The sequence below is a fragment of the Leiobunum rupestre genome, chromosome 4, assembly GCF_980474605.1.
Source record: "Leiobunum rupestre chromosome 4, qqLeiRupe1.1.hap1, whole genome shotgun sequence".
NCBI classification, from domain to species: Eukaryota; Metazoa; Arthropoda; class Arachnida; order Opiliones; family Sclerosomatidae; genus Leiobunum; species Leiobunum rupestre.
Window position 1 is genome coordinate 69164293 of NC_143387.1, and position 65071 is coordinate 69229363.

General features: G+C 36.6%; 3 protein-coding genes across 4 annotated transcripts; 1 reads left to right on the forward strand and 2 right to left on the reverse strand.

The window, feature by feature from the left end:
- Positions 1-20924: 20924 nt before the first annotated feature.
- On the reverse strand, positions 20925-22226 carry LOC149948862 (uncharacterized). Its single transcript, XM_090171169.1, has one exon. It carries the CDS (start codon positions 22224-22226, stop codon positions 20925-20927), a length of 1302 nt encoding a protein of 433 aa, XP_090027295.1.
- Positions 22227-29694: 7468 nt separating this feature from the next.
- On the reverse strand, positions 29695-31096 carry LOC149948863 (uncharacterized). The gene is made up of 2 exons (XM_090171170.1): positions 30508-31096; positions 29695-30401 (listed from the first exon to the last, which is right to left on the reverse strand). The coding sequence occupies exons 1-2, from the start codon at positions 31094-31096 to the stop codon at positions 29695-29697; spliced, it is 1296 nt and encodes a 431-aa protein (XP_090027296.1).
- Positions 31097-39257: 8161 nt separating this feature from the next.
- dsd (attractin-like protein dsd) lies at positions 39258-47345 on the forward strand. Of its 2 annotated transcripts, XM_090174031.1 has the most exons (19): positions 39258-39730; positions 40331-40531; positions 40605-40733; positions 40802-40986; positions 41092-41254; positions 41324-41411; positions 41775-42036; positions 42104-42284; positions 42355-42606; positions 42673-42881; positions 42947-43065; positions 43125-43473; positions 43535-43735; positions 43811-44048; positions 44149-44207; positions 45961-46125; positions 46198-46481; positions 46546-46668; positions 47105-47345. In XM_090174031.1, exons 1-19 carry the CDS (start codon positions 39468-39470, stop codon positions 47342-47344), a joined length of 3711 nt encoding a protein of 1236 aa, XP_090030157.1. In that variant the 5' UTR covers positions 39258-39467; the 3' UTR covers position 47345. The 2 variants fall into 2 exon arrangements, with proteins under 2 accessions (XP_090030157.1, XP_090030158.1); XM_090174032.1 differs by lacking the exons at positions 45961-46125; positions 46198-46481; positions 46546-46668; positions 47105-47345 and adding an exon at positions 44295-44808.
- The last annotated feature ends 17726 nt before the right edge of the window (positions 47346-65071 follow it).

Consider the following 65071-nt stretch of genomic DNA (forward strand, 5'->3'; position numbering starts at 1 on the left):
TGATTCCACCACAAAATTTGTCTAGTATTACAAAATATCTGCATATATTTGCTAGATAATTGAAGAATTTCGTAGCTAAACAAATAGTTTGTTTTAAAAAGATTATACATTTTTACTACTCGAAGAGAGAAAAATTTTAACGATCGCTGCAAAGAAAATACAGGCTTTAGATAGAAACCATCAGTCATCTTGATTCTAGATTTCTCTTGGTAAAAATCCTTTACATTGATATTTTATAATTTAAGCCTGACCTATATTTTAAAATTTAAAAATATTGCCTTTGGGAATAATTATTAATTTTATAATACAACTAAGGTTAACTAATTATCCCTATCCTTCTCAAACAAGATTTTTTAAACAAATTAATAAAAAACAATTATATTTACTTTTAAACGACATAGTACAAAATGTACTTATAAAATTTCAGTTAATACACTCAACAATTACTAAAATAAACATATATAAGAAAATCAAACACTATAGTTTAAACACGATATTAGTATAGAAAAAAGTATATAGAAGATATGAAAAAAATAAAAAAAATAAGAATAATAAATGACCAATGGGTCGTTTGAAATGAGCAATAGATTATATCCCAGAGAAACTTCGTTTATATCAGTTTTAAACAACAAGTTTTCAAGAAGTTTTTTAAATAATAATAATAATAATAATAATAATAATAATAATAAAAGAAAATATAAAAAATTCTAATACTAATAAAAACAAAAAGATCTTTATATCAACCAATTAATTTAACCAAAAAATTAGATACCTGTCAAAAAGATAAGAATAATACAATTTCTTGAAAATGTATTGTATAAAAAAGATGAAAACAAAGGATGTTTAATATAGAAAAAAAGGCCTTTGCACCAATCAAAATATTAAATTAATAAAGCTAGTTAAAAAAGAAAAAGTAGATTATGAAGTACTAAAAAGATCATCCACCGGCTGAATTACATTAATAAAGCTAGTTATTTTTGAAAACATGTTTAAAAAGCACTTAAACTCTTTAAAAAGAAAACATTTTAAATAAAAAATATAAAACATTTTAAAATTATTATCTTTCACCAAATAAACAATTAAAAAATAAAAAAACACAAATAAAGTTTTTTAAATAAAAAATTTCTAATTCACAAAATTAAAATTTTGTGAGATTTGAGTCCTATTTTAAAAAAATAAATTTAATTTTTTAAAATAAATAAATAAATATTGTAAATGCCTTGAGTCGTAGTTGTAAAATTCGCCGACGATCATTTAAATTCAAATTTGGAGGAGATAATTTGCAACTAAATGAAAATATTTATCTTAATTATTGTAATTATTTTTTAAAATTAGTATTCCTTACTCTAAAGATGTAACTATTTTAACTTCTTGTCGATCCAAATCATTAATAAAAAATAGAACTATCATTCCTAATTCTAAACGGATGGTATATCTTGTTAGGCGAAAGTCATTAGTTAAAGTTAATTTTTTTTTCGAAAGTTGTTGTAATTGATAGAGAATTAAAAGGTCGTGTTGAAGGTTCCTACGATTTCTATGCTGACGAAGCCATGGGATCTTATTTAAATTTTGATATAATCGCATATGTTTTCAATTAAACGTAAAATTTCGTAAGAAAACCAGCCCTCAAGAGTGGCTTGAGTGTGGAAAAGCAAACCGTCAAACTCAAAACCATCGTGGGGACAGAAAAAATTATTAGAATGAACGTCAAATAGACAAGAATTGTTATTAATTCTTCTAGAAAAAAACTGAAGCAAACACAGATGGTGATAATTTAAAAGATTTTTTATAAAGGGGCACGCAAAAACGATTTTTTTAAACGCTTGACACTCAAGAAAGACTGTTTTCATACAGTAATTTTCAAGTCTAATTGAAACATCGTTAATTTTAAAAAGATTATAATTCCTAACTTTGCGTAAAGCTAGATATTTAAGTGAAAAAGGGTTAATAGCGAGAGGATGAGAAATCTTACCAGAAAAAGTCAAAACTTCGCGAGATCCCATGGTTTATAAAACGAATACGGTAAAGACACTCTTTTATAAGAAAAATTTTAGAAATATTTAATTTTTTACATCCTGTTTTAACCTGTTTAAAATCAAGTCAAAAGACAATTTTTTTTATCAAATACACCCTGCAGAAATATAATTTTTATGTTTAAATTTTATACCTCGCAGAAATATATTTCTTCCCATAGAATTTTAAAACATCTAACCCTGTAATTAACAAAATTCTTACATCTATAATAGATTTTAAAGCAAAAATATTAATAATCTTAGGGCGTTTTCTTTTTTATCATGGAAAATATTTGATTCAATGATAAAAAAACTGATTAAATATAAAGTCCTTCAAAAAAATAATTAATAATTTTATATTTTTATACATGTCTATATTTAAATTGGCATTCACAAACAATTTTAAATACCATTTACATACCGATAAATTATAAATAGGTTCTATCCTTGTAGTATTAAACATTTTAATATTCAAGGTTTTATATTTTGAAAAAAATTAATGAAAAAATAAATTACTTTTGGCATAAAAGGGCAAAATTAAAAACATAACAGCCTAAAATGGCTTCCACAAGCGATAGTCAAATCTCCGCGAGTCAAGCAGTTTCAGTTTTTGATAGGCCTGAAGAGGAGATGCTATTAGATTCGGACGAATCGGATGTAGATTTTATTCAAGAGGTACGTCGCATGTCAAATATCGAAGAAGTCGGTATCGAACAATCAGTGAAAGTAAAAAAAAGTTCAGTTTCTTACGAAACTAAAACTCCGAGGAAAAAGGCGAGCGACAAGGGCATATATCTAGATATTCAGATATATTCGTATAAAAACATTAAGCATCTTCCTCAAGATGAGATCTGGAAAGGAGATAACAAAAGAGTACAATTCTTAGCCAACACCCTATCCCTGGACGTTGTTCGAATCATAAACTCAACAAACAGGCTGAAAAAAATAATTGACCAGACGGAAGGAAAAATTGTTTGCCCACCCTCGAAGGCAAGTTAAACTCGTTGCTTAATTATTCGTAACAGTAATTAGAATAACATTTTAGACCTGGAAAAGAAATTAGAATATGGAAGGCTCCAGTGATTACGGTTCGGACTCTGAATTAGACTTTTCATCTTTAAACAGTTTTAATTATAAAAAGTTTTATAAAATTAAAAAATTAAGTCCTAGAAATTAAAAAAGTGGAAATGTAAACAACTTGATATTGAATTAGAACTAATAGATTTAAACGAAATCCCCACACATTTATTTTTTACAGTATTTGAAAAGATTCTGTCCAAAATTATCAAATACGTAAAACAAGAGGCACCAGGTTTCGATTTCCTCAGATTTGCAATTCAATCGGAAAATTTAGATCATCCAATTAACATTAAATTTATTAAAATTGATCAGTTAACTGTTTCTCGAATATTTAGCCATATAGCTCGCATTGCTCAATCGAAAAAAGATTTCTTACTAGATGGAGAAATTAAATTCAGTATAATTCTTTTAAAAGCCCCACAAAAAATGGGTAGAAATGTTTTAGCCTAAAAAAAACAGAGATATTATCGATCTTGATGCTTTTTTAAAAACTAAAACCAATTTTTACTATATAAACAACATAGATAATTTATGCGTAGCGAGAGCCCTCATAGTCGGACAAAAACTCGGTCAAATTGTCGAATACAAAAAGAAAAAACTTCCATTAACAAGTGTTCTTAAAGAATATAGAGCCTTAACATTCTTTCGTAGTAAATTACAAACTATAGCCGCTAAACAATGGCATGAGGATGTAGGAATTGCACAAGGATCTGTAGAAATTGTTGATATAGCTAAATTTCAAACATTTTTAGGCCCAAAATATCAGATAATAATATTTAACGCAACGGAAAATTTTCAAATTTATTTCAAAGGTTTTCCGCCTTCCGAAAACAAAATTCTACTTGTAAAAATTGGCACGCACGTTCATTTAGCTAAAAATCTACATTATATTTGGGGTGGCGTAGCTTCGTGCTTAGACTGTGAAATTTTTTTTATTCCACCGAACGTAGGAACAAGCACCACTGCTTTACCGCTCCAAATATTAAATGTAAAAGGTGTTTAAGTCAAAATTTTCACGAAATTTTAGAAATTCCTTTAATTCGTTGTAAACTTTGTAATAGGTATTTAAAACAAGGGTAATGTTACAATTTTCATTTTAAAAATGAAACTTGCAAGCTTTTCCACAGATGCGAAAAATGTTGTGTTCAATTTGAAACTTTAAAAGTTCACAAATGTGAAACAGTTTGCAACTCTTGTAAAATTGAACATCCTCCTAATCAACATTATGTTAAACAGTCAACCTTTAAAAAGAAACCACGATCCTATGTATATTTCGATATTGAGACTGTAATCGAGCATGATATTCATAAACCTATTTTGTTAGTGGCACAAAGTGAAATCTTAAATCAACCTGTTGAAACCACGGTTTTTGAAGGACAATATTGTGTAAATAACTTTCTCAATTTTTTGTTTCAACATGAAAGTGTTTTACTTACGGATGGGAAACGGAAAAGAAAAACAATTAGACCGAAATTTACCACTCTCATCGTAATGGCCCATAATTTGAGATCTTTCGATGGAATGTTTATTATTTCTAAATTAATTAAACATGTCATTCCCGAGGTTATTTACGATGGAGCCAAAATTCTTACTATTTATATTAAAGGGGTAGACATTCGTTTTGTAGATTCTTTAAATTATATTAGTGCACTACTAAGTCAGTTTCCTAAAATGTTTTCTTTACCTAAATCTAAAGGATATTTTCCCTATATTTTTTGGACAAAAGATACTTTAAACTATTTAGGTAAAATTCCGGAAGAAACATTTTTTTAACCCAATAAAATGAAAGAGTTGGAATACCGAGAATTTAAAAATTGGTATTCACACAAACAGCTCGAACCGGTATATTGTATTAAATCAGAATCTAGAGCGTATTGTCTTTTAGATTGTAATTTATTACGCTTATATATGCAGAAATTTCGCATCTTATATAAAGACTTAATTGAAATTGATATTAGTAATTATGGGGGTATTTCTCTTTCTGGGGTACTTAACAATGTTTTTATCGACAAGTTTTTAGAACTATATACGCTATGTACTATTCCGGCTATCGGTTTGGCAAGTAGACAGAACCAAAGTGAGATTGCATTAAAATATTTATCTTGGTGCGAGAAGGAAAATAATTTAATTTTGCAAACGGTCAGATCCCCGGACGGGGAACAGGCCGTAGGTCCGTATTTCGTAGATTGTTACTGTGAAAATCCACCCATAGTAATTGATGTAATGGGTGATTTCTGGCACGGTTGTCCAAAACATTTTTCTGGCTCGAGCTTTGATCCAATTATCAGAAAAACATTTAAAGAAATTAGAGAAAGAGAATTAGACCGAAAAGAATTTATTGAAGAAAATTTGCCAAACCACACATATATTCAAATTTTTGAATGTGAGATATTAGACTTGTTGAGAAAAAATGCTGAAGCGAAAGCTTTTTTGAATACAATTAAAATTATTCCTAAAATTAACCCTAGAGATTCTTTAGTTGGAGGACGTTTAGAAACAACTAAGCTGTACCATGAAATAGACACATCAATTGGAGAACAAATCCGATATTTTGACTTTTGTAGTCTGTATGCGTATTGCTTACAAAAAAAGAATATGGTTGTAAAAATGTTAAAGTTATCACACACAGCTTTGATTATGCACCTGACGCCTATTTTGGAATAATTAGTTGTCGAATCCTCCCCCCCCAGAGACCTCTACTTACCCGTTCTTCCCTACCGTTTTAATAAGAAACTTTATTATCCTTTATGTGGTAGTTGTGTGATAAATAATGATGAAAAATGTACCCATAGTATTGACGAACGAGCTATAACGGTGGTTTTACCTTCGGTGGAAATCTACTACTCAATAAAAGAATGTAAATACCAGCTGTTAGAAATTTTCGAGGTGTACCACTATAGTATTACAACCAATTTTTTCAAACCATATATTGACATTTTTTTTAGAGCAAAAGTTGAAAATTCAGGATTTCCACCTTATATTAAAACATATCAAGAGCAAAAAGAGTATTTAGGTATGATATACGAAGCAGATGGAGTAAGATTAGAACCTGAAGAAATTGTTGATAACCCATCCTTAAGAACTTTCGCGAAATTGGCGCAAAATTCATTATATGGAAGAATGGCCTTAAGAATGGATAAATCAACAACTAAAATTATCCATCGCTACTCCCAATTAACCGAGATTATAGCAGACACAACGAATAAATTAACAGACTTTCATCTAATCAACAACGACGTTGCCATGGTAGGTTATAAAAAAAAGTGAGCTGGCACCCACATTTACAAAAGGTAATGTAATAATTGCTGCCTTTGTCACTAGTTATGGGCGTATTCATCTGCATAAATTAATTAATAAGTTGGGAAAGCGTGTAATTTATTTTGACACAAACGGAGTTAAATTTACACATTTACCAAACGAATGGCTACCCCCCCCCCTCGGTGGTAATTTAGGTGAACTTACGTGCGAGACCCCAAATACATATATAACAAAATTCGTGTCCACCGGGCCAAAAAGTTACAGCTTTCAACTTGAAAATAATCAGACAATTATAAAACTAAAAGGGATAACTCTTACCAGGGAGAATTCCGAAATTATTCATTTCGACGCTTTTAAACAGATGATTTTTGTACCAAATACCGAGTTTAAGGTGAAAATTCCTTTTAACGTAATAAAAGATAAGTACAAAATGCTTTTACGTGTTGGAAACTTAAATAAAACTTTCAAAAAAACATTTTGTAAACGTGTGCTAAAGGAGAATATCTCTAGTGTGCCCTACGGTTATTTAGAATATGAAGATGGCAAATTGTAAAATAAAATTGGCATCTTTTAATTATAAGTCTAAAAAACATGTAACAAAAAATCCCGCAAAACAGGTTTCATTCAACCACATAGTTATTGTAAATGAAATCTCTTCCGAAAATCGAGTAAATACTTTATTTTTAAACAACCTAAGATTTAAACTTTTAACTTCTAAAATTGAATTTTTACTAAAAAACGGGAATTGATGTATAATTTTTTGGTGAAGGATTTATTATGATTTATTTTTTATTCAAAAATGATATTTTTGTATGTTATTCTGAAAGTTTATATAATTGGTGAAGGAATGGTTTTTGATAAGAGACATATTATACTTTAATAAAATAATTTTTTAAATTTAAAATGTGTTTGTTGATTTTTACATATATTCTATAAAACAGTCAATTTACTAACAAACCACGTAGTATGTTGTCTTTGTTTAAACAGTAATGGCTTATATAAAACTTCTTTCACCGTTTCGAATGATGGTGTCAGGGCCTACTATGTCAGGCAAATCATCTTGGACGAACTCACTAATTAGATGGAGGAATGAATTAATCGATAAACCTCCTATTAAAATTATTTATTGTTATTCGGTTTGGCAATCAGGTTACCAGGTTTTATGTCAACTTTTAACCGATATAGAGTTTATTCAAGGACTACCTCCGATGGACAGCGAGTTTTGGGAATCAATTAGAAATTCCTTACTTATTATCGATGATTTAGCAGATGAACTTTACAAAAATGACCAAATTGCTAAATTGGTTACCGTCGACAGTCATCATTATGAAATTTCAGTCATATTAATCTCACAAACCTTATTTCCTCGAGGCAAACAATCTCGTTTAATCTCTCTTAATATGTCATATCTAAATCTGTTTAAATCTACTCGAGATTTAAGTCAAATTCAATATTTAGCCAATCAAATATCTCCCAATAATACAAAATTAATTAAAATGGCCTACGATATGGCTACTAGCGAACCTTACAATTCCCTATTTATAGACACATCTGTCACCACTCCAGATAACTTACGATTAAGATCGTACACATTTAATCAAAACGGACCACAAATGGTAGTTTTTTCCAATAATAAATAATTTACTATATTATTATCAACTTCATTAAAGACAATGGCTCCAAAAAAGACAGTACGTAAAAAAACGAGTCCTATTGCCAATCCCTCTGACAGGTTTAAAACACACTATCCATATTTAAATATATTGTATAAATCTAAAGGAGGGATACGTAAAAATTTATTAGCTAACAGTTCTCCAACACAATTAAAAGCCTTACAGACCGTTTGCAAAAACTTGAAAGGGGGTGGAATTGTTTTATCTAAAGCAAAAAAAAACAATTATCTAAATATAAAAAAACAATACGGTTTTTGGCCAGTCCGAAAATTTCACAAAAAAGTAAGCGTGCTTTAATAATTCAGAAAGGCACTGGCTTCTTCATACCGACCCTCCTAGGATCTATCGTTCCCTTAATTGCCAATTTATTCAATAAAAGATAAAATGAAAAAAATGATTTTAGTTCCCGCATCGAGTGTCGGACAAATATCTCAAGAAAATAAACAGTTTGTTTCTCCCCAGGAAACATATTATAACTTATTAGATAATGAGATGCAAAATATATTATCTTCTAATTTAAACAGTCGCTCCAAATTACGCGAATTTCTAAAAATACTGATCGAGGCCAGGGAAATGAGGAATGCGATACCAATACCCGTTCGCCTCGCAAATTTATTCACCCTTCAAGACGCCCGAGGGGGTTAACGCTGGGGAAGCCGCAGAGCTGCGTCTAAATACTATGACACGCAAAATGAAAGACTATCTCAGCGAGAGAGAAAACGAACAGACTAGGGGAGAGGCCCAATTCCCGAGTCTCTTAATGAATGTAGATTCTTGGAAAAGGAAATCATCTACGCCGATTGTTAAGCAACAAAAAACAACTATTGATGATAAAATGCAAAAACGATTAAATCAAGAAAATGAAATATTTGAAGAATACCGATATTGGAAGTTAATTAAGCAAGGAAGGTGATTGGGATCGAGAGCTAGATTCTGAGGAGGGTGCTGTTGGTGGCGTTCTAATATCACCGCAAAAATGCAAAAACGATTAAATCAAGAAAATGAAATATTTGAAGAATACCGATATTGGAAGTTAATTAAGCAAGGAAGGTGATTGGGATCGAGAGCTAGATTCTGAGGAGGGTGCTGTTGGTGGCGTTCTAATATCACCGCAAAAAAAATTAAAATTACCATCTCCTAAAAAGTCTCCCAGGCCAAAACGACAAACCAGACCTCCTCCGCGCTGGCAAGAATAATAAAAATGTGTAACAATAATTATGTGTGAAATAAATAAACATTTTTTTATTTTAAACAAATCGTTTTATTTCGCTTCCACTCTTTCATCAAATGAATACATATATTCAACAACGCTAAACTATCATTTCTTTTTAAATTGAAATTATACAATTCATTAATTATTTTACTGTAAGAAATCCCCATACATCTCGAGGTTAGAAAATAAATTACATGAGGTCCACAGTTTTGGCTTTTATTTGATTGAAATATATGAGTGTTGTATCGAATACGCTTGTCATATCGCTCTAGCAAAAATCCATAGTCGTGATGTGATCTTCCTAGAGAACCAAAAAAGTCCAGAGTGTCGCCCGATTTGTAAACAGCCGTCCAATGAGACCCTGGAAGAGTGTCAGGATCGGTGTTGATTACGAAACAATATGATTTTTTTTTAATTGGAGGTTTGGGTAATCTGTTAGCTGGAAATACTCCGTTAAATTTATCTCTCGATCGTGGATCACACTTAAGTATAGATTGGATTTGATTAGTGTTCATCTTTCACGTCACCGTCAAAATGCATAATTTCTCATATTGATCTTTTGTTAAGTTGATTCCCCTAATAGATGGCTTCAAACTTCCGTCTTCTTTCTTAAAATGTCGCACGTCGAAAGTCTCGTTACATTTTACGAGGTACGTGTCTCTTCCTAGGTCGTATGCTTTGTCACAAACTCCAATGTCTAGGGTATATTCGGGACTTCGTTTTTTTTAATTTCATCGCGGATGACACTATTGTAGCGCTAACACCAAATATTACGATCGCATGACCCAGGAAAATGTGTACTTAACCCATGGTTAACAAAATGTTGAATAAAGATTGTAGCGCTCTACACTTGAATTTTAACCATTTCTTGAGCGTAAAGCGCCCCTTTAATTATATTGCCTGTCAAATCTTTCACAATATACATACAAGGCTCACTCGTAATCACTCTATGAATTTCAAATATTTCGGCTGTAAACGTTCCCCGGTATGCTTTATCAAATGTTGATTTTGCAACGGCTAACCGAACTTTATCCCCAATTTTTAAAGTTGGCTTCCCAATCATGCTAAGATTGCCATAATTTTTTTTCCAAATTGCCGATTCGTTGTCTTTATTGAAATCTTTAGGCGCGATTCCCGTTGTTGAATGTTTTCGAGCGTTATAAGCTTTCGCAATTAATGGTAGTTTATTATAAATCGCCGGTCTTGGTAATTATTTAAAAATTTTAGATTTTACCGTACGAACAAGTCTCTCAATCATAGAGGCTTTTTTCTCGGAATACGTGAGATAATGATGGATGTTATATCGTTTTAAATTCAGAACCTGCATTGGTACATAAATTAAGGGGTACTCGTTTTTTAAAAATATCTTTGAACGCCCTAATAATCTCGCTCGAGGTTTTATTTTTATTGGATGAAAAAAAATGAAGTTACTTAAAATATCCTGAACTAAGAGCGTAAAACGATAATTATTATTAAAAGCTTGTAAAAGAGGGAGGTCTAATAAATCTGCCATAAATGTCTCGTCAATAGTTGTTACATATAATTTGTTACGTTTAAAATTTAACCGCCTAGCTCTATGTTGAGTGTAAGTCGGTTGTTTGTGGAGAAAATGTTTAATTTCTTTTTCCGAAATTTTGGGAAAAGTTTTTCTTAAAGTAAAACTGTTAGAATAGCTGTATGGGTTTTCAACATCGTAATAAACTTTACTTAATTGTTTGTCGGTTTTTGACACCACCATTTTTAAATGTATGTGTAGCAGCATCAAAAGCTAACGCTGGGTCGCAAAACCCGTCTTCGTAATAGCCTTCCGCGGATTTGTAAGATTGTTTGGCGCCTTTATCAAAATTTAAAACTGTTGCAAAATATGCTAAAAACGGATAGCAGTTGTTGCTAGATTGTACTAAAGTCTCATTCATAAATACATCTATTTGACTAAAAATAGAATGCAATGGAAGGTTACATAGGAAGACTTTTTTTCGGCTGCAGGTATATCTATTAAAATTCCGTTTTGTTCTTTTTTAACACGAATTCGAATTTTAAGCATTAAGTTCGACATGTCAATATAATAATCTCCCCCGGGGATAGAAAAATCAATCTGTGTTGCATTCGACAAGGGAGCTATAGGGAAATAATCTACAAATTTATTCCCCTCAATATTTCCATTAACCAGGGGTTCGTTAAAAAGCTCCAACTCCGAACACACAGATTCAAATTGAGGCATAATGCTTTAGTCTAGAAAATCGGATTTAGTTCTGGGTCGTTTTTTTGTTTTATTGCGTAATTTTGATTTGCGCTTGTGTCCTCTCCGAACTCCAGAACCTTTCTGTGTATTTAATATGGTATAACCGAGACTATTTAAAAGATTTGTTCCGGCAATTTTACTATTTTTTTTTAACGACTCCTTAAAATTTTGACACGCAACAACATCGTCCATTATTCTTGTTCCCATAACCAACCCTTGGATACCGAGTGATTTAGCTGCGGGTCGAAAAAGAGGCGTTACGAATCTTGCTAAACTTTTAAAAATTGACCCAAATCCATGACCAGTTTGATATTGGCTTAATCGAAATACGTTATAGCCGCGGCCTGTTTGTAGGTAATGGGTATAATATCTTTCTATGATGAGCTTGTTTTAAGTGTACTTTAGACTAAGAATCCAGTCTTTTGAATATTAATTTACCAATAGTCTTTCCTGTCTTATATGGCAGGAGTTCACCGTAATCCGACCTTAAAGAAATTTCTATAGTTTGTATTTGATCATAGAGTACTGGAAAATAATCTAAGAAATGAAATCTTTCAACTTGTGCTCGATTTTTATTTTCGTTTAATTTGATAATTCTCAGCAGGGGTGTGTTGGTGTGACCTGTAATTACAGGTTGTATAATATTTGTATAAACATAAATTCCAGATATTCCGTGGTTGAGATCTGCGGGGTACATACTGATTTCGTAATTGGGAAAATCAATATCACGTTTTTGTCGTCGACTATTCTCAACTCTGTTTAAATCGTTTCGAAAAATTATAAAATTAACCGTATTATCTAATTCTAATCTAATTTGAAGCGGGTCTAATGCTTTGCTTTTATAAACTGAGGAGATATAATCTATTTTGTACTCAATTTGCAAGAGGTCTGCTAGAGGACCGAATATTTTAATTTCCAACCCACTCATTAACTCAATTTGAAAATAATATTTTCCATTTTCTTTGAAAATAAAAAATCCAGCTTTAAGCGAGACATGCGAATCAAAATATCTTTGAAGTTCATTTAAAAATTTAAAATGAAGGGATAACGGTTTAAAATTCCCGCTTGAATCCTTATCAGCCTCGTAATAATTACGTTCAAACGTATAACTATCATTTTCCCAATTAGGCGGTTCAATTGGAATATTTTTATTATATCTAAAATCTATAACCGAATCCTCATCTGACATAAATTTTTCCTCATACAGTTTTAAAGGATTTTGACTACTAATAACACCATCTTGAAATTCTGGCGCGTTTATATTAAAAATATTTGCTAAGGTCCCGGTGAAGGCCGCCTGTAGGTCTCGAGGGAATGAAATTCTTAAGTAATGACCTCGATTTATTTCTTCGATTACGTAATTAATTTCGAACCGGTTTAAAGGAGGGAAGTTTGTCGCTTGTTGAATTTCGTTTTTTAATTGCCTATGTAAAGATAATGGAATAATATTTCCAAAATCATCTCTCTGACCTTCAAATAAAAAAGGTTGGATAATTGATACAGAGTAGAAGGCCCAATCTTCCTGCTCAAATTGCGGTATTTTTGTAGTTTCAATACGTATGTCGATAAAATTGTTGCGTTAACTAAAAGTAAAATTATTTAAATTATTTAACGGGCCAAATTTTTGAATACCCGTAAAATAAATGTCTGGTGGAATTTTAAAAAAATATGCTAATGGATTTTGAAATTTAATTTCCATACCTACCGGTATTTCTAAATTAAAATATAAATTATCTTCATCATCGGACGATATCGCGGTTTTTAATCCATCAAACTGTCTCGGTTTACAGCGTTCTAATAAATCGCGTATAATTAAGTGTAATGTGAACGGTTGAATCTCATTATTATATTGTCTTTCTCCCTCATATCTGCCCGCCTCAAACACAATCTCGTAATTAATCCATTGTATTGGTTTAATAACAGGTTGAGACGGTAGATTAATTGTTATTGGAAGAGAACTTGGCGAATTATTTTCTTCGGAAGGATTTAAAACTTCTGGTTGGTTGACGTCTCCATTAATATTTGGAATTAAAGGGTCTGTTGGTAGAGCGTTGTTTAGATTTTCTTCTGGTTTCAGATTTGGCTTTTCTTCAAAATTTAGTTTTGGTTCAAGTTTTGGTTTTGTTTCTTGTTTTACTCCTAGATTTAGTTTTGATTTCTTGTTAATTTTCTGTTTTTTCCTCCTGGGTTGTGATTGGATTTCTTCCACGGGAATTTGTCGTGGTAAATATTTTTGTTGATATTTATTCACAATTAACGCTTTTTTTATTCGTACTAGGATAAAATTTGTTGCTTAAGTTAAAGAAATAGTTTTGGCGTGATTTGGGAGTGGATAATTAGAAAGATAATCACTGTCGACAAAATAATTTTCTCGAAATTCCAAAACAGAAGCTAGGGGCGATGCTTGAGGTATTCTTACTTGCACATCTTTTTGTAACTGTATTTTTAATTTTGAACTATCTTCGTTTTCATCTACTTTTACCGTATTTATTTGGATTTTTCCTTTAAGTGTTTGATTGGCCTCAATAGTTTTAGCAAACTCGTTAAGTTGAAGAGATGTTGGAATAGTATTCTTATTTCGATCTAGATCACCCTCGTAACGTTTGGGTGAAATTTCAATTTTAATATAATCCCATTGATTTTCTTCGGGTGAAATAGCATCTGACACGTGCCCTACTTCGAAATGCGAATACTCCTTTGTTATATTTGAATAAGTTTCAGGAAGAATTATCTCTGCTAATGCACAAGCCCATTTTTCATTGTTAAAATTTAAAGGTTTTGATAACTGTACTTTAAAGGCAGAAGGTGTATTTTCTGGATATTTATCAGGTGATGCGTTCGAAGGTAGAAATACTACGAAACTTGACATCTTTATAATGACAGTTTAGTTGGGCGACATTTCGTTTTATATTAATAAAAGATTTAGCGTGATAGATCGAAAGGATTGGGAGTTGAACTTGAAACTATTTGATTAACATCCTGCAACGCTACCGATCTACCACGCTAAACCTTAACACGAAAGAGTTAAAATATCTATTTACGTAGGAAAAATAAGAACAATATGTTTATTAGAAAAACAGCTTTATTCACATATTTTCAATCATTTGACAAGTTTTTTCAAGATTTTCCAAAACCTCAATGGGCGTTTCAACTTTATTAAGACTTAAAATTTGATTATTTTTACAATATTCTTGAAAAAAGATAATAGCTTCCATCTGCTCATCAGACGGCATGACAAAATCCGGTGGAAATACAACATTTGGTTTCATTGTTGAATTTAAAGTTTCTTCGGACTTAATACCAGTTGTCTTTTTTACGATGAATTTTCTTTTTAGTTTTATTATCGTTAACAAACCCGTCGAACCATTCTTGATTTTTTACGTTAAACTCATTCAAATAATCAATAATTTGGTCGTCTAATATTTCTTCTTCGCTTGTGTATTTCGGTTGATTTGAATGAAGACAATCGCAAACATCAATATTAAGAAGTGTTTTATTAGAATAACTAGATGTCAAATGGTTCATCAGATGCATCTTAAAAACTCTTCGTTCCAGAAATAAAGCTTGACAAAACCAGCATTTAACACTAAATTTAAAACTATCTATAAAATCAAACGCGTGTTTGCGACATGGCTCCTCATAATAACAAGGGTTCTCGGTAGGAGATTTGCATTTAACTTCTGGTTTTCCCATAAATAACTTCATTTTTTTAACCTTTAAAGAGCTCGAGTTTTGAGACGTCTTACGCTTACACATATCCTTTGGTTTTTAAATGTGAAAAGAATTATTATTTATAGAAATAGTTTTTATCGACATTTTAGATTCGTTTATTAGTTGTTTGAAGTATTTTGGGTGGGGCCAAAAGTTACCAAGGTTATAAAACGAAGGTCGCGAATTCGTATCCCCATCTCGCAATTAACTAATTAGCATTTTAAATGGCGAAAAAACGAAAACAAAATTTATAACCAAAAGTAAATTAACATAAGGATTTGGTGGGGTCAAATATTACCGCCGATATCTCGGTCCGAGCTTGTCCGATCGTGTCCAAACTTGTTGGGGTGATAGACCAAGGCTTAGGGGTTGTGGACAGTGCTCGAGCATCGAGGTCAAAGATCATCTTCAAGGTGAAATTTAGGGTAAAATTAAAATTTGTTTTTTTACTTTTTCCAAGGTCAAAAATTGGTTTTTGGAAAAAAATTTGGGGTTGTTTTGGCGGCCATCTTGGCGGCCATCTTGGATTTACATGTTCAAATATGATCCATCTCTACTGCAAGGGGAAAACCACTCACCGTAACGTAGCTTGTACAAAAGCAAATGTCGACGCAGTACAACAAGAAATAGACAATGACGATGATTTTATAATCGACGATGTGGAAACGTACAAAGAGAACAAAGACTAGATAATTATGATCTAAATAAAGTATCAATACATTGCAAGCTAGACACGGGTGCCCAAGCAAACCTTCTTCACCAAGACCAGAAAAACGAAGTAAGACATTAAACGAAAATATCCAGCGTGAGCATTATCAACTCCCTACGAAAGAAGAACTTGTGGGTGCAAAATACTTCTCAAAACTTGACGCAGCGTCTGGTTTCTATTAGATTCCGTTGGTACTTTCTACGCACCTTTTGGGAGATACTGTTTCGAGAGACTACCATTTGGTACCACCTCGGCACCGGAAATCTTCTTCAAGCACTTCAGCCATATATTCGACTCCGTATTAAATACAAGTCCATTGCACGATGATGTCCCGGTATGGGGGAAGTCTTTGGAAGAACATGATTGAAACCTCAGACAGGCTCTTTCGAGACTGAACGATGCAAAAGCGACGCTCAATTCCAAGAAGTGCAAGTTCAGAGCGACTGGAGTGACGTACATGGGATAAATAATATCCAGGAAGGGAGTGACACCTAGTCTGAAGAAAATAGAAGCTCTGTTGAAAATGCCCACACCGATTTCGAAAACGTAAGTTCAACAAGCACTTTTAGTCGTACACAGTTAGAAAAAAGGGTTTCGATGGGTTTTATTAGGGTTTGCTTTGGGTTTAAAAAAGTTTTAGGAAAAATTTATAAACCCTTAAGGTTTGTTTTGGCAACTTGCATGGTTTGAAAAGGGTTGAAATGTTTAAAGGAAACCCCTATAGGTCAATGGAAAACCCTTAGGATTCCAATTTAAGAACCTATAGATAAAAAAATAATAATTTATCACTTTTTAAAACCCTTTTCAAACCCTGCACGTTTTAAACTATCTCACGCCATCTACGCCAAAATTTGATATCAAGCCGTATAATAATTTCATAAAACGTAAAGGAAGACGGACTTTCCCCAAAATGGTTTCTCTAAACATCGTTGCGAGCGTACATCTTTCGCTGGTTCTGTGGTAAAACGCCCGCCTGTCGTGCTAGAGGGCTTGGGTTTGAAACCCGGCCGATGCAATCGCCAAAATTTGTTATCAAGCCGTAAATTAAATTAATTAATTTTAATGTAATCTATAAATACAGAAATCGTACTGAATAAGTTATTCACGTAAATTTATTTTAAAAGAATTGACGATAGTAAGTTCATAAAAACCTAAAGGAAGACGGACTTTCCCCAAAATGGTTTCTTTAAATATCGTTGCAATCATACATCTTTCGGTGGTTCTGTGGTAAAACGCCCGCCTATCGTGTTAGAGGGCTTTGGTTCGAAACCTCGCCGATGTAATGGGAATTTGATGATTAATCCGAGAACATTTGATGGATTCCTGTCATCTGGGGCTATATGACATATGGGAGAGGTAAAAAATTGACCAGTTGGTGAATGATGAATTCCGGATCTTAATAGAGCCATCTTAAGGCCCAGGGCCTCGAATCCGAAAGGCGAATCGCAAATCATTTTCTAAATCAGAAATTTTCAGTTTTCCCCATTGTATATTTGGAATTTATTTCGCTTACCCAAATTTATTTATTTTTACTATATCTTACATATTTATGAAATGGCGATATATACATGTACAGCAGGCAGCCCAGCGTTCCTATAATTCCTATAAAATCCTATATTTTCAAAACTATCCTATATTATCATGTAATTTCTTGAACTATTCTATAAAATACTATAAGTTCCAGATAGTACAAGTTTTCACAAATGCTTATTAATGTAGAAGGATAGTTCCTTAATCCTAAGTGAGGAGTTTGGCATAAAATTCTCGTTTTAGTCGCGTATAAAACATATACATACTAAAGAACAGGCGCGTAGGAACGTTTCGGATTAAGGGGGGTGCATCGCGGATGCTGAATTTGGCGCCCCCCTCATTGACAAGTTTTTTGGCGCCCCTACCAATACAATTTGGCGCCCTTTTCAAACCAATTTGGTGCCCTTTTCCAATTTCACTACGCCACTGGTAATAGACCCAAGATTCTACGGGCGGCTAATACAGAAGCTACGCCAAGCAGAAAATCATTTTCTTCCTGGGGTACTACGTTAAAGTGACGCCTGTCGGGGTTTTCCCCCGAGATCTTCGGTTTCCCCTTCACGTAAAAACTTGTCGAGGTTAACGGTATTAGTAGGTGTAGGGAGCTGTCGGTGAGCTACGGTAGGCTGTTCTTATACTAAATTAGTTCTTGATAATATCTATATTTGAGAAAACAATAGTCCTGTATTATCCTATAAAACCAAGTTTCGTGTTCCGTATACTCTTATAAATTGGAGAAAAAAATCCTAATTTTCCTACAAGGATTTTAACTTTTTGGCTGGGCTCCCTGATGTACAGGGTGGAAACCAACACTCATTTTAATTAAAAATCTCAAAACAGATCTAAAATGGCCGTGCAACCGTAAAAGGTTTTTCCCCGCGAAACTGAAAACTGAAGCCCGCTAAAATACTAAATGCGAAACCGGGACATAAAAAAACGTGTTTTGATAGTTGTTTCTTTTTTAATCAGCTTACTGGTTGTACATATGAGCCGTACATTTTTTGAGCGTTGAGATAGGTCGATACCAAAGTATGGTATTAGAATTTTAGAAGTCTGCGAGCTTTTGAAGATAACGTCGGCTATAGATGAGTTGAAGGGGCTACGGCGAGGGGCTTGTCAGTGGCGTATTCACTACCACTCGGTCCCGTAGGCTTAGCTTTATTTAGGGCCCCGCGACCTTGGGAAACTTTAAAGGGCCCTTCTAGATGAATTGATCCGGGCTCATTTATTCTCCGGGCCTACTCAGTCTATTGGATAATCCTCCACTGGACCTTGACAAAAAGGGTCTAGCGACGCCACTTGTTTTTGGTCCCAGGATATGGATAATGGGGTTAAGGGGACATGCATCAGATTTATAGCCCGGTTTACATGTACCAGTAAGATTGAAACCACACCACCGGAGGTCCGTCATCATTATGCCCTACGCCAGCGTCCGCAAGCCCGGACAGGTGACAAAACCAGCATGGGTAGCAGAGCCCTACTACTGACGGTCGCACCCTCGACGCAAGCCACTCAACCCAGCAGAAGGTGCAGCAATGGGTCGACCAGCCCCCACTTCGCACACAGCAGTGGGAATAAGAGCGGATGCTCTGGTAACGCCAGCCGACACCCCACCTAGAAAGGTAGGGAGCCAAGCCCTTTGGAAAGAGCGCCTAAAGGGGAACGGTGGGCACACAGCAGCCCGCATAACCCGGCACAGCTGGCACCGGATATCCCGGTGGAACTCCAAAAGGCTGGGAGATGGGTCCGCCGTGCCCTCATACGGAGGCCCGCAGCCCCACAGCAGGCAACCCAATCCGCCGAGATGACCAGTTTGCCCGGCCCCTCTCCGTTAGCCTGGGCCGAAGCCCAGTTACCAGCCCACACCGGACCGAAGTCGGAGGTTGGAGATAGGACCATTTGGACGGAGCTAACCTCTCCCAGTGCGCCACCGCCCGTGATGGGTTACAAGAGCCGGACCCCGACTCCCCGGTAAAGCCACCAGTTATTGCACACTCCGACCCCTTGTGGGCCGGGGTTAAGGGGAGTAAACTCAACATGGGCGGTCCCACAACATTCCCCAGAAAAGAGTGTATTGCGGACGCAAGATCATGGGCGCGTAGCTAGGCTCGGCCACGCCACCTAGATTCGTTTTGTTTGCGAAGTCGAAGAAAAATTTAGAATAGTTTTATACGTTGCATAGGAAGAATACTTATGCTTTGCCCTGTTTAATAAAAATCACATTCATCTGTAGTCTGCTAAAATGTTAATTTTATTTTCACATTTGGTTACTCGGAATTCGGATGTCTAAGAGCATCTGCGTTAATGAATTTCAAAATTAATTGAAACTTTTTGAGCAGTTTTCCATGTTTTAATCGTAACAATTTCTTTTAATTCAAAATTATTGTAATTGACCGCATAATTTACTGATTTCCTAAATTCAGGTAATTTAAGAACTAGCCCAGACAGACGGACACACATAAAGTTCCTTCGAAGAGGACAAAAACAAATAGAGGCAGTATCACCATCCCGTATATTCCTTAAACTTCAACATTATGAGTGGGAAAAAATTATAACTTTTTATTTACAGTGAAATATTTTAATTTATTACATCTCCCAAAATTTACAATAAAAGTACCACGTAATTCTTTTGATCAAAGACATATTCGTCGTACAACTCATAGTATTTATCTGTGCCTGCTCTCAGTAAAACCCAATTTACTCGCTCTTCGGGTTTTAATTCGTAAGTGTGCAACCTTTTGTTAAAGGACAACACATTTCTTACCGAACCCCCCAAAAATACGTCCCCATTCATAGGAATAATATACCGAATTTTAAAAATTGCGTTACACCGATATTATCGTAGTCAGAAACTAAGTAGCATCCATACTTGTACGTCACATTCTCAAAAACCACGCGGTTAACAAGGCATATTCTATCAGGAAAACCGTTTAATAGCGTTTGGAAGCTTAGTGGCAGGTCTATCTTTTCAATTAGTCGACTGGAAGATGTATCCTGTATTCCTTGAAAATTTTCTTCAATTGTATTATAGCATTGATAGAATTGATGACGTTCGCTTAGAGTTTTTGTAATATTAATAAAATTACGTGACGCGAGAGATATTGTTTTAAAATAATTACGCTTACTTTCAAATCTCATACACGAGACATGACTCAGAGGACCATACAAAAATACACTTCTCGCGTAGTGAACTAAATAATGAAATTTCGGCGTTAACTTTTTAGCCCCAAATACATTTCTACAATTAATCAAAAATGCTTCAATTTTAGAAACAAGTTGGGGAAAAACTGTTTTCGGAAGAGCGGGAGCGTATATATAATCACATATTTCTCGCAACTGTAGGTAAATGTTCCACGTTTCGTTGTCGTTGTGGGAGACGCAATCGTAAAATATTAAGGGTAGAAGTCTAAAAAGACAATATATTTCACTGGCCGATCCTTTAAAGTTACTATCTCCTACAGCGGCTTGTCGGGTCTGCGGTTGCGGCTTGTTTATCTCAGTTTTTTCCAAAATTAAAGTTTTGTATTTTTTCATTGAAAATTTCAAGCGTAATTTTCTTCGAAGAAACCCAGTTTTTTACAACTTCTTTAATTACTGAAGGAATGACCCCTTCTTTTAAATCGTGCATAGGGTCTGGGGGTAATTGTTTGGTTAAATCGTAACCATGAATTTTCATTAACGGGCTTTCATTTCTAACTCCGTAAGCTGAGCAATCTTTTTCATCTAAATCTATGTTTTTCAAGTGATATTTATGTCTGGGCAAAGTACGTAGAACAACGTATTTTTCATTAGTTTTGACTGGGATTTCTGAGTAGTCGATCATACAAAATCGGCATACGCGACCTCTGCTAAAGCTCGCGTTAAAGCCAGCTAATTTATGTAAACCGAGATTATCCCCCGAGAAAATAGAAGCGAAACCTTTTACTTTCATATTTAGGCAATCTAAAAATACTCCGTCATTTTGCATTAAATTTAAATCGAAAATTAAAGGTTCCAAGACTTCCTGTAATCCGTATTTATCAATGTCTACAGATTTTGCTAAAAACACAAGATGGATATCACTGTATTTTGATTTGTGTTTCGCTTTTCGGTTTAGAATTGAGAAATAACAGCCCAAAATTTTATTCTGTCCCCTTTTTGATCCCAACGGATTACAAAGTTCGAACTCGTCCAAGAAAATCTGAAGTTGTAACGTCCACGGAGATAATCCTTCTTGACTATTTAGAATCATCTTAGATGTTTCGGAATGTAAAAAATGAGATACGATGTTTGAATTTGAATTGAAAGCTTCATGTTTTAGGTGCTCATCTGAAACCGAGTAAAGTTTTTGCAAAACATTTGGAACAGGTACGTAATGAAAATGTGACTTTATGTCATGATACAAGGTTTCGGTGAAAGTAAACTGCACTGGTTCTACCATACTTAGCTTTTTTTTGCACAACATTTTAACTTTGTAATTTGAGCTTACACTTTCGAATGCATCCTGAATTTCATACACCACACCCGCTAGATCCGTAAATTCTAGCTCAATATCTTTGTTTCTAAATACGGTCTTCACTTTTTCGAAAAGTACGTTTAAAATTTGAAGCGAGAAATTCAAGAGATCGTTACACAAATTCTCGATAACGCTTACTGGAAGACGGTGCTTTTCGCGGTATTTTAATAGTATCTTCAATATAAAATTTTGAATATCAATAGAGTTTATTGGAATTTCGGTCATACAGTCAAGGTTATCTGGGTCTTCGATTATATCTTCCGGTGGTACAGGTTCATTGTTTAATTCACCTTCAACTTCCATGTGATCAAGTATAGGGTTTGTCACCAGCGGCCTCTCTTCCTCCAGAAACTCATTTTTAGTTCCACATCTATATATATATATAGAGTGGGACTATTGTTTTCGTTAGAATGTTGTGAAGTGTCGGCGTCGTCGTCGTCGTCGTCGTCGTCTTCGTCGTCCACATTTGCAACATCTTCCATATCTTTTGAACGGGGTGACATAACCCCGCCGTTTTTTCTAAGAATGCTTAATATGGTTTCCACTATCTGCACAACCAAGTTTCACGGGTTAAATTTAGTTAGCGGCGCTTTGCCAGCCCCTTCTATCCGACCCCCCTTAGGCACATTTAAAAAAAATACGCAGTCTTATTTTAAAAATACGCAGTCTTATAATTTTGGATACGATTGACTTTTAAATTCCGTTTAAGTTTTAATCTATATAACCGCTATACCTCTACAATGTGCGCACGTTTCAGCTCTGTCGTGGAAACAGAGGGCGCAAAAGCCCCCCTTTTCCGATTGTGGCCGTTGATTTACGCACGCTGATTATTACCCAACTGAGTGACTTAAAAATTTAATTTCTTTTTTAAATTACGTATTTACTTTAGCTCTAATGGTTTGCCAGGTTTCGGTGCCCTAGAAAAATTAGGGGCCCATGGGCGCCGCATAAACCACATTACCGCTGACGTTCGTTTTTGCCGCGTAACTTACTTATCGAATCCGTGTATGGCCAGAAGATATAAATAAGTGTGACACTTAGAGTGCGTGATTTACGTATCGAAGCCGCGTATGCCCAGAAGTAACAAATAAGTGTGACACTTACTTATCGAAGCCGCATATGGCCAGAAGTAACAAATAAGTGTGACACTTACTTATCGAAGCCGCGTATGGCCAGAAGTAACAAATAAGTGGGACACTCTATTCGGGTGCGATTTGAGATATAACTTTGAAACTGAATGTAGTTATTAGGATGGTCATTGCGGATATTTTACCAGACTTAATTTTAATTTAACCAAGGCTTAGCTTGTTTTGGCCCAATTTTAACGCTATAGCGTTATTAATAGATTAGTTCCTAGTGGATTTGAGATACTGAACCCAAACTTAGAATACAGCTTACGTCTGACGCTATGCTTAACCCTTATGCCAAGGCTTAGAGAAAAATTTATAATCTTCGTTGGATTTGAAGTATGGGGCTTAAACTTTGCATATAGGTAAAGGTGGTTACGTTTGGCACTATGCTTAACCAATACACGCGCCAAGGCTTATAGATCCTACACGAATTTTCTTCGTAGTTTGGACTGGATTTGAGATACGGGGCTCAAACTTTTAATACAGTTAAGAGGCTGAAGTTTGACCCTATGTTTAACTCTTTTAACCCACGCCAAGGGTTAGTGACCGTATGCGAATTTTCTTCGTAGTTCCTATTGGATTTGAGATACGGAGCTCAAACTTACAATACAGATAAAGAAGCTTACGTCTAACGTTATGCTTAAGCCTTTTAACACGCGCCAAGGCTTAGAGAATAATTAATTAATTCATCCATGTGGAACTAATATTACGGCCTTGGCCGACTTGTTATGTTTCCATTTGACGTGTTTTCTGTATGTTTCCACTTTTTTAAATGACCGCCCGCAGCCTTCTAACCCGCAAATGACATTAAAGTTGGAATCAACTTCGTGCTTTTTCATATGAGTTAAAAGACGCGAAAATGTTTTTGTATACGAAAGGCACTTAACACACCGGTATAGTTTGGTTCCAGGAAGTTCCATTTTCCGCAAATTCAACGTCGTTATGTTTGAAAAACCAATCAGAATTATTGAAGTATTTAAATTCAAAATACCGACTTTAGTTGGAAAACGTGCGCAAGTTTTATGAACGCAATATTACAACTATGTAACGGATAGATGTTCTATTTCCTTGTTTAGAAGCGGATAGAGCGGGCTTTCCGTTTTTTTAAGGTGGTGGCTGCCGGGAAGGCATTTATTTAATAAACAGTTTCAGTAAACCTATTTCTAGGCGTGTACGCTAACGTCTACCAATCTCCATAACGTTGCAGCATAAGTTTATAATATTGTACATAAGTATGACACTTATTCTTAACATGCAAAACGTTTACTGAGAGCTTGGGCGCCGTTTCGCGTCCGCCTGCTCTCTTGTCTGGGATGGCCTTTAACGGCGCCTCGCTAAGGGGCGATTTTCTTACCGTGATGACATCACTCTGTGAATAACTCTCAGTAAAATATTTCCCAAAGAGACATACTTATGTAAAGTATTATAAACTTATGGTTGCAGACGTTCGCGTAAACCCCTAGAAAAGGGTTTGCTGAAACTGTTAATTTTTCGCTCTTATCATGTCTAATTACAAAAACATTTTTCAATCGCGGATCCTATAATTCTGGTACCAAAATAATGTAATATTTCTACCAGTTTCAAATCACCTAAAAAACCTTAAAGAAAAGTATGACCTTGTAAAAAATGTACTGCTAGCAGAGAGTATAAAAACTACGTAACCTAGAGATATAATGATGACGAAAGTTAACCGGGGGGAAGGCACTCAGTGAATTTTTCCTTCAAATTTCGGTACTGCAGCGCCACTACGGCAGTTTCAAAACGTTTTTCTCCTGTACTATTATTAATCATATTAAAAAATGCGTAGTGGCGCTGCGGTACCGAAATTGGAAGAACAAAATAATTCACTGAGGGCTTTCCCGGTTGCTGCCATTTCGTTTACCACTTTCGGCCGTCATTATACTCTTTGCTGCGACGGGGCTACCGACGCGAGCAGTATGCGCCGTAAAAACTTAATTAGGCTAGCTTTACGAAAAGTGAATATCACATATTCACTTTTCGTAAAGCTATTTAAGCTTCAGCGGAGTCTCGATCGAGAAACGGTTTGAAATAATTTTTAGATTGCCTCAAGAAGTCGTCTGCTGCTGACGTCACTCAGTTGAGATCCCATTGATTTTCAAATGGATGTCATCTCAGTGACGTCACGATTTTCGTTAGCAACAAAATAGCCAAACACTGCCCTTAGCAACCACAGCATTTTGAGGCAACCTTTTATAGCCTAACATTTATTAACCTTGGTCAAAGTCAAACTGTACAAGGTCATCCTTTTTTGAAGGTTTTTTGGGGAATTGTAAATGGTAGAAATATTGCATTATTTGTTTTTACTAGAATTATAGCGGCCGCGAAAGGCCCGCGATATAAATTTTATTTTGTAATTAGACATGAAAAGAGCGAAAAATAAATAACTTCCCGGCAGTTACCATCTTAAAAAACGCAAAGCCCGCTCTATACGAAAAATTACTATCATAACGAACGTCATGCGCGAAAACTATGCGCAAGTTCGCGAAATTTTCGGACCTATCTGCAGCGTTTTGGGAGTATGTAGTGTTTCGCCTATTAACATTTCCCTTCCCTCTCTCCTTCTTTCAAGGTATCGAGAAGAAAAAAAAGCTATGTTTTTAGAACTCGCGATGGACCGAACCATAGAAATCTCATAGGTAACTAGAATGCTGCCGCCTACGGCCGAGCTTGACGCCAGTTCGCCTTGAACCTTCAGCCAATGAGAGGCCGTAGAGTGGTTCCGCCAAGGAGGATAATAATCCTCCTTGCATCCGCTACTATAGCGGGAGATAGGTGACGTCATTCTCTCTGGTGACATTAAATTCTTGGCAGAACCACTCTTTGAGCTCTGATTGGCTGAGATCTGGCTATCGTCTGCCACGGCGTTTGGCCCATTTGCCAGTTACTCGGCAGCATTCTAGTTACCTATGAGATTTCTATGGTTAAGATAGCGTGTTCTTGACGAGGCTCCGTGAGTCGGTTCTTGATCACTTTCCCTTCGTGTAATTCCAAATTTTCCCACCTGGTGTATATGATTTATTCATTTTATATTTCATGTATTCACAAATTAATTAATATTTAATGTATTTACAAGTTAATTATTATTTAATATATGTAATTTGGGTAAATCAGGAGTTACTAGTTAAAAAGCTGAGGAAGGATAGTAACACTGAAGAAGAAAGAGCTGAAACCAAATCCAATTCTTTAGAAAATAATTCCTGCATTACTGATCAAAATAAAACATGTCAAGAAGGAACTATAGTTATTTCTGATAAAAATACCGAATCTGGCTCTTTGTAAGTTGTAATGAACACCTATTCATTATTTATCTAGTTCATAGAGTAATGACACTCAGGTTTTCGGCTTTAAATATCAATTTAAAAATAAAATAGACTTATCAAAATTGTAACCCTTCAGGTTCATTTTCCCCCGTATACTTATTTTTTTTATTTTTTCTGTGTGTTATTTACTTTTGTTATTACATTTTCCCCCGCACTCTGACTACCGATTCTCAAAACCCCCCGAGTCAGACCAATCTGGTCTTGAACATATTGTTTAGTATTAATTTAATCAATTTTAATGAATATTCTTGACCCCTCGTAACGTACCATATACCAAACGTCGTATAATTTTAAGATCTAATACATAAAAATAACCCCCGCGAGTTATAAAGAATTAAAATTAACTTAAACTTAAGAACTTAAATAATTTATGACTGGTACATAGGAATCCCGTATAATTTACATAGCTCATAAGATCTGGTCTAACCTACCCTCAAATATAAATATTAAGTTAATCATTATATACATTAAAGTTTTGAGTCATGGTTAGATTATATGATTAAAATTGAGATTATATTTAGAGACACGATACTACATATGACTTAGAACTGATGTTGTTGGAATGTAGCCTGACGAGGAACCACGGTTCGAAAGCTCGCGAAATGTCATGTTTTTGAACTACGGTTTTAATTAAACAATCATTTTATCTAAGTCATGTAGTATCGTGTCTCTAAATATAATCTCAATTTTAATCATTAAGTTAATCAATTAACCCATTCTCTCAATATAAATTATAAACTAAATTCCTGCCTTCAGCAAGGCTAAAATTAATCCCTCGCTAATTAAAGTGTTTTCTCTCGGTCACAAGACCATGGTGCAATACATTCCGCAAACTTTCCCAGCCCAGGTTTTCCCAGAAAACTTTCCAAACCAAAACTATTAAGGTCCCCTCAACTCACAGCGTTCCCATGGAATAATTGTCATGTTAGCGGGCCTTTAGCCCACTATTAGGTAACCCGAATCCAACAAAAAGCGCACATTTTCCAAGGCCAGGTCATAGGTCGAAAGTGTGCCTGGACATTTTCGCTTGACAACAAAATAAATATAACCTCATGATTCCTGGCAGCCCCCCCCCCCCCCACAAACTCTGAGACCCCCACAATCACGCGGAACCAACCCCATGGAACCTTTCGTAAGTTGGACAACGTCATACATCCCATGACAGGACACGAGTCCTAGATGCACCAATGACCCAAATAATATAGGAGGTCACCAATTACTTTTTATTTCCGATCCGCCCCACAAATCCCCGGAACAAAACCAGGAGACAGAGCCCCAAAAAGGGAGAAGATTGGATTCTCAACAAGACGGAAGAAGTTGATTTCCGTCCGCTAAATTCATGCGCGGTTTTACCCATCAGACCCCACAATACCCCAACAGCCACCATTGATGGAACTGAATCTCCGAATAGTCAACCAGAGCCGTTTCATGAGTCCCCTCGAACGAATTAATTCGCCAATGATCACCGATCTTCCGATGATTCCGAGAGTCAGCATCCGACGATATGAGATCCGATCCCTCGCCTAACCAGAAGTTCTAGATCGAAACCCGAAGTACCTACGCCGAAGAAATCCCCAATAGAGCCCCTTCAAGAAAACGCGTGTGCGTGTGTCTTGCGTAATCCGGAAGTCATAACCCAGAAGTTTAGCCCTGGAATCCCGTAAACGAAGAGCAGCCACGAAGAAAATCTAGTGATAAATACCAAATTTCATTCCCTCCCCCCCCCGTAGAATGCCCAGGGTCAAGTCTGAAATAACTGTTTAAACGTAGAGAGAAAATTTCTAAGAAAGGTGCAGCCCCTCGTTATTGTCCGAGAAAAGGTTAAAATAGACCCCTCTCGAGTTCGAGAGCTCATATCCGTTCGTATCTTTATACTGCAAGGAGCCATTTTTGTCAATCGTGTTTTCCAATCGCCTTAGTATTTTTATCAAGTTTTTGGAGTTTTTTTTTAGAATCAATTGTAGTCAGCCATACCAGTAGTATTTTTTTATTTTAATTGTAGTGACCAGAGTTTAAGTGTGTTGTTTATTTGTTCCCCTCGCTGATTAAGTCAGAATGGCAAAAAGAATAGAGGTTGGAAACGATCCTATTGAGAATCGTAAGAAAGACTTTTAATTAACCAATTAGTCAGTGTTTTAATTTTTTGTCTCTAATGTGCATAAAAGTAAAAATAATAACTAGTAATAGTGATGGCCTAACCATCCTACTAATCAAAAGAACCATAATATCTGTTTTCCCCCCAAATTTTATTATTGTGTATAGTGTTTTTATTATTAAGTGTTAAATAAAGATTTTGTGATTGACTTGAGACAAAGGGTTTCCATTCTGAATTCGAATCTTGCCCCATTTTTCTATTTTTTCTTTCCCCCGTATGTAACCCCCTCTCTCAGATTTAATTCACTCTACGATAAGGCCACGATTCGCATTTTGTCGCCATCTTCCCCCGCCTTGGTGAATTAATATCTTTGAGTAAGGGCTAGGAATATTTCCGTCCATAAATTGTAGGACGGATTCCTTAAAAAGGTTATAAAATCTACAGATGACCAATACTCTATTCGTATATGTTTAGAAAAATTATTCAACCAATTCTGATAAATATAAAGCTTTATCTGAAGAGAAAAGAGAGTTTACAGATAAAGAAATACTCACTATTTTGTCAAATGATTTGATACACAAATACTCCTTGTAAGTAAATATTTGAAATTTAGGTGATTGGGCTCACTGACAAGGGCTTTTTAAAGGCTTTTAAAACATCTAAATTTAATTAATAACAGCTTGTTAAAAGCATTATGATAAAATATATGTTCTAGTAAATACAATTGACATTCTTATATATATTTTTATTAAATTTAGGTATCCAGCTTCCTGGGTTGTGGACAGGGGTCGAGCGTCGAGGCCAAAGAGCATCTTCAAGGTCAAATTTAGGGTTAAAATCAAAATATGTTTTGACTTTTTTTCCAAGGTCAAAACTGGTTTTGGAAAAATTTTGGGGGTTGTTTTGGCGGCCATCTTACATGTTTAAATTTAGTCCTTCTCTGCTTATATATCTCCTCGTCCAATTTTCCATTTAAGAAAGCGGTCTTGATATCAAAATGGTGCACTTTCAATTTCTTGCGACTCGCTAACGTAAGTAAAGTTCTAAATGTCGCCTGCTTTCCCCTGTAGCACAATGCCTCCGAAAACGAGTCGGTTAGGGGTCGAACAGTCGTTTTGGAGTCGCAGTCGGCATTTCGACTCTTCCCACATGAGCGAAAACTTCGTCATAGTCGGTGCCATATTTTTGCGAAAACCCTTGCGCCACTAGTCGGGCCTTGTACTTAATGAAAACACTTCTTCTAAGTTACAAGGATCTTCCAGATTATTGCCTTCGTATTCCACGTTCATGACTTGGATTAAACGTTCCGGTGGTACTCCTTTATTCGCACGGTTTGAAATGCGACGTTTCTTCACGTGGGTTTCATTATTTTCGTCAGCGTCACTGTCTTGATTGGTATCAGAACTTATTTCTAGTTTATCATCGATACTACCTCCAAACTGTAAATAGGATCCCTCCACGTTTGTAGATTCTTCGAACGATTGAAGTGAACAAGTTTGTTCCAAAAACCTGACGTCTCTACTTATAGTTACAAGACTCATCGACGGGTCAAAAAGTCTATAGGCTTTTGAACCTTCTTCGTATCCAAAAAGAATTAACTTCTTGGCCTTGGTATCGAGCTTGCGACGTTTCTCGTCTGGAATGTGAACGAAACAAGTGCATCCGAATTGACGAATGTGACGTAGATCAGGTGCTGTCCTATACCAATATTCGTATGGCGTCTTCTCGAGAGATCTACTTGGAAGTCTATTTTGCAGATAACAGGCCGTTCTGACTGCTTCGCCCCAAAACCGATTGTGTAATTTAGCGTCTATTAGCATACTTCGTGCCATCTCGGTCAAGGTTCGGTTTTTCCTTTCCGCAACCCCATTTTGTTGAGGGGTATACGGTGCTGTCAGTTCCCATTCGATACCTTCATTGCGTAGAAAATCTTTAACTTCTTGATTTACATATTCGCCCCCTCGATCCGAGCGAAACTTCTTCGGCTTCTGATTGTATTTGGTCTCGCAAAGACGTACAAAATTTCTCGCTACTTAGTTGAAACACCGTATATCCTTTTAAAATTCCCTCCGTTGGATTTGAATCTTGAACCAATTCCAAGGTCAAGTCTTTCTCTGGTCTTGTTTCCAAAGCCATTACCAGTGTCTCGTAACTCTCGGGAAGACTGCACAGCAGTAGGGCTACAACCAAGTTTTCTTGTAAATCTTCACCTAAGCCCCGCAGGCGGTCAACAATGTCCAACATCCCGTCTAGGTGTTCTTCCATGTTACCGGACTCGTCGAGTTGACTACGACACAGCCGCTTCAATAAAAAGACCTTACTGCAAAGCGTGCTCTTCTCGTGATAATTCTTTAACGCCGTCCAAACACCTTTCGCCGTATCTTGCGCGCGAATATGAATCAGCTGATTATCTTCTACCAGAAGGCCAATTGTCACTCTTGCCTTTTGATCTTTCTTTGTCCACTCGACTGTTACAGGCGACGGTGTGGCTTTGGATATTACTGACCATGTGTCCTCCCTTATGAGAAGCATCTGCATTCGAAATTTCCATACTTGGTAATTCGATCTGTTTAACTTTTTAAACTTCACAGTAGTTCCGTCTGCCATGTCGTCCCGCCAACAGTTGACAAATGAACACGTCGTACTATTTAATACTTCTAAAATATAGGCGCACTAGACCCATAACCTATTGATTAATTTAGAAGTACAAAAGAAAATAAATGTAGACTATTTATTTAGTTAGATAAAAATAACGAGCCTGTTGCTACGCCGTTTATTTGAAGTAAACTGCAAACTATGTACATTCAAATCTATTAAAGAAAACATATTTTTTATATTCAGATAAGCCCTATTAGTCAATGTATTTTTTAGTAGTGAACTTTGCTAATTCCAACAAGAGACGTTGACATTTTGAACACTCCGTTTATAGGAAACACGGAGAAATAGGTTAAGGGGGCATTTCAAAAACTTCAGGTACAAAATTAAAACTGATCCAACTGTGATAGGAAAAAAGCATAAATTTATAAAAGCTTCGAGGAAAACTTCAACCACATCTGAGAATGAAACACTATCTACTGTGATGCGCTTCGAAATTCCCGTAGGTTGCATATCTTATATATTATTATGGATATAACTGAGATATAAAATTAAGAAAAAATGTAATAACAATAATTATAACAAAAGGTTTTTAGACTTGTATTACTTTAATCTTTTTGCAATATCTTGAGTATCCAAGGCTTTTTCTTGGTACCTATCGGACAATTTATCTTATAGATGGTAGTGTGAGTAGCATAATACCTCTTAAGTATGACACTGAACCATTTAGGCTAATTAGTCTGTGGTAGAGCTATTAGAGCTATTGCATTATTGGAAATTACGGAACATGAAGTTTAATAATTCGTTGTCAGAAATATTTTTCAATGTTTTATCTTTCTACAAATTATCTTTGAAACTACCAAGAAACGGAAAAGTTGATAAACAAAATATTTGCTTTTATTTATTTATTTATTATTTTATTAGGAAAGCGAAGACTTTGAGGATGAAATCTCAATAGAGCATCACAAGGTACAAATGAAAGAAGAGCTGAAAAAAATGACCCAGACTGGAGGATCATTAGATCAAAAATGGAAAGAACGTTTCTGGACCGGTCACAAATAGTTAGAGAATAAAACATAACATCAGTTTTGGAGGAATATCCAGCCTTACATGATCCGCAACAGGTACGTTATTTACTGACATGATTTCATTGTGGTGCATGTCTTATTTCGCTGAGTCAACAATTTTTAATAGTTTTCGATGGCGAACTACAAATTTACAACAGACATTTTTTGTCTCACACCTAGTGGTGAAATTTTTTTCAAAATTGGTTAAAAACATTACCAGATTCGCTGAAATTTCTCACACTAATGTCCCCCGGTGTAGTTAATTGACCTTCCAAATTAGAAATCAGTAGTATGGTTTTTAAAGAAAAAAATCACTTTTCCCAGCAAAAAGAAGACCCTGTATATGAATATTGCATTAATTAAAAGTTTTAATCTTTGAAGATTCTCATGGAGTTTAAATCCATTACTAAAGTGGATTTAAATGAAAAATTTAATGGAATGTTAGCTGTATGGAAAATGGTATCTGCGAAAAAAACTCAATCATTAAGAAGTGAAATTCTGCAGAAAATGAGAACACAGAATGAACAAGAAGAAGTAAATAGTAAGCTCTAAGGCAGTTTATACCTAGCTATTATAATAAAAATTAATTAAAAAAAACTTACAGAGATACGCCTATTTGGAAGCATCTTATTGATTCCAACACTTTTTAATGAAACATACAAGAAAATATATTTACCGAAAAACTTGACAAATTCCCAAAGTGGTGAACCCACAATATTATACAACAAGAGTACCATCTTTGAAAGCGATGAATTTTAACTATACTTGGACCAAACTTTTGTATGTACTGTGGACAATCCCATAACTGCATTTATTATATTTTTTGCTTTGTTTTGGTTATTTAATGTTGTGTACCCAAATTCAATATCTAAAACATTGGCTTTCATTGAAAATTATTTTCTCGAATTAAAACACACGAAACTTGGTGTCAAAATATTGAACGTTGTGAAGCGATTTAATAATTAAACACTTTCCTTAGCAAACTGATTTGAGTTTTATTATTTAAAGTTGATCTGATTTTAAAAAGAAAAGAGTCTTAGACGGGTTTTAATATAAACCCTGTTGTGGCGACTGTCTGTATCTACGGGGCTTTGTTGCAAACCCTAGGAAGTGTTTAAAGGGTTTGAAAGGGGTTTAAATATAAACCCTGGTGTGTAGATTTTCTGTATTTATGGGGTTTTGTTGCAAACCCTATGAAGTGTTTAAAGGGTTTGAAAGGGGTTTAAATATGAACCCTATTGTTGCAATTTTCAGTATCTACAGGGCTTTATTGCAAACCCTCTGAAGTGTTTAAAGGGTTTAAATATAAACCTTGTTGTGGCAATTTTCAGTATCTACAGGGCTTTGTTGCAAATCCTCGGAAGTTTTTAAAGGTTTTAAATATAAACCCTGTTGTGGCAATTTTCAGTATCTACAGGGCTTTGTTGCAAACCCTAGGAAGTTTTAAAGGGTTTGAAAAGGTTTTAAATATAAACCTTGTTGTGTCAATTTTCTGTTTCCACGGGGCTTTGTTGCGAACCCTAGGACGTCTTTAAAAAGTTTGAAAAAGGTTTAAATATAAACCCAGTTGGGTCGATTTTCTGAATCTACGGGGCTTTGTTGCAAACCCTAGGAAGTTTTTAATGGGTTTAAATATAAACCCTATTGTGTCGATTTTCTGTGTCTACGGGGTTTTGTTTTAAACCCTAGGAAGTGTTAAAAGGGTTTAAATATAAACCCTGTTGTGGCGATTGTCTGTATATACGGGGCTTTGTTGCAAACCCTACGAAGTCTTTAAAAAGTTTGAAAAAGGTTTAAATATAAACCCAGTTGTGTCGATTTTCTGAATCTACGGGGCTTTGTTACAAACCCTAGGAAGTTTTTAAGGGGTTGAAATATAAACCCTGTTGTGGCAATTTTCTGTATCCACGGGGCTTTGTTGCAAACCCTACGAAGTCTTTAAAAAGTTTGAAAAAGGTTTAAATATCAACCCTGTTGTGTCAATGTTCAGCATCTACAGGGCTTTGTTGCAAACCCTAGGAAGTTTTTAAAGGGTTTAAATATAAACCCTGTTGTGGCAATGTTCAGTATCTACAGGGCTTTGTTGCAAACCCTAGGAAGTTTTTAAAGGGTTTCTAATGGTTCAATTTATAATCATAAAAGTGCTCATTTTTAAGCTTTGTGGGTTTGAAAATTTCCGTTAAAGGGTTTTGGAGGGTTTGAATTTGTGGAATTTTTTTTAACAACCTTGGGAGTTTATAATCAAACCCTTTTTTCTAACTGTGTACATTTTGTGGGAAAATTCATTCCGAATCTTTTAACGCACACATCTCAACTAAGAAGCCTTAAGAACAAGAACGTAGATGATCTACAAATTTTGCAAGAGCATCACAAAGAATGGAATTACATCAAGCAAGTCTTAACGAAACATCCGGTATAACGCTTCTATGATCCAGGGAAGCCAGCTAAAATTTCAACGGAAGCTTCAAAATACGGACTTAGAGCTGTACTTATGCAGTTGTACGGAGAAGATTGGTACTCAATTGCTTATGCACCGAGGACCTAAACTCCAGCCGAAACAAGATACCCAGAAATTGAGAAGGAAAGTCTGGGTATCGTATTCGGCTGCCAGAGATTTCATAATCGCATCTACGGGAGAGACTTGATTCTCGAGACGGACAGTGGCGGATACAGAAAAAACTCAAGGAGGGAGGGGGGCGCTAAAAGACATCTTGAGCTATGAGTGCACAAATCATCAAGTCACATGGCGGGGGCGCGCCCTCCCCTTCCGTGAACCGCGCTCGGTGCTGGGCTGCCCACGTCAAGGGGGAGGGTGCGCCCCCCATATGTATCCGCCGCTGGAGATGGACCACAAACCGTTATTGGCCATAACAAAAAGGGTATGTTCTGCCTCTACTCCAAAGACTGTTTCTGGAGCTGATGAAGTATTAGTTCACACTCGTCTCCACGCCAGGGAAAAGCCTGAACTTAGCAGATTGCCTTGTCTCGAGCCAGTCTACCACTGACATCAGCGGAAGATGAACAAACTAGTAAAGAAGTTGAAATTCCTATTAGCTCCGTAGTCAAATCCCTACCTGTGAGTCAGTCGATGATGGATCGGTTAAGAGCGGAAACCAGGAGTCTTCTACAACAAATACGTCAGGGGTGGATGAATAAAAACTCGGAGACCACCAGCTATACAGGCGTAAGAGACCAATTGACAGAAGCAAATGGTCTAGTCCTGAAAGGTTCCAGAATCGTTGTTCCGAAGGCACTAAGAAAACACATGCTCGCGGTAATTCACGATGGTCATTTGGGCATAGATAAATGTCGCCGAAGAGCTCGCCAATCTATATACTGAACGAACATAAATGCCCAAATAGAAGAACAACGCGCAAGAAATGCGTCACCTGTAACACATTTCAGTATACACAACGGCAAGAACCGTGAATCCTAAGAGAGGTACCAGACAGGCCATGGGACCGAGTAGCGACTGATCTATGCCACAACATAGAAGTGGAAGCTTTGAAGTCAGCGTCTGCAAAAGCGGTAATCAGCAACTTGAAACGTATCTTTGGCCGTCATGGTATTCCTCGAGAAGTTTTATAGGACAACGTACTATTTGAATCTAAAGAATTCAATGACTTTTCCAAGGAGTACGATTTCATCAACACAAAATCAAGTTCAAAGTATCCTCAATCTAACGGTCTTGCTGAAAAAAGCCTTGGACTCCAATGAAGACTTCCAACTGAGACTCTTAAGCGACCGAAATACACCGTTGAAACACGGCAAGTCACCAGTGGAACTCTTAATTGGAAGATCCATTTGAACCCGACTACCGACAACTGACTCTAAGCCACGATCATGGCCACGATGTCGCAAGCCAGGCAAACAAAAAGAGCACGTCAAAGGTAAAGAATTAACAATACTAAAACCTGGCGACGTCGTTCAAGTTCAGAACCAACAAGGGATTTGGAGAGGCAGATCTCAGATTCTGAGAGAAGTGGCTACAAGGTCACATGAAATAAATTTGGAGAAAGGAGGGATATGGAGGAGAAATAGAAGACAACTTCTAGAAGTCAAAGAGCGATTCGACGGAAGTCTGTGCCGAGAGGTCAATAAAACGATTGGTGATGAATCTCTCGTATATACCTTTCCAAAAGAAGCCGAATTTTGCTTGTAAAACTTTAAAGGAGAGAAGAGCTCTCTGAAAAGGAAAGATGTAGTGATCGTAAAAAATGTATATAATCAGTTTGGTAATATATTTTCAAACATCTAAAAAATACTAAAGCTCTGTAAATATCGTCCCGTTTCAGCTAGTTTAAAAAACAAGTTTTACAAACATACGAGGTTTCTTTAAAATCACCAATTAATACATTGATCAGAGTTGTCTGTGCTGCCGATAAATAAAGTGACTACATAAGTGTATAATATTGTTACATAAGTTTTACTGAGAGCTATTCACAAGACAGACTGCATTACGGGCTTCGTCACTGTTTTGCGTTCGATTACTAACGCGTCACACGTAGCCTGCCTTTGACAGGGCTAGATTTGCTTCTTGTGATGACGTCACCCCGTTACTAGCTCTCAGTAAAATATACCCCAAAGTAACAAACTTATAGAATAATATTATAGACTTATGGTAACTAGTATTACAGTCAGATATCGTTACACAGCAACTAGATTCCATGGGCCCTTTTTTCGAATCGATCGTTTAGTAAAAAAAAATATGTAAAAGTGAATGAATTTATTTTAAGAAAGAATGGGGCCCGTGGGTCCACTCGCATTGCGGGCTCGGCGGACCCCTCACCACGCCGCTGTGTTTAAAACAACGTCGTTGAATTGGGTAAGCCAGTGGCAGTAGCGTATTCGGAAATGCGTTAAGGGGTCAAAGTTATATAAAACTAATATGGGGGGTTTTGCCAAGGAATACTCTTCGTTTACACTGCTGGTGTCATTCTAGTGACGTAGTGAACTCAGGGGTGGATTACCCCTTTCGGCGCCTTTAGGCACAGAAAAATTGGGCGCCCCTTGGTATTGGTCAGCTAAGGAGGGGCGTATCCAGGGCCGTAACCAGGGGGGGGGGGGGCGGTCGGGCCGTGCCCACCCTGAAACTTATGGTTGTATGTACAATTTTTAATTTTTTATTATTTGTTTTCATGGCGTGCCCCCCCCCCCCCCTGAAATCAAATCCTGGTTACGGTGCTGGGCGTACCGGTTTTAATAAATAAATAAATATATTTTAGTTTCCCCAAACCTTTTCGGCGTTATTTTGAGTAGGGGCAAGCCAAGTACATGGACCGTGGGGCTTAATCACAGTTTTGGTGCCCATAGAAAAATGGCGCCCTAGGCACGTGCCTACTTTGCCTAATGGTTAATACGCCCCTGAGTGAACTATGTCTCCTCAGTAGGCTGTCGCCGAAGGTATCCCTCAAAATTTTATTTTAACATATATTTTGTATTTTCAACTGCACTAGTTCCATTTTTGAGAGCTGCTGTTGCTAGCGCACTTATGGTACGCTCATCAGATACTTTTTTAGGGGCGTAGGAACGTTCTAGAAGTGGAGTAAATTGGCGGGAAAAGACTGAAATTCAAACACAGTTGAGGTTCTATAAGCTTTATATGCTTTTAAAATGAGAATTTTCAACTGACCAAAAAGTTGGAGGGGGCAATAACATTAGTTGCACCACCCAGAAAAATTCTAGGGAGGGGCATTGTCTCCCCCGCCCCTTCGGTTCCTACGCGCCTGTACTTTTTCGTCCGTTATGGTAGTGTACCAGGTGGGGTGCATTTGGCCGACTTTTCGTTTGGCCGACTGCTCATATGTCCGAATGCCCATTTGGCCGACAGCTCATGTGGCCGACTGCTCACGCATTTGTCCGATTACTCATTTGACCGACTGCTCATTTGGCCGATTGCTCATTTGGCCGACTGCTTTAGTGTTAGGTTGACTTATAGAACGGGTAATGTATTCTAAAGGCCTTTTCACATGAGCCAGCTTTTTGACCCAACTAGATGAGTCAACTTGAGTTGAGTCAACTAGTTGGTTCGTGTGAATAAAAGTTTGATGAGTTGATCCAATAAAAAAATACGCGAGCATTTTGATTTGAAAAGTTGGCCCGTGTGAAAAGGTCTTAAGTATTGGCGCCTAGCAGCGCCGCGCACTCACTTCGCTCGAGCGCTGGGGCGTCAAACCGGCGCCCCCCCCCAGCCCCGTTCTTTATAACCAAGCTGGGCCTTCTAAAACGCGACCTAGAGGACAGTACCTAGCCAAACGCACCTAGTATCGTCCAACCGCCAAATGAGCAGTCGGTCCCACGAGAAATCGGCCGAATGAACAGTCGGCAAAACTCACTCGGACAAATGTGCAGTCGGCCAAACGAAACTCTCCCAACATATGGCGCGAATGTTCTACTTCTTGCTTAAATCACTAGGTGGTTTCTTTTCACCTGTTCTCGGACTTAAAATGTACTCTTTTTACCCTAAAACGTTTCATTCGCCTTATAAACTATTCGCTTGTTCCGGAGTATAGTGCTTTCGTCTGATACGATTTTGAATACTTGTAACGTCACAGCTGTAGTGTTAAAAGTGGCCGCCATGACCATTTTTTTCCAATAGGCAAATTATATTGGTGACGTTGTGAGTTTCGAATTGAAAGGTCTCTATAGGCTTCAAGCTTAGGAAACTCTGCCTTAATATCCGTCAACTAAATATTTGAAGAAATAGCAGACGACTTTTGGTTGAACTTTCAGCTGTTGCGCATAGATAATTTTGATCGAGCAGATCGACAGCTTTCATATATTCAATTTAAAACTCGGTTGGTAGGCAGCGATACTTATGACCAAAATTTAAACTACGCACGAAGCCTATTAGGGCTACTCTTTTTACTCCTTCTGAAAAGGAGGTGTAAAGGAGCCAATAGGATTTTGTCGTCTGCTAGCTAGAGTTTATCTGCTAAAAATGCCACAGGCAGCCATTTTGGGAAATCCGAAATGTTTTTACGACGACTCAAACTATTCGCCACCACAGAATTGGAGTAAAACGACATCATAGCCTTGCTCTTCTTACCCTACGCCGAAATCCCGGAACAAGTGAAAAGAAGCCACCTAGAATGAATGATGGTCAGATCTTCCTTGGGGTGAAGATTTTCATTGGCTGACTTTTATATCCGCGTAGACCAACGAGTCATCGACCGGATCATCATAAACTTTTCGGAAAGTCTTTCAAGTCCATCCTGGTTGTAGTTTGTGGTCCGTGTACGCGAAAAAGCCGTTTCTTTGGTTTTTCGATCTTCGTCAATCAAAATTATTGCGATTATGAAGAGTTATTCCTTGAAATGGAATTTTTAACCTGTTGGTATGGAAGGCGTGCAAAGTACAAGAAGAAATTATCGCCTCTTTTCTTCGACTTCTTTTCTTCTAAACTTTGCGTGGTTTTTATTGTTCTCTGGCTAACGGACTTAAGCCTTTGCAATCCGTTCACTTGTGATGAAGACGATCTAGCAAGGCATTGTGTGCACGGTAGCTGTATAAATGACCGCTGTGAATGTGACCAGGGGTGGCAAGGAACATTTTGCCAGCAGTGTGGTGGACGAGTTAGGTAAATATCGCAGTTATGTTTCTTGTACTTATGGTACTTTGCTCTTCAGGGTTAGTGATCAAATTTGATATTTCTAATTATTTGTATGAAGTATGTATTACCATGTTTGCGTTATGTTCAATTGAAATAATGACCCTTTAATGCTAAGTAATGTATATCTTAGTCTCAATCAATTTTAATCTTCTTGAAATATATAATTAAAAATGCCTTACACTAAACCTTCATGCTTTCTCCTCCCACACTGGTTATTGAACCTGTGAATGAACCTTTTCATTTGGGGTCATGCCCAACAAAATCATAAATTGATGTTCACTATTCAGTAACATTTCTGAAGTATACAGTCAGTTTTTTCTATCCTTATTGGGCGTAGAGGAAAAAGGTGTTGCCCATGGATTAACTAACTAGATTCGTTAATCCACGTGTTGCCTTGGGTATTAGCCTAGCTGATTATTATTATTATTATTATTTAAATATCTTAAAATTGAACCATTTTCATTGGTTCCAGCCTTTTTTGCTATACTAATAAACATTGAGCTTTTCCACAGTTTTTGTGAAACCTTTATTAGGTATGTGTTAATAGACAGGTTCTGTTATTACTAGGTTAACTGATAGAAGTGGCTATATTTCGGATGGATTAAAGAATTACAGCATAGATATGCAATGTGCATGGCTAATTGACAGCGGTCAAGAAAATGCTACCATCAGACTCAACCTTATTCACTTTGAAACTGAGTGTAGTTGGGATCATTTGTACATTTTTGATGGCGATTCTTTATTTTCAAGATTAGTAGCTGCCTTTAGGTAAGAATATATAGAGGTTCTCTAAAGAAACCATAGCAGTATTTGCAGTTGTTTATTTTATGGCTTTTCGTAGTGGTGTACTTATGAGAGAAGAATGGGATCCGACAAAGGTTCCGGAAATTGAAACTCATTCTGGATATGCCTATTTATACTTTTATAGCGATGCAGCGTTAAATATGAGCGGTTTTAACATATCCTACAAGTACGATGCTTTTGTACATATTTTCTTTATTACTTAACATATTGATAATTTTTAATCAATTTGACTAGTATTAACGGGTGCCCAAAAAACTGCTCATCTCCTCGAGGCGTCTGTGTTGATGGTGATAATATTTGCACATGTTCGGCGAAATGGTCAGGGGACAGTTGCGACATTCCAATTTGCCCTAATAACTGTAATAATGGAGATTGCCAACCAGAAGAACATAAATGTCAGTGTAAGGATGGATTTAAAGGTTAGTGTTTTCAGTCTTTTGTTTTTGTACATCACCTGTCATAAAGTATTTTAACTTGTCAAAATTATCTGGTTCTGTGTCACTTTTAAAAAAATGCTGGTTTAGGAAAAGATTGTAGTTTGAAAGTTGACGAATTGTTGTGGGAGGTTGAAAGTGAAGCAGGGAATACTTTTGGTAGAGCTCTTCAACAGATGGTGATTTATAAAGACTCTCTTTGGATTGTTGGAGGTGAAAATTTTATTCAGAACGAGTTTCTGAATGTGCTAAAGTAGGATTTAATTTTTGTAAATTATGGGTTTAAGAGTTGAACTTAATACCACATATTCTATTACATCAGATTCAATTTCACTACTAGAGAGTGGAACTCTTTAGACCCAAGCACTATTATTGAAAATAGATTTGGTCATTCCTTGGTAGTGCATAAAGTAAGAAATTATAGTAATTAGTTTAGTTTAAAATGAATACATTTTTATTAAGTGTTGTCCGATATCGAAGTTTAACTGATACTGATTTTTGGAATTTACTGATACTGATTTTGAGAATTTACTGATATCGATTATTACCGATATTCATATGTAACTGATTAATGCTGATACTGATTTTTACCAATACCAATATTTGCTTTAAATGAACAAAGCCAAGGGTTAAGGTTAGTGGCGCCATCTGCCTGTTTTTTTGATAATATTGGTTTTAAAAACGGTAATTTAGACTAACTGATTAATCGGAAAAATTGCGATCAGTTTCGGCTCATCACTCATTTTTTTCATTTAATTTAATTTTTTTAACAGGATAAATTTTATCTATTTGGAGGAATGCTACAAAATGGTAGCGTGATGGGAGATCTGTGGCAATTCGACCCAATTACTCGTGAATGGGATCAAATTCAGGAATCCTCCAGCTCTAGTCGTAATCGCGATTGTCAACCTGAACTTTGTAGCCCTGTAGCTTCTGCTGGTCATACGGCAAACACGGTTAAAGATAGCATGATTGTTATTTTTGGACATCATCCGGTTTATGGATACTTGAACACTGTCCAAGAGTTCAATTTTGGTGAGCTTTCCTTTCCTCAAAATTTCATTTTTACATAAAATAGTTAAATTATTGTCCTATCCCTAAGAAACTGGAAAATGGGAGCTTGTGAAAACTAGAGGAGCAATTGTAAAAGGAGGTTTCGGACATAGTAGCGTCTATGATCGTAATTCCCAGCTCATATTTGTCTATGGCGGATATCATTCATTAGGAGCTGATGGAACGCTAGTAGATTTGCTATACAGCTACCATCCATGGGATAAATCTTGGTATTTATATGTTTGAACTTCATTTTTTTATTTTTATTTTAAAATATTCCCTTCTTTTTCTTTCCCCTAGGAAACTTTTAACTCCTAGTTTTTCCCCGAGCTATTTACATTCCGCAATAGTAATAAATAAGAGGATGCTGGTTTTCGGAGGAAATGTTCACAATGGAACAGCTGGCAGTTCCTATTCTGGGGCTGATAAATGTTTTTCTTCAGATTTTCTTGAGTACGACATAGAGTTGGATGAATGGCAAAAATTAAATTACTCTGGACCTTTTAAACATGAGCTAGCTAGATTAGGTCAATCCGCAATTACTTACAAGGAGTAAGCCTTTATCCACTTATAGATTAATTTATTGTAAAAAATTTAACTGGTTTATATTTTTAACAGATCCGTGTATGTATTTGGAGGATTTAATGGCGTGATGCTCAGAGATCTTTTAAAATTTACGCCAGGAAGCTGCAAAAATTACATGTCCAGAGGAATGTGCAAAAATTATGCCCAAGTGATCAAATGCGATTGGGATCATGAAAATAATAAATGCATTTCAAAGAGGCTCTCATTTTCTAAACATCACTTTAAGAAAACGCTCAAAACTGGTATAATTTCGTATTATTGATTTTTTTAAGACAAATTTAAACTTCTTGGGTCCTCTTTTGAACAGTGAATGTAACTTTTCTTTGTGGCAATCTTAAAACTTGTCCAAGCTGCATTGATAACAGCTACGGATGCATTTGGTGTGGAACAAATTGTGCTCATGGAGAATGTATTAATAAAACAGCCGTAAGTTTCTTAAGAATAAGTTATGTAAAAAAAGTATAAATTAAAACCTTATCTCAAAGGTAATGGATAACAGTAAAGATTGCGAAGATCCAGATAGTAGCAATTGCGAAAATTTGCATAATTGCCATGTTTGTCATACCGAGTATCATTGTGGGTGGCAGAATGACAAAAAATGTTACACTTTTGTCAAAGAAAATGGAAATAAGACCGAAAAAGCTATTTTAAGCGATGAGTATCGTGTTCGTTGCGAGACACCTTGTAGCCAACACAAAAGTTGCGAAAACTGCACTAATGCTCGTTGCATGTGGTGTAGTAGCAAAAATAAATGCATTGATTCCAATACATACGTAGCTTCATTCCCAATAGCTCAATGTTTAGAATGGACAACTCAGGATATAAAGTGTCCAGGTAAGACGCTTCCCAGTATGACATGCTTAACTTAAGTTGCTAATTTAAAATATTTTCTCAGGACTTATGTGTAAAGACATTCAGTCATGCGAGCGTTGTTTACAAAACCCGCGGTGTGGTTGGTGCGACGATGGAAGTGGAACTGGCCTTGGCTCGTGCATGGACGGAAGTGGGAAAGGTCCTATGGTTAAAAATGCTTCCTCAATGGCAGTGGACACGTCTATATGCTCCTATACCAATTGGTATTTTACAAACTGTCCACGTAAGTATCGTTACTGTCTATGTGGATTTTGAAATAATAATTCTGCCCTCCCATTTTAAAAATTTTGTGTTTCAGTGTGCCAGTGCAACGGACATAGTACTTGCATCAATGACACCAAGTTCTGCAGGGAACCTTGTAATCATTTAACAGAAGGGCCTAATTGTCAGCAATGTATGGCTGGATATTACGGGAACCCAGTTAATGGGGGAAATTGCACCCCTTGCGTATGCAATCAACATGGTGATATGTGCAATACTTCTACTGGGAAATGTTATTGTATTGCCAAGGGAATAATCGGAGATCAGTGCGAGAAGTAAGCTTTGTTTTGTTTTCATTTTATGATTATCTTATTTGTGGTTGTTGCTTCCTTATATATTTTATATTTTTGGGGTAATTTTACTATATTTAAATAGGTGTGATGAATCAAATCATTATGTCGGTAATCCGAAAGAAATTGGGGGATCTTGCTTCTGTGAGTATTATATTACTTCCACTGCCTCAAATTAATAAATTTATCCTTGCATGCATGAAAACACCTTAACTTTAATTTCTTATGAAGCTGAAGCCATGTGCACAATTGACTTTTAAAATGGACCCCCATAGATGAAATTTCAATATTTTCCTATGTATGGACTGCTTGGCCCCAGGCTCTCGCCTATTTATGGAATCAAGAACTTATTTAGTTTCTCAGAATGTACTAGTCGACCTTCCAGGCCCACTAGCATGATCTACTACCTAGAATCGTCTCTCTAGTATCAGTTGTAAAAAACTTTTTTTCTTTTATCTTTCAAGAAATTGCGCAGAATTAGTTACAGTTACAGAAAAGTTCAACTCTTAATTTAGTTCTTGCAAAATTATTTAAATATATTATGTACTATAGAAACCTTAACCGCTTTTAAAACAATTTTTATGTATCAAAATATAATAACACGCAATTCACAATTTTATAGAACTGATTTAGGGACCTGTGCTGAGACATTTTAGAAATTATAATTTTACTACTACATCTACTATTTTGTAAATTGAAATTGCGTAGTCCAGACATTTTTTAGCGTCATTGTAAAGGGCGAGTCTAGCATTTAGAAATTGGTTTTTCTTTTAAGCTCAACCCACTTATTAACCAATGGGAATAATGATAATCCCAGCTGTTAAATTCTTTAATTGTCAGGTAATTTTTTCTAAATCTCCTTTTTTTCGTTTGATGGTTAGTTATGTAAAGTGAGGTTTTTTAAAGTATTTTTGTAAAGAATATGGGAAAATAAAACTAGGAATGGAGAGACAACAAAATTTTAGTGCCAGGGAACTACAAGACGTGAACAGTTTGGAAGTTAGGATTGATTTAAAAAAACAAAGAAATGAGTCTAAGCCCAACCTACAAAAGTAGTGAAAATGTTGAGAAGGCCTGGCAAGAAATTGCCTAAGCTCATCCAAATTTTTTATTAATAGTTAAATACTCTTTTTGGAATTTTCTTAAAACTCTAGTTAAGTGGGTCTGGTATCTCATGATAAATGCTCTCATTCAACAACTGCTTCAATGACATAATAATAATAATCAGCTAAGCAAAAATTAGCCACTGAAGGAAGGAAATTTCTGGCTTTCATTACCTGGAAGTAATAATAATATAATCAGCTAGCCTAAGTCATCAAGCGACATTTTAAGCCATTAATTCAGGTGGCTGGGTTACAATGCGTAGGAGGGTGGTGGCAAGCCTGCATTCCCCACGAGCCAACAGCTCCCTACACTAACTATTACCGTTAACCTCACCAAGTTGTTTTGGAAGGGGAAACCGAAGAGCTTGTGGGAAACCCCTTAAACTAGTGGGGAGAGAACTTGCAAACTCAACCCGGAAGGAGTTGTTCCGAGTTTTCACCCAGTGCCACAAGCTGGGATTGCTGCAAGGCGAAAGTGCTAACCATTCCGCCACCCCACCCCACCACATTTATTCCTCAATTAATTTTATCAGTTATTCCCAACACTTAAAAACCACAAACTTAGCCATTGCTGTTAATTTGAATGTAATGGTTTATGACACGTTGGTAACCGTAAAGTTATGAGCCTATTGTCTCTGGTAGAAAAATCTTTGACTGTCTCATAAATTTACATTAACTGTAAAGTTATGAGAGTAAAAAATGGGGCCTTAAAAAAGGGCCAAGGTAGTATTTCTTGCATCTCTAAACATTTTGACTTGAACAAGTTCTTGATGAAATATTGTTTTTTCCATTAGATAATCTTTCAATAGACTTCCAGTACACTTTCAACATGTCTAAACCGGAAGATAGTTACTATTCGCAAATTAACTTCATGAATTCTCCTCCTAAGCCAGATATTAACGTAGATTTTACAATTACTTGCACTGTTAATGCTTTGGTGAACATTACTCTCGGTTCTTGTAAGTATATTCCTAACTTACCATTTTGGAAAATTAGCTTTTTTGTTTACATAATTTTCCTTCTATAATAAGCTATAACTGGAGAGCGCATCCTACATGAAAATCGAAAATGTGGTTCATTCAAACTTCAATTTTCCCATAACGAACTCAGTATTGGCTTGGAGAATACAACATTTTTTGTCTACGTTTTTGACTTCAAGACGCCATTCGTCTTGCAAATTTCTTTCTCCCAACATCGAACTCTTGACCTTTTGCAGTTTTTCATCACTTTTTCCAGCTGCTTTCTCTCCTTACTTATCATTGCTGCCATTCTCTGGAAGATAAAGCAAAAATACGATTTGTACAGGCGACGACAGGTTAGCAGACAGATTTCTTTATAGTTGTACATTTTTTAATAAAATGTAATTGGTTGTGCTCAAGCGATTATTCGTTGAAATGGAACAAATGGCTAGTAGACCATTTTCAGGAGTCGCGGTGGATTTTGATCAAGAAAGAATGGATGCATTAAAGGCATGCGCTGAAGGACATACCAAATCTACACCTGTAAGAATTAAATATTTGTTTTTTTTGGAGGAATGATTTAAATTGGGGTGAATTACCAATGTCTTACCAAGGGGCTTGTTAATTTAAAGCAAATCTCGGCTTTACCAGGAAAAAGTAAAATGAATTAACAAAACACTTAAGTGAAAAGTGATTACTCTGCCATCTATTGGTGGTATTGGGCACTGAAATTCAAAATAACAGGCAATGTAAAGCGTAATATTTGGCCAACCATACTATATTAATTGGATCTATAATCAATTATAAAAATATTGGAAAAGTTAACGTAATTTACAAAGAGCCATTCAGCAATGAGGGCACCCACTTTCATTAGCGATTGAAGCCTGATCAATTTAAAATTTTTGAGGCTTTATCTATGTATTCATACTTTCCCAGCAATGCGGCCCAAAATTTAACTCTTATTTTGTTAATATTTCAGAATCACCCGACTCCTGTAGCTTTGGAACCTTGTGCGGGTGGAAAAGCTGCGGTTCTCACTTTAATAATTCGTTTATCAAACGGTGGAGAGGAATTTACTCCGGATAGCCAGTCGGCCTTAGCCATGGGAAGTACTTTGGTCTCTCTAGGGCCCACCTGTAAGCACACTGCAGATATTATTAAGGACGAGACTAAATTTGAAGTCTTAAAAATCTCAAATAACTCAAATGCGTGTATATAAATGAGATAAACAAGAAAAGAGGCGCGCTTGACTCTTACGTTTTTTTATAAATATATACCGTGAACTTTAGGGTTTTCCAATTAAGATTTTTTTTATAAAAAGATGTGTAATGTGTATTATATAATTTCCTCTTTATCAAACAAATCGAAAATCCTGCTTATTGTCTACGATAGTATTTATCTTTTTTTTACGCATATATTTTAAGGCAGGAATTTTTTATTCGGGGATGTTTCATAGGGAACAAATTTAAAATGAAAAAAAACCAAGAGGGATGACAGACAATGAGCTGTTTAAAACTCATCTGTAAATAGATCATAATTTACTATTTAAAATGTTATAATGAGTGTTTTTATTTATTAACAGAAAACAAAAATTGTTTACTTTATAAAACGAAATATTGGTGAGAATTAAAAAATTACTATTCCTAAATATCTTTTGTTTTTATCGCTGCCACCTAGGAGCAACAGCACCCCACACAAGGAGAAGGCAGCCCCTCAAAAGTTTTGTATTTTCTTGTGTACAATTTTCATTGGCTAGACGCTTTAGCTCCTGCTGCCGTCTGAAAGGGGAAATACCTTTGTCTTCCCCCCCTTTCCATAAAATGTGCAGCGTAAAGGCTACTCCAATGAAATTGGTACACAACACTGGGTTAGAGTGTTTAAAGGCTAGCTGCGTTATCCTTGTGTGGGGTGCTGTGTTTGTTACTCGTAGCTTCCACAGAGAAAAGGTAAAGCAATTTTAATGCAACACCGTGATATCATATCATATGGCACGCCAAACAGGTCTAAATTAATGTACTAGTTTTTGTCTATACTTCCTCCTCTATTGTTTATACTTTTACTCGTATACTGCCCATATTTCCTTCTTCTTCAATGAAATGTACCAAAGCCACCAGGGATCGCTTATAGGCACTCAAATGTCTTTCGAATTTGGTTTAGGAAGAGTGACTTAGTGTTTACAGATAATAAATTTTGAGGGAGTGAGTTCCATCGCGGGATGACACGGCGTGTAAAGTGATGTTTTCGAAATGTTGTATTTGTGCGCGGAATAAACAATTTTTTGTCGTGACCTCTGGTGCAGGTAATTGATGCTCTTTTTTTTTCGATTAAAATAGAGGTGCCATGTAGTATGGAAAAAAGTTCTCCTAGGTCATTGTTGCTGTGCCGAACTTGTAGAGAGGGAATAGATAGGAATTGTCGTCTTTCATCAGCGGACTTATCTTTAAAGGGAATATAACCTGCAAAGCCATCTTTATGGAAGACCCCTTCAATATTTAAAATTTCCCTGCACAGTGGCGCCAAACATTTCTAATGCCAAAGGCAAGAGCGGCCAAAGCTGCAAGCGTTGGTGTTCCACACCAAATACCTGAGGTTATATTCCCTTTAAGCTCGGGTACAAGTTTTGTGAGCTTGTTTAAGGATTTAGTTATAAGATTGTAGTCTCTTTTGAGGTGAGGCAAAGTCAAGTAGCGGAAGGAGAAAAGCATTGAATATAGCTTTAATGAGTTTTGGCGTTTAGAAGTGGAAGGATCGACGGACAAGCCCTGTAAACATATTAATTTTCGCGCCACAACGCGACAATGGTTCGAGCACGAAAAACGCTCGTCCACCTGAACACCAAGATCGCGAACACCGGCAACAACTGGTGGAATGGCTTGTCCGACAAGAGAGTATATAATCCGAGGATTGTTTCTTCCCAGGTGAAGGACGGTAGATTTGGACGCATTAAAGACAAGGCCAGATTCGGTAGCCCAGGTTTCTACACGAGATAAATCGTCTTGAAGCTTAATCGAAGAATCAGTTGCGCTTAGAACTTGAATTAATTTAGTATCGTCCGCAAAAAGGCTAGGGAACGCATGCTGTTTATATAAAACAGAGCTTTGCGGTACTCCGCTAGTTATAGAACAAGACGGAGAATGGTTTCCCCTTATGACAACGCGCTGAGAACGATTCGTTAGGAAGGCCTGAATCCCAGCCAATTTCATTATCTCGAAGAGTTTGTTGTCTAGGGCCAGCGCCGGCCCTAGCCCTTGGTCAGGGTAGAGCGAGATATTTTTTTCTATTGTTGCCACGCCGCCCCGCGCCTCTCAAAGAGAATTTTGGCGCCCCTTTCCACCTGGCCGCTGTCTAGGGCTTTGGTCCAGATGTTAGAGGCCTCTAAGAGATTTGTAGTGCACGAACGCGAAGGGAGAAAACCTTGTTGGCGGGGGGTGAAAAAGGACGAGTCCAATAGATGTTTCAGAATTTTGTCATTGATAATGGATTCGAGAACCTTGACCACTTGGCTGGTTAAGCTAATTGGCCGATAATTTTGTGGTAGGGTGGGATCACCTTTTTTTGGGACTGGGGTGACGTAATCTGTGCGCCAGCACTCAGGAACGTCACTTGTGTCTAGACTAAGGTTAAAGATATGCGTCAGAGGTAGCGCAATGTGGTTAGCCGTTTGTTTGAGCAAGTTTGGATGTAAATTGTGCAACCTTTTTAGGAAAATCGTCGTATGATTGACGGACAGAAATATTCCTAGCCCTTGCTCAAAGATATTAATTCACCAAGGCGGGGAAATATGGTGACACAATGCAAGTCGTGGCCTTATCGTGGGGTGAATTAAATCCGAGAGAGGGGGTTACATACAGGGGAAAAGAAAAATAAAAATTGGGGGGATGAAGTCGCGCGTAGAAATTAATTAACCATCAAAGCAGCGCTCATGACCGAAACAACCCTCACTGACTGCCTAGATGACCTGCATCCAGGACATTCCGACCGGAAGAGCATAAGCCGAGCAGTAATGAATCCGGGAAGCGTAATGCCCTCAACACCCTCGAATCACCTGTTGATCAGCCAAAATCTAGACGCTCGGAGAGAAGAAAACCAGATGACCGAGACCGATTCCTTCGTCTATCCAGACGTTTCAGAAAGAAACCCGAAGTACCTACGCCCGCTTGTAAGAAGTTCGTCGTCGTCATCCGGACATCCCTACCGTAATCCGGCTCGTTAGTTACCGTAATTCGGGCATCCGTGCCGTAAGCGAGACGAACGGACAGTTTGAAACTGTCACCGCGAAACAAGAAGTCCCCCGTCGAGCCCCTCCAAGAAAACGCGTGGGCGTGTGTCTTGCGTAATCCGGAACTCCGTAACCCGGAAGCTCCCGTAATCCGGAATCCCGGAGAGTTCTGTCTCTTGGTTTTGTTCCGCGGATTGTGGGCGGAGTTGTAACAAAAACCACTGGGGACCTACCCATTTTACGTGACTCATTGGTGCACCTAAGACTCGTGTCCTGTCATGGGACGTGTGACGTCGTCTGACCTACAAAAGGTCGATCGGGGTTTGCGGGGGGGGGGGGGGGGGGAGATGCCAAAGAGACTCGAGGTTCCTAATTTTCTGTTTCCAAGCGGAAATGTCCGGGCACTAGAGGTGTGCAAATACCATTTTTTGGGGATCGAATCGAATATCAAATATTTTTTTCAAAGCACGGCAAATACCAAATCGAATATTTATAACGTCAAATAATTTGGTCGAATATTTTTGGGGCAAAAATTAAGACCAGTTAACTGATCAAATACCAAATAGTATTTCGAATATCAAATTATTCGACGTATTTGGTTTTCAAATAGCCAAATAGTTTGCATATTTGTCAAAAAAAGTAATTGAAATCACTGTTTGTTTTACTTGAAAATAGTAAAATATTAAACCAAATACAGTATTGCCTAGAACAAAGTTCCCTGGGCAAACTTGGTAAATCAGTGGTATAATTAATAAATTTTTAATTTTACTTAGCCTTCTCTAAGACTCTTAATAAAAAACACTGAAGGGGGTCCATTGTCTCAGGCTGCAGGCGGGCCCAGAATTTTATATTACGCCACTGTGGTAAACTGTAACTTACCATTCAAATTAATTCTAATTGTTGTACAAAATGTTTTTATTTTCAAACCTTCCTTCGAACAATTTTTTCGATTTGATCAAAATGAGTTAATAAATATAGTGCATATCTACTTATCAATTATCATACATATTTTAATTGGGTACCATGGCAAAATAATAATAATAATAATAATTAACTAGGCTAATACCTTAGGTACCACTCCAGGACCAAGTCTTCTAGCGCCTTTTAACCTTTAGTAACTACTAACTACAATTAAAATCAAAGGACATGCTACATACTTCATAGTTAGCAAACACTTAATTTTAAATATATGTAAAACGCGAAGGAGCAGATCTTTTGTTAAAATTAAAAAATTGCATTTATATTAATTTTAAATCAATAATTATTAATTTAGTTAACTCAAAAATTCTAAACAGAAAAATCCATAAAGTTACTTACTTCAACTTTCCTCCCGGTTTTTACACACAATCCTTAGGGATTTGTGTGTATTACGATCACCTACTGTGTAGCCGCCGCCGCCGCCGCTGGCGTACACACGATTGCTCGCGGTACGTTAGTGGTACAAAGGCGATTGATATCTCAATCGATAGGCACTATTATAGCCTCGACGGGATTTTCGTAATTTTGGGATCGGAGCCCGAGAAGTTGGGCAAATGCCCAATTTTTTGTGGTTTCGCTTTGTGTGGTTGATATTTTATTTAAAATTAAGTCCGATAACGTTAAAAAAATATTTTTGGTTAGGTTAGGATTCAGCGGATATACAACTTCAGTTATATCAGTAAATATTAAATTTAAGTATAGTTTCCTGGTTAATTTACGGGACCCCAATTTTCGCGGTTTTATATTTTCGCCTAAAAGTCTACATAACGTTCTTTAATTTAAGTCCGATTTTCATGAGAGTTATATTTTTGAATAGCTGTGGATTCCCTTAAACCTAGATTTGCAATTACGTTGCTTAATTTTAATTCTAAGTGAGGTTTTTTGGACAGCGTATACGTTAGTGGTACAAAGGTGATTGATATCTCAATCGGTAGGCACTATTATAGCCTCGACGGGATTTTCGTAATTTTTGGGATCGGAGCCCGAGAAGTGGGGAATTGGCCCACTTTAGTGTTTTTGGTCGATTTTCAATTAAATGTACCCCACCACCCGCGTAGGCACTATTGTCATATTTGAATTTCGTGCCAATGAACGCTTCAATAAAAGATACTCGGTTTTTACTCCCCTCTCCAAATTCATCTGGGAAGGAACTATTTCCGGTCGGTCGGTTAAACGGGTAGAATGGCTAGCCAAAAAGTCATATTTAAGCCAAATGGAGACGCGTTTAGGCCCTCATGAGAATTTTGCGTCAGATAAGAACATACTAATGTTAATTTTCGATAATATATTTTAAGGTTAAATATATAATGTTACTAAAACTAAGTATAAGAAGATAATATTATTATTATTATTATCATCCTCTTATGATATAAATAATTAAAATTATACGGAATATTTTTATATTACCGGGCAATTTTAAGGCTTCTCATGGAGGCAGAGTTAATTCATTTCGTATAAAATTATCTTTCGGAAAAAGATGAAAACTAATTCCTTTAGAACTAAACGTATTACTTTTGCAGTACGGTATGCAACAAGTGTTTCCTTTTAACCAGGTAACTTTTTTGGCATGTTAAGGCTTAGAAAAAAACCGATGTTATGTTCTAGAAAAGTTTCCAGCTTCTAGTATTTCAACAAGCACTGTATAAATAGTAACAATGAGTCCTGGCTGTCGGAAATATTACTTCTTGGCAATTTCTGGGAAGATGTTTTATTTAAGCGCCTATTGATACAGGTGCCATTTAACTCGTTCGCGTTTCGCCACCTTATTTCCAAAACCAGGTAACTCGAAAAACTTGGTTTTTATAAAAATTAATTTAAATGAACGTGTTCGCGTTTCGCCACCTTATTTCCAAAACCAAGTAACTCGAAAAACTTGGTTTTTATAAAAATTAATTTAAATGAACGTGTTCGCGTTTCGCCACCTTATTTCCAAAACCAGGTAACTCGAAAAACTTGGTTTTTATAAAAATTAATTAAATGAACGTGTTTGCGTTTCGCTACCTTATTTCCAAACCCAGGTTACTCGAAAAACTTGGTTTTTATAAAAATTAATTAAATGAACGTGTTTGCGTTTCGCTACCTTATTTCCAAACCCAGGTTACTCGAAAAACTTGGTTTTTTTTAAATTAATTTACATTAAAGTGTTCGCGTTTCGCCACCTTGTTTTCAAAACCAGGTTACTCGAATAATTCTTTTCCGATAACATTCCTCTTTTGTTTATTAAGTTAGTACATCAGTGGGATTGTGTGTACTTAAATGTCCGTGACATCTTGTTAGTTTTGTTTTGGACTTGGTTTACGTTTCTGACTCAATTTTAGTTTTACTTTGCTATTCTAGAAAATTCCATAACAAAAGAGAACACGCGAGTAATCTAGCCAATAGGCGCTAGAATACAGTCAATACACAGATTCTGCCTTTCGCTAAGAAATTTTAATACAAACGGTATGGATAACGGACGTGCAAGTTACTCTTTATATGGTCCTTGGCGCTACGGCCTAAAGAGAGGTGCCAGAAATAAGTACTAGTTCGGAAATTTCACTGCGCTCACCTGGGATGGCCTTGAACTTCAACAAATTGTCAAATTAGAAAAAGACCCGCGGTTATTCGACCAGTTTGCAAACTATTTGAAAATATCAAATACTTTTTCCCTATCTTTTCGAATATTCGACTATTTGATCAAAAAATTCGATTATTCGCGAACTTTTCCAAGCGCTATTTGATTCGACGAATCGAATATTCGATTTGGTATTCGATCGAATTATTTGGTCTGACCAAATATTTTGCACACCCCTACCGGGCACCCTTTCGACTCTGTGGCCTGGCCTTGGAAAACGTGCGCTTTTTGTTGGAATATCGCTACCTGGTAGCGGATTAGAGGCTCGCGAACATGACACTGGTTCCATGGGATCGCTGTGAGTCGAGGGGACATTACTGGTTTAGTTCGGAAAATTTCTGAGAAAAACTTGGATGGGGTCGGCTCGGAAAATATTGTACCATGGTAATAAAACGAGGGAAAAAACGCCAATTATCTCTATAATTTGAGGGCTCTAATTTTTTGTATTGCTGAAGGCAGGGATTTAGTTTATAATTTATATTAAGTACCCTGTTTAATTAATTATCTTAATTTTATATTTTATAGTGGGGTTCATTAAGTTCTATAAGATTTATAAACTATGTGTTAATTTGTATGTAGCGTTCAAAAGTTCTTTAGGTTTTTTAGTGTAACATTAATTTTAATTATATTTAACACTGGAATTAGTTTTAATTAAATAGGTCTTTGAATTCTAAGAAATTTGACATATGGGGCTTTACGAATACTTAACAATTACTGTAGATGGTCAAGAGTGGAGGGGAAAATGTAACAGGAAAAGTAAATAATACAGAAAATAAAAAAAATGTAAGTATGCGGGGGAAAATGAACTGGAAGGGTTACAATTGTCCGGCCCTGGGGCTTTGTGTGCAGAGAGCCCCTTCAGCTTCTTGAGAACTTCAAGCTTAGTGATTATAAATGAGTCGGCCAAGCGGAAAGGCACGCTTACATTAGAGGAAGATGGATTTTGTTGCTGGAGAGGCGTAAAAACAGAAGCAAAATATGAGTTCAGTGAAGTGGCAATCTCTATATCATCGGTTTTCGTTTGTCCATTTACACGAAGAGATTGAACGCCATTTTTCGATTTGCGTTTTGAGTTGACGAATTTAAAGAATGCCTTGGGTTGGTTGATAAGTTTGATGTTGTAATTCGCTCTTGTGCTTGTCTGGTTTTTCTTGAGCGTTGAGTTAGTCGGTTCCTCGCCTGTTTGTAGTTGGCATGATAATCCTCAAGGTTCGGGGATTTTAATAGTCTTTGTTTTCGGAATGCTTTCCAAGCTTGTTCTTTATCTCGTTTTGCTAGACGCAACTCCTTCGAAGGAAATTTGTAATATCCACATAACTTTGAGCATAGATGAGCTTCAACTGAAGAGAGTAATTCAGTCTTGAAGATTTTCTAGCACTCACTGGCTGATTTATTATAGAATTTGTATCCATTCAATACGTGAGAGGTGTTGATTGAGATTCGTTTAGTCGGAGTTGAAATAGTCAGTTTTCTCTGTGGGGGCTGGCGGGAGTGGTAATGGAAGACGCAGATGAAATGACACTTTGTTGTGTATACATGTCGTATAGAAGTAATAGGTCAGTCGAAAGGACAAGATCGAGAGTGCTCTCCCGCTGCTTGGATAGGCGAGTGGGTCCAGAGACAAACTGGTGAAGTCCATGAAGGGTAAATGTACAGAGAAAATCGTCAGCCTCATCCGTACTAGCGATTGGGTGCTCCAAAGAAGTCCAGTTAATGTAGGTATAATTTTGATCGCCCGCTATAAGCGGACAAAGATTATTGGTTGCTGAAAATCATCAATATGCTTGAGTAGTTGTAGTAAATCTGGTTTCTTATTAAAAGAAGGTGAGCGGTAAATGCACACAACAACGAACGGGGTAGGCGCGATAGAGAGTTCGATAACAGTATAATCGAATCCATTGTAAGGTTTAGTGGAACATGGACAATTCCGCGTTGATGTGTTTGTTCTTGTTAATTAAACACTCTGACTTGCAGCTATAAGATTTATTTCATGATGATGATATTTATATACCGAATATGTCGGCAGCCGGTAGACAACTGTCTTAGGCGCTCATAAAACTAGAGCTCCCTCAGCTTCCCCACTCAGTGGCGCCCCCTGGCTATTCTAGTTCATAACATCACCTCTTTTTTAAATAGACTGATTATAGTGTCTTTTAACTACATTCACGATTAAACATTTCAATTCATAAATTAAGTCTTTTAATTGATTTACGTCTTCGACTGGATCTTCGTATGTGTGGTCTGTGTTTACTCGGCTGAGGCTCTTGGTCGAAATCTTGTCTAATAAGTATCTTTGATCGGGATAGTTCTTATGATGTGGCTACACTAGGAATAGAGATGTTTGTGGTAGGCTGTTGCTCTGGTCTCGAGTCTTGTCGTTGTAATAAGATAGGATTGCAACTCGGCGATCGACTTGGCGATGATCTGCTACTCCGGCTTGGAGATTCATTGTCAGGACTCAGGATCGGTGGTTGTTGATGACTCTGGATCGGTGGTTGTTGATGACTCAGGATCGGTGGTTGTTGATGACTCTGGATCGGTGGTTGTTGATGACTCTGGATCGGTGGTTGTTGATGACTCAGGATCGGTGGTTGTTGATGACTCAGGATCGGTGGTTGTTGATGACTCAGGATCGGTGGTTGTTGATGACTCTGGATCGGTGGTTGTTGATGACTCTGGATCGGTGGTTGTTGATGACTCTGGATCGGTGGTTGTTGATGACTCTGGATCGGTGGTTGTTGATGACTCTGGATCGGTGGTTGTTGATGACTCTGGATCGGTGGTTGTTGATGACTCTGGATCGGTGGTTGTTGATGACTCTGGATCGGTGGTTGTTGATGACTCTGGATCGGTGGTTGTTGATGACTCTGGATCGGTGGTTGTTGATGACTCTGGATCGGTGGTTGTTGATGACTCTGGATCGGTGGTTGTTGATGACTCTGGATCGGTGGTTGTTGATGACTCTGGATCGGTGGTTGTTGATGACTCTGGATCGGTGGTTGTTGATGACTCTGGATCGGTGGTTGTTGATGACTCTGGATCGGTGGTTGTTGATGACTCTGGATCGGTGGTTGTTGATGACTCTGGATCGGTGGTTGTTGATGACTCTGGATCGGTGGTTGTTGATGACTCTGGATCGGTGGTTGTTGATGACTCTGGATCGGTGGTTGTTGATGACTCTGGATCGGTGGTTGTTGATGACTCTGGATCGGTGGTTGTTGATGACTCTGGATCGGTGGTTGTTGATGACTCTGGATCGGTGGTTGTTGATGACTCTGGATCGGTGGTGGATTACTGATCTGTACCCTGCATCTGGATTTGGATTCATTTTACTGGCTCCAGTTGTTGATGTCTCAGACACGGTTGGTTTTAATAACTTATCACTCCTTAGTCTCAATTGGTTCTGATGTTTTCTAATAATATCTCTCCCAATATCAATCTCATACATCATATTTCCGATAGATTTTTTTACAGTTCCCTCTATCCAATTTGCTCCCTTACCATAGTTTTTTTGCAAATACTTTTTGATTAGGATGAAACTTACAGGTAACATTACTACTTACTTCTTGCTTTTTACTTATGGTTTTATCGCTGGAGATATGGTCATTACTACTATTACTATTTACTTCTCGCATTTCAATTATAGGTTTATCGATGTTGATATTCTCCTTACCTCTCTCCTCTTTAACGTCCGTTGGATGGACCATGTCAAGTTTGGTGCGGATTTCTCTTCTAAACATGATTTCCGCTGGAGATTTACCACTAATTTGAGGAGTGCGGCGATAGTTTATGAGAAATCTTGCTAGTCTTACGCCGAGAAATCCATTTGATAATTTTTTAAACCTTCGTCAATGACGTCAATGGCAGAGTTAGAAGTACCATCTAATTTTTTTAATGAGGTCTTCACGGTACGCACCGCCCTTTCAGCCTGACCATTTGAAACAGGATGATGCGGTGCAATGGTCAAATACTTGAAGCCGTTATTCTGCGTGAAGATTTGGAACTCGTTACAAGTGGCATTATCACTCACCATAATTCCATAACGTGCCAAATTTTGTCGTAAGAATGTGATGACTACGGCTGAACTGGTTGTTGAAGTGATTCCGATTTCCATCCATTTCGAGGTAGAGTCCACTAATATTAATAAATATTTCCCACTTACCGGTTCGGCAGTAGTGCTCGGAATTGTTTATTCATTATTCACAAATTTTCCGATTTATTTAACAAACGTTGGTAAAAAGGATATCATTTTGACTTATTTAATTATGTTTTTTACGCAACCAAGCATTTATTTGGAAAAAAGTGGCATTTATTTAAATAATTGTTCGTTTTATTTAAATAATAGGCTTATTCACTCGCGATTATTCAAACTTTTTATCATTTTTATTCAACTATTGGTTATTTAAATAAATATTATTTAAATAACGCCGGGCTTATTTTATTCATGGGTAAAAATTAATCGAAATCCGAGCACTATTCGGCAGTCTGTATGGACACGAGTCCACGGTTGGATCTCCTCGGGCCACTTCAAGTATTCAGCCTTTGGCATGGTTGCATTTTGCTGACAACTTGAACATGCTCTAATTCTGTCCTCAATGTTGGTGTTCAATTCTGGCCACCAAACTTTGCTCTTGGCTAATCGCGTGGTTTGCACCATTCCCTGGTGTGAGCTTTGCAGTTCATCCGGAATAACTTCTTGCCAAGTTTTCGGTATAACCACCCGATCGGTAGCTAATAAGACTCCTTCATGAATAGTCAAGTCATATCTTCTCTTCCAGTATGGCTTGAAATCTTCTTCTAATTTGTTTGGCCATCCTTGTTGAACAAATTTGTAGATTTGTTTCAAAATATGGTCTTTTGCTGTTTCTTCAGCTACTTGTATCGAGTCGAGAGGTCCTTGATTGAGTTGTCTAATTGCGAAGACATCCTCGGATGGTATTGGTGGTGTTATTGGTTTTGATAATAAAGGTAAACGACTTAGTCCATCGGCGTTAGAATGATTTATACCTTTCTTATATCTAATTTCATAGCTGTACGCTCCTAATGTTAACGCCCACCGTTGAAGTCTTCCTGCTGTTGTTTGCGGAATTAGCTTGGATTGTGGAAATATGGTAATAAGCGGTTGATGATCGGTTAGTAAAATAAATTTTCTTCCAAGTAGATAGTCTCTAAATTTCACAACTCCCAAAATAATAGCTAAGGCTTCCTTGTCTATTTGGGAATAGTTCTGCTCTGCTGGTAATAACGATCTGCTTGCGTAAGCTATAGGTTTTTCTTCACCATCAATAACGTGTGATAACACTGCTCCTACACCTTTTGGTGAGGCATCACAAGCCAAGTATATTTCCAGTTCTGGGTTGTAGTGTACCAAAAGATTTGATGACACCAAGGCTGATTTAGCATCTTCAAATGCCTTCTCTTGGTCATACCCCAGTTCACATTTTTTGTGTAGCAGGTGGTATAACGGTGACAATAGTTGGGCACAATTAGGTATGAATTTTCGATAGTAATTTACCAATCCAAGGAATGCTCTTAATTCATCTACGTTGGTTGGTGTCGGTGCGTCTCTGACAGCTTTAGTTTTACTTTCTTGAGGGTGCAACTGCATATCCTAAGAAATCTAGTGATCTCTGTAAGAAGGCACATTTTTGTTTACGTAACTTAAAACCTCCCTTACGGAATCTTTCCAATACTGCATCTAAATGTTTCAGATTATCTTCTTCATCCACGCCTCCTAACAGGATATTGTCCTAGAACGCGAGACTCTTTCCAATCCCTGGAGAACCGTTTCCATACATCGCTGGAAAGCTGCAGAAGCGGATGTATTACGAGTGCCTTGGACTCTTAATTCATCTAGCTCTAGCTGGCTATACGCTTCTTTTAAGTCAAGTCTCCAGGGGCGTAGGAACCAGGGGGGGCAGGGGGGGGGGCATGCCCTTCCCTAGAATTTTGCTGGGAGGGGCAACTAATGTTATTGCCCCCTCCAACTTTTTGGTCTGTTGAAATCTTCAAAAGGCTCAAATGCCTATTTTAAACGCATATAAAGCTTATAGAACCCAAACTGTGTTTAATTTTCAGTGTTTTCCCACCAATTCACATAAAAGTAAAAATTACACTTGCACTTGGAGAAGCTACACCCCATTAAAAATTCAAAACCATTCTTTAGACCCCTTTTCGTTTCTCTTTGCCCCCTCCAACTTCTAGAACGTTCCTACGCCCCTGCAAGTCTCTGCCTTTGGCATCGGGTATTGTTCTACATCTATGGCTTGATTTGCTGATACCGAAAAATCACCACACAAGCGTACTCCTCCATTGTTCTTCGTAACAGCTACAACTGGTGCTGCACTTTCTGCATGGGGTATACTGGTAATGATGCCCCCTTTCTCTAATCGAGTAATCTCTGCTTCGACTTTAGTTTTCATGGAATATGGAAGACTTCTTGCTTTACAAACTGCTGGCTTACAGTCTTTCTTGCGATACAGATGGACTTCATATTCTTTTAGTTTTCCCACTCCGTCTGAGAATACTTCCTTATTCGTTTCTAATATGACTTGCAAGGCGCTGTTCTTATCGACGTCAACATGTGAGACTGTCGATGGCAAGATCTTTAAGTTCGAAAAAAATCCAAGTTCTTCCGCAGAGTGTAGGACCATTTCCTCGGTATATGACAATTGGCAACTGAGCTTTTCGTCCTTTAAAATCCACTTCTACTATAGCTTGACCTTTTATCTTAACTTTTTGTCCATGAAAATCGGATAACGTCATATGACAATTTTCTAGTCTTCCTTGCTTAGGTATTGAATTAAAAAGTTCTGTGTGTGCAGTGTAGTCACTAATGTCATCGACTTGCATGGTTGCGTGTTTCACTTGTAACTTGTTAGTAACTTCCAGATTGTATGACCTTGTTGGTTGCAACGTTGTCAGATGGTATAATACATATTCTTGTGAGATGTCTTCTTCCGGCTCAATATGATTAGCTCTTGCTCGATTTGTTCCTCTACGTCTATCACTTCTATGTCTGATATTGCCACCAGCTGATCTCTCAATTCGTTGTTTTTCAAAACAAACCCTCTCTAGATGTCCCTTCTTGTGACAGTGTCGACAAATAGATTGACTATATGGGCAACTACGCGAATCATGGTCAGTTCGTTCGTAACGTGTGCACTTGTTCGGTTGTAGTTGATGGTGGTGTCCTCGGTTCTGCAACTGGATATTCCCCCTTTGAGTCTGATGATTAGATATAGACGTAGTTGTATGTCTTCTGCGAGTTCCTCTGTATACTAACGAGGAGTGTACCCGAGGTGTAAATCACCGATTTTGATGAAACTCGGGGGGTATGTAGACCTTGGGGCAACATGAATTTTCACCAAAGGAAACGTTACGCTGGGCTGCCGTTTTGCTATGGCAACCGAAAATGTTTTTGACAACTTAAAATTAAAAAATCTACATTTAAAAAAGCATGGGATTGTCTCGGTTTCACAGGGGGTACCCAGTGAAAATTTTTGAAAACTAAAAAAAAATTTAAAATTTAAATTTCAACCAAAATGCTAAATTTTAACAATTTTGGGTGAAATTCATCAAGTTTGAGTAAACTTAAACCAAATTTGGGTAAAACTGAGAAAAGTTCATTGAATTTGATAAATAAAGGAATATTTTCAAATTTTACCTAAATAGGGTATTGTCAAATATTTTTTTTTGAAATCTACAAAAAATGGCTAAATTGACCAAAATTGGGTAAAATGACCTAAAATGTTTAAAATTGGATAAAATCAGGTTTAACCAACTAATATCGTCTAAAATGGGGTTAAATAATAAAATTTGGGTAAAATACTCAAAATTCGTCCAAATGACAAAAATCGAGTAAAATTGTGTTAAAACAACTAATATCGGCTACAATTGGGTAAAATGATAAATATTTGGTTAAAAAAAACTAAATTGGGGTATAATGACCTTAAATGTTAAAAATTGGATTAAATCGTGTTAAACAACTAATATCGTCTAAAATTGGGTAAAATTATAAAATGTTGGGGGTAATTTGAGAAAATTGAGTAAAACAGCTAAAAATTAATAAAATTTAATAAAATTGTGTTAATCCAACTACTATCGGATAAAATTTGGGTAAAACTATAAAATTTGGGTAAAATAATCAGAATTCGCCCAAATGACAAAAATTGGGTAGAATTGTGTTAACATTACTAATATCGGCTACATTTAGGTAAAATGATAAAATTTGGGTAAAACAGCCAAACACGTAGCTAAAAATGATTAAAATTGAATAAAATGAATGAAATTTGGTTAAACAACCGGAATTGGGGTTAAATAAATGAATTTGACTAGAATCGCGTTGAGTTAATTGAAATGAACGAAATTGGATAAAAAGAGCAGTATTTACTTAAATTAAATAAGTTTCGACTAGAATCGTCTTAAATCAATTGAAATTGGCTAAAATAAATGTGATGAAGGCCCAAAAGTAGATAAACTGAAGAAAACCTACAAAATAAGGTTAATTAGAAACTAAAAGGTTATCGATTTCGTTGTAATTTCGTAAATCCTAATTAATAACGAAAACTACTATAAGTTATAGATTTTTTCGTTAAAAACCTCCCTTTCGTTCACATCCAAAATACCCCAATTATGAAAAAACATACTTCAACGTCAAATTTTGGCTACTTCAACGTCAAATTTATCGTTTTATCCAATTGCAGCCGATATTAGTTGTTTTAACACAATTTTACTCGATTTTTGTCATTTGGACGAATTTTGATTATTTTACCCATATTTTATCATTTTACCCAAATTTTATCAATTTACACCAATTTTATCATTTTACCCCATTTTAGACGATATTCGTTGGTTAACACCCGATTGTATCCAATTTTAAACATTTTAGGTAATTTTACCCAATTTTGGTCATTTTAGCCAATTTTTGTCGATTTAAAAAAAATATTTGACAATACCCTATTTAGGTAAAATTCGCAAATATTCCTTTATTTATCAAATTCAATGAACTTTCCTCAATTTTACCCAAAGTTGATGAATTTCACCCAAAATTGTTCAAATTTAGCATTTTAGTTGAAATTTAAATTAAAATTTTTTTTTTAGTTTTCAAAATTTTCACATGGTACCCCCCTGTGAAACCCAGCCCTGGATTAACCATTAGGCAAAAAAAGAAATTGCTTATAGCATCAAGAAATATAGAAATTAGGGGCACCATCGAAATTTTATTCATCAGGAAAAACTAAAAAATGTGATAATGATACAATGGAACTAAAACTAAATAAAAAATAACGATATCAGTATAAATATATACTCCTTTGAATCGTCTACTGAGTACTGACATCGGCAATTCGCCAAAACGATTACCTCCATAAATATATTGAATACCGCAGGCCTGGTGGCGGGAACAAAAAAGCTACATGAAATGTTTTGACTATACTAAATATACTAAAGTCACGTATTTTGGTAAAATTTTTATTTATTAAAACTCACAGTTCAGTAAATACATTTAACTCGGAAAACATTTTGAAATAATGGTAGTCTGGCATCATCTATTATACTTTAGTTAAGTCAAAACATTTCGTGTTACCATTTTGTTCCCGCCACCAGTTTGGCGGTATCCAATATATTTATAGAGGTACTGAGGTAGTCGTTTTGGCGAATTGCCGATGTTAGTTGTAGACGCTTCGCCTTATTTCAGTGGCGGATTTACCATAAAATTTAATTTAAAAAATATAAAAATTTATCCTACAAAATGTATCTCTTAAAAAATTAAGTTACGGAGTAAAATATAAATAAAATATAAATGCATCTGTATTAGTATTATCCAAGATTCCGGTGTCTACTAACTAATGAGGGGGAGGGGCACCAAAAATCTTAAATTGCTTAGGGCAGATATTGGGGTTAATCCGGCCCTGGTGAAACAGAGAAAATCCCATGCTTTTTTAAATGTAGAGTTTTTCATTTTAAGTTGTCAAAAACATTTTCGGTCGCCATAGCAAAACGGAAGCCCCGCGTAACTTTTCCCTTGGTGAAAATTCAAGTTACCCTAAGGTCTACATACCCCCCGAGTTTCATCAAAATCGGTGATTTACACTACGGGTACATTCGCTTCGGAATTGATTGTGTTCAGTTCCCGTGAATCTCTAGTAGCAGCTTCCATACTCCATAGCTTGGGCAATCTTAAGAGTTTTGTCAAGAGTTAAATTTTCTTCTTCTAATAATCGGATCTGGGTGCGTTGCTCTGGTATACCTGCAACTACCATATCTCGAATCATATTATTTAGCTCTGGGCCATAGTTACAATATTCTGAAAGTTTAAACTTTAGTCTCTGTGGCGCTTCAGTAGGCACTGGGTTGAAACGAACCCTTAATATTTGAACTAATTCATCATACGTCTTATCTACAGGCTTCGCTGGTAAAAGCGTATTTCTCGGGATTCCATATGCAGTGGCGCCGCCAGGATGTTTTTGCACGTAGGCTAAACATTTGAGATGGCCCCTAAAAAAATTATCGAAGCAAGAAAATTTTGTAGAAGAAATAACACAATGAAATCTTTAAGAGAAATGTTTATTGTCAATTTAAAAATATTTCAATATGACAAGAAAATATTTTTTCAAATAATGAAAGACATTCTCCTATTTTTTGCATTTCAAATTCATCCACAACGTGCATAGGGTTATCTATAAGAATGTTAGACAAGTCGCGATTTATTGATCATATGGAGAGATTCGACAACCTATCTTCTCATTGGAATAAGATGTTTGAAACAATCTTCAGCGGTTTTAAAATTTCCATCAATTAAAAGGGTTTTAGCAACTTTAGTTTGACATTTTAGCACGTCAATATTAAAAGAAAATCTTTCAAATGATCTACAAAAATACACTACTTCATCAGGATTTAAAAAGTTTTCGTTTTGAGGCTCAGCTTAGCCTTTTAGTAACCTATTGTTGTCCGTAAATCGCGTTTGCATTTCACTGACAAACGTATCCAGTATTGAAAAGAAAGTGATGGTGAAGCATTCACATTACCGGACTTGTCGGTCAGACAAAAATCGGGTAGCTTGTCAGCTGACTAAAGTTGGATAGTGTGAATGAGCCTTAAGACGACTAACATAAATATATTGCCATTTTTTTTAA

Coding starts and splice junctions, on each gene's coding strand:
- LOC149948862 (XM_090171169.1), bottom strand. CDS start 22,226: ATGGAAGTTGAAGGTGAATTAAACAATGAACCTGTACCACCGGAAGAT.
- LOC149948863 (XM_090171170.1), bottom strand. CDS start 31,096: ATGGCAGACGGAACTACTGTGAAGTTTAAAAAGTTAAACAGATCGAAT. Junction 30,402..30,507: donor ACTAAGTAGCGAGAAATTTT/GTACGTCTTTGC, acceptor TACGCAATGAAG/GTATCGAATGGGAACTGACA.
- dsd (XM_090174031.1), top strand. CDS start 39,468: ATGGAATTTTTAACCTGTTGGTATGGAAGGCGTGCAAAGTACAAGAAG. Junction 39,731..40,330: donor CAGTGTGGTGGACGAGTTAG/GTAAATATCGCA, acceptor TGTTATTACTAG/GTTAACTGATAGAAGTGGCT. Junction 43,474..43,534: donor TCAGGATATAAAGTGTCCAG/GTAAGACGCTTC, acceptor ATATTTTCTCAG/GACTTATGTGTAAAGACATT.